Consider the following 69,564-nt stretch of genomic DNA (forward strand, 5'->3'; position numbering starts at 1 on the left):
ATTTGGGATCACACCCAAACTTATTCCTGAGTCCCAGTGAAAGTCCCACTTTTTGTTGCTCTCCATGAAAAGAAGCACTTTGTAAACATTAAGGTTCAGTAACACATCTCAGAAAACTCTGTTTTCCCAAATGATGTTCCTTGGGGGTCTTACAGCCCGCCGTGACTGTGGGGTACAAGAAAGGTCCCAAATACCCAATGAAAGCCTGTTGCTTGGCATTTTCCTTTCTCCCCTTTAAGGTCTGCAAGAGAAGTAGGCATGAAGTTTATTCCTACTGCTCCAGGTCACCTCATGCTGAGCATCCAATATGGAATAGCCAGAGGTTATAAAGTGCTCTGAACCTGAAAAGTGCTAACTAAGAAAATGAAGCCCAACACGAGTGTTATTAATAAATGCCAGCCACTGTTATATAACTCCTAATCATGAACCGAGTCTTTCGGCCCCCATTGTTCCATTGTCAGGCCCTATTATCTGGGAACTCTTACCCACCGACCACAAGAAATAGACTGGGCTCTGCGGGTTTGCAAACTTTGTTGTTGGAAAGCTTTTCATGCAATTGTTTTTGCTTTGTGCTGTTGCCTTCCTCATTGTACAGATGTGGGTGTGTATCACAGCCCACACCCTCCGCCTTTTGCCTCAGGATAACTTCGAACATGAACTGATCTGTCTCAGCGAGTGTTTTTCCTAAGAATTCTCTTTAAAAACAACAACATTCAAACAAAAAAACCCTCCTCATTTTCCTGAAGTGAAGCTTTTGCTGGGGAAAGATGCTGGCCTGCAATCCCAGCAGAATGAGTGTGCTGCATTCTCAGAAGAGGCTCCCCACAGGAACAGCAGTGCCTGAGCCCAGGCCTGAAGGAAGGAGGGAGCATGGGCTACCTGGGTCTCTGGAACTCAGCTGGAGCAGGGCAGACTGAGGCTTGCAGGGCTGGACTGTTGGTCCCCCCCTGCCAGACCCCGAGCTTTCAGGCACCCCACTTCAGTGCTTCTTGTCCTCCTCACCACATCTCAAGATGGGTTTCTGCATGGTGGTTCTACCTGGGAGTCCACATGAAGCTCATCTGGCACTAGTGCGAGCTTGTAAGGAAGCCTCAGCTCTCCTTTCGAGCTACTTCAGGCCTCTGCAGAGGTTTCCATGCCCCAATAAGTGTGGACCTTCAAGGCACTTTCCCACTGGTCAGTGTAAGGTACAGAAGCATGGGAAGTTCTGCAGGCTGGTCACAGCCAGTGTAGAAGCACTATCATTTATAGGGCTCAGGCTAGGACCAACCACACTGAAAAATGCCTTTCTGGTCAAAATTTTTCAGGCTGAACTTTGCCTCATTTGGAAGAGACTTTAAATGAAAACCAGAAAATGCCAGTCAAAGAGCTTTTGGTGTCCAGTTTTGGAGACCTGTATTTTCTCTACCAACATGTTTAAAAAATCTGTGAGGCTTTTTTTTTCTTTCACTGGAAAGCCTGAAATGACACAGAAAGCTAAAAATAGTAACAATACCCAACCAAGTCATTGGGGTTTTTCAGTAAGGTCTAATGCAAGCTTTGATGCTGTCTTGGGCAGGTTTTGTTACTTTTCTGACCAGGGCCTATTATTAGGGCTGTAAATATTCCCAACCAAAATGGTCTAGAAGCCACTAACTTGTTCCTGAACAGTTTTTCCTGTAGTTCATCTGGTGCCCCGCACCTTTGAGCAGTGACAACCTGTAATGGTCTTGGGGTGGGGATAGAGGTGAGGAACACCCAGAGCAGTGCTGCAGTATGATCTCAGCATGGTCCCCAAGCTGGGACTGTGGCCCTGGGGTCACCTTCCCTCACCATCTGCAGAGATGGGCTCTGGGACACTGGCCATAGGACCATCCTTGGTGCCTGGATATGCTCCCCACACAGGTCTGAGCTCTCCCAGTTGTCCGTCCTCTGGCCCATCTGGGCTTTGCAGCAAAGGGCAGGCACAGAACATACATGGCCACCACTGGGCATCCTTCTGCCCAGCTATCCCCAGTACTTTCCCTTTAAGAAGGAGCAAGACACCAGGCACAGAGGTTTTGTGTGCTGTGCAGGGAGCTGGGGTGGCCCAGGAAACCACTTTCCTGGGATCTCTGCATGGGACAGAGACATCTACCTAACAATTGAGGGAATACTTTCCATCCAAAGAATCCATCTCATGGTCCCCTCTTCATTTGTGACACAAGGGAAAATGTGAAGCAGCCAAGATGCATGAATCACTGTCCCAAACAACATATAATGAACTCATAAAATCAAAGGCAGGGTTAGTTTCAACCCGTGCTGCCAGGGCTCCTTGGACATTGTCTGGAATGAATTTAAGTTGTTACAAAACTCTCTGTGTGTTTCTTTTCCCCCCAACCCCCAACCATCTTTCTTCTCTCCCTCTTCACACCATGTTTTCCTATGAGCTTCTTTCCCTTCCCTCCCTCCCACCTCTCCTCTCCTGCCTTCCTTCTCTCACTGTTCACCCTGGTCACTCTTTCCCAGCCCTTTGTCCCAGCCCTTCTTCTCAATATCCCTTCTTCCCCCAACCATCTGGCTGCCAGCCACATACCACCACCACCTTTCAGAAAGACTCATTTTCAGGACAATGTCAGACAAAAGTCTTTCGTTGATTCAGCAAGGCCTGTGCCATCTGCTCAGTCTGACAAGGCTACACCAAGGGACCCCCTGGGCTCCTGCCTCGCTGGGAGCTCAGCCCCACATCATCAGCAGAGGCAGTGGAGGGATGACCTCCCCAGACAGTCTGGAGGACTGGAGAAGTGTGGCTGCATGCATCTGACCACGTGCTCACACTTCTGCTGCCTTACAGAAATTCACAGAATCACGGAATCTCCTGGGCTGGAAGTGGCCCTCAAACATGGAGCCCAGCTCCTGGCCTTGCACAGGACACCCCAACATTCCCATTGTGTGGCTCAGAGCATTGTACAAACACTTCTGGAGCTCTGGCAAGTTTGGGGCTGTGAATTGTGTTCATCCCTAGAGGCCTGCTCATGTACCAGCACTCCCAAGGAGGACAAGGAGGCAGGCACTTCAATTCCATGACCACTTCAAAAACCAGGGATTTGTTTATATCACAGAGGCTGCTGCTGCTTGCAACTGAGCAGGCTCTGGAGCCGCAGGAGCTGCTCGAGGCAAGTTTGAGCAGCAACAGGCCCTGCTGCCTTGGAGATCTGAGCTGGCATCTGTGTGCTGTAGCTCATGGTCCCAGCAGCAGGCTGGCAAGGTCCCCTGTGCTGTGCCCAACTGAGCAGCAGAGGCACGGCACAAGCTGCTGAGGCTCTCTGGAATACCAGCCCAAATCTACCCAAACACTGAATTGGTTTGGAGCAAACAAGACTCAAGCCAAACCTCAACCCCAGTCATGCCAGAGCCAGCCTAGCAAGCTGCTCCCGGCTCACACAGGACAGCCGCCATCTGCCAGGCAGGTTTGTGACCTCCTCCCTTGGTGTCTTGCTGGGAACACCCCTGAAGCACCAGGCACACGCTGTGCTCCGATTGCCAAATCGCTCTGCGGTGGCCGCCTGCTCCTCCAACGCTGCGGACAAGATGCTATCTGCAGCCGGCAGGGCTCACATTCCTCCGGTGCGAGAGGGCACCGCCCGACTCCTTCCGATCCCTGCACAAAGCTTGGAGCAGGGAAACGAGAGCAGACGGGAGCGGGGTCCCCAGCACATGAAGATGCTGAGGTAGCTGATGAGGTTTATTTAAAGAGCCCCTTGTGCTAGATCTTTGCTTCTGACTTCAGGCCCGTGAACAGCATTTGGGCCCCTGGAAAAAAACTCTTAAAATTCAGGAAAGATGTTTCCCAGGAGAAACCCTCACTCTGCAGCCACATAATCCCGCTCAGCATAGATGACGCTGGTGGGCTGCTGTGCATCCTTGAGAGGCCCCCGTCGCCCCGAGAGCATGCCGTGGCACAAGGCGTGCAAGACACGCGCTGCGTCCTCCCACTTGTGGCAAGCACAGCATCCCTCCCCTGATGGCGAGCACAGCATCCCTCTCGCCGATGGGAGCATACCCTCAGCTGTCAGTGGGACCGCTGTATCCGGTGTTCCAGCTCACCCGCTCGCGGCAGCCGGAGCCTCTCCCCGGCTCAGAGCGAGGTCCGCGGCCGCAGCTGCGGGGGAACGGCTCCACCTCGCGGCCGCCGGGCCGGGCCGGGCCGGGGCGCACCCGCCGCTCCCGCCGGGGCCAGAGGGTCCCGCGGCTGCTGCGATCGCGCCCTTGGGGACACGCGTGACCCTTTGCCTGCCGTGGGGAAGGAACGTATCGGTGTCATAGCAGTCACTGCAGAGCAGGGGGGCACAGACAGGAGCGTAAGGTGGGGGGGTGGCATTCTTGAGCGGTCTGCACACACAGCCGTGGCAGTGATCAGGGGATGGAATATGACCTGCACTCCAGAAGAAACCAATCAAGATGAACCAAAGCATGTTCAGGAAAAGGGCCAGGTTTAGGTCTTGCAGCTCAGGAAGCTGATGAGAGAGAGGCACAAAATGAATTCCTGACCCCAGCTGCTTGCTGAATAGGGTGACCTGGGACGTGCTCATCACATTCAGCATTGTCCAGGAATGTTTTCACAGTGAGCAGTGCCATGCAAATCCGTTTGCCATGGGCTAAAAGTCTCCACAGGGGAATAACATAGAGCTGAAGATGTTCTAGAAGAGCAGAACCTGGAATACTGGCAGAACTGCCACTTCCTGGGGGCATGGAGTGTGTTTGAGGGCTGTGTTGCACATTGTCCCCAGCCTCTGCAGCATCTCTCCAGTCCAAGACTGGGAATGGCAATGACACCAGAACATGGCCTCGGCACACACTGCTGCGGGTTCAGCATCTCTCTGGCCTTGCTAGCAGACTGTGGTCCCTTGTGCTGCCCCACTTTGCTCTGAGGCTGTAAGCTGAAGCTCCAGCACTGTGCAATGTTCACGCTGGGGTGAGCAGGGGCAGGGCAGGGCAGTGTCCACGTAATGTCACTGCAGTGGTTATATGTGTTATATGGAATTATATGCTGGGTTTGTTGGTGATACACTGGGTTCCATTTCCCCAAGCCACACTCATTGCACACCTTTCAACAAACAAACCTTGTCTCCACCAGGGTGAACAGCCCCTACTCACCTTTCTGGGTGGCAGAGAAGAGCTGTTGTGGCCCAGAGCAGGGCTACAGGTTCCCAGGGAGGACCCAAATGGGCTGCCCCCATATCCCCACAGTGCTCAAACCCTGGGAACCCTGGGTGCTGCCAGCACCTGGATCTCAGGCTGGGCAGGCAGCCCAGGACATCTGTGTTCCCCAGCTGTGCAGAGCAAGAGGAAGGACCCAAATGCATCATGGATGCACAGGGGCCTGCGGGAAGGCTGCTGGTGAGCAGGAGAGGAACCCTCCCCGGGTGGAGGGAACAGACTCCCAAGGGCTGCTGAGGCTCAGGAGAGCCCCAAGCCACTGGTGTGACAGAGCACGGCAGGATGCCTTGGGCAAATCACACCCCATGAGGAGGGCATCTGTACCTCCCCACAAGGTCACATATCAGTTCCTGGCAACAGCTGCTGTGACCTGCACTCCAGAAGAAAATATGTGTGGGGACAAATTCTGAGCACAGGGTGGGAAGGCAGATGTGTCTGTCAGGAGACTGATAGTCCCAAAAGGGAGGCAGATAAGGTGCCCTTGGAAGAATAAATAGCACAGAAAGAAGAGAAATATGAGAATTACAGATTCATCCTGAGGATGACCCAGTGGCTGAAATGGGATCCTCCTCTCTTGGTGCAATGGGAGAGGGGCCTCTGAGACCCTTTCTAGTCAAAGGAAAGTGTCCTCCCTTCTGGCAGGAAACCTCTTCCTTCTCCAGTGAGGAGGCTGAAGAAGGATGTGGCGAGGCAGTAGGTAGGGTCTCTTCCCTGCTTGTCTGGAAACATGAGCCTTCACCTCAAGGAGCCGTTCCAACACGCCGGGATGGGGCTGGGGCTGCCCGCTGTGACACGTTCTCCTTCCTCGGCGGGGCTGTGCGCTGGATTACAGCTGGGCTCATCAGTAAGCGAGCCAGCCGCGGGTGCCGGGCCTCGCCGTCACCGCGCACCGGGGCCGGCACCGGGGCCCTGCGCGGCCGCGGCTCCTCGCTGCGCGGCGGGGCCGGCAGGGGGCGCAAGAGCGCCGCGCACCCACCGCGGGGGCGCGGGGCTCGAGAGATCTGCGCTGCCCGCTCTGCGCTCTGCGCTCTGCTTTGCGCTCTGCTCTGCGCTGCCCACTCTGCGCTGCCCGCTCTGCGCTCTGCTCTGCCCGCTCTGCGCTCTGCTCTCTGCTCTGCCCGCTCTGCTCTGCCCGCTCTGCGCTGCCCGCTCTGCGCTGCCCGCTCTGCGCTGCCCGCTCTGCGCTGCTCTGCGCTGCCCGCTCTGCGCTGCCCGCTCTGCGCTCTGCTCTGCGCTGCCCGCTCTGCGCTCTGCGCTCTGCTTTGCGCTCTGCTCTGCGCTGCCCACTCTGCGCTCTGCTTTGCGCTCTGCTCTGCGCTCTGCCCTCTGCTCTGCCCGCTCTGCGCTCTGCTTTGCGCTCTGCTCTGCGCTGCCCGCTCTGCGCTCTGCTCTGCCCGCTCTGCTCTCTGCGCTCTGCTCTGCCGCTCTGCTCTGCGCTGCTCTGCCCGCTCTGCGCTCTGCGCTCTGCTCTGCGCTCTGCTCTGCCCGCTCTGCTCTGCCCGCTCTGCGCTGCCTGGTCTGCGCTCTGCGCTGCCCGCTCTGCGCTGCCCGCTCTGCGCTGCCTGCTCTGCGCTCTGCTCTGCCCACTCTGCGCTGCCCGCTCTGCGCTGCCCGCTCTGCGCTCTGCTCTGCGCTCTGCGCTGCCCGCTCTGCGCTCTGCGCTGCCCGCTCTGCTCTGCCCGCTCTGCGCTGACCGCTCTGCTCTGCGCTGCCTGCTCTGCGCTCTGCTCTACCCGCTCTGCGCTGCCCGCTGCGCTGCGCTCTGCTCTGCCCGCTCTGCGCTGCCCGCTCTGCGCTCTGCTCTGCGCTCTGCTCTACCCGCTCTGCTCTGCCCGCTCTGCGCTGCGCTCTGCCCGCTCTGCGCTGCGCTCTGTGCTCTGCTCTGCCCGCTCTGCACTCTGCTCTACCCGCTCTGCGCTCTGCGCTGCCCACCCTGCGCTGCCCGATCTGCGCTCTCCGCTGCCCGCTCTTCGCTCTGCTCTGCCCGCTCTGCTCTGCCCGCTCTGCCCTGCGCTCTGCCCTGCCCACTCTGCGCTGCCCGCTCTCCACTCTCCACTGCCCGCTCTGCGCTCTGCGCTGCCTGCTCTGCACTCTGCTGCCCGCTCTTTGCTCTCCACTCTACACTATCTGCTCTCCACTGCCCGCCCTCTGCTGCCCACTGTCCACTCTCCACTGTCCAGTGCTGGGTCCGAGCACTGTCTGTGAGCACAAGGCAATGGCCAGGGGAGTCCTCTGCAGGGCTGGGCTGGCTTTGAGTGTGTGCTGCAGGGGAAGGGGGGATGTGGGGGGCAACGATGCCCTCTTCTACAGAGGGTAGAAGAGGGCATCAGGCTGGGGGACAGATGGTTCAAGGGGGACTTCAGAGCCCCTTCCAGTTCCTAAAGTGGCTCCAACAGAGATGGAGAGGGTCTTTACAGTGATAGGACACAGGGAATGGCTTCCCACTGGCAGAAGGCAGGGATGGATGGGATATTGGGAAGAAATTCTTCCCTGTGAGAGTGGTGAGGGTCAGGCACGGGATGCCCAGAGAAGCTGTGTCTGCCCTATGCTTGAAAGTGCTCAAGGATAGGTTTGAAGGAGCAATTGGTCTAGTGAAAGACATCCCTGCTGTGCAATTGGACTGGATGATCTTTTAAGGTCCCTCCAACCCATCTGACAATTCTGTATCTGCCCCATCTGACTTGTGCCGGTGCTTTTGCTCCAACAGCTTGTGGATGTCTGCGTCCTTTCAGCAGTACTTTTTTTGACTGGGAGGCCTAGCTGGCACCAGATGCTGTGCTTTCATGAGGCACAAGGAGCAGGAATGGATGCAGAATGGGAGCTTGTGACAGGCAGAGCTTCCTGCAGACCACAGGGTGACAAACAACACAGCATGCTTGCCCTCTCGTCCTGCCAGATCTGCCCAGGAAGGCAGCAAACACTCGGTGATGTCAGCATGCTGAGGAACACCAACAGGGTCTCAGTCTGATTCCTGCCTCAGCGAGTGTTCCATCCCTGCTGATGTCTGTAGCACTCCCACTTGCCAAACCCAGATTCACACCTTTCTCTCAGGCTCTCCATCCTATAAAGAGGGAACAGGGGAAACAGGGATTCAGGAAACAGCTTCTGCCCATCTCAACTGGGTTTTCACTGATGTAATGCCTGTGGAGAGCAGTCCCAAAACTTTTCCATATGGTGGCCAGAATTTCCAACATCATGTTTGAGTCACGGGAGGGTGGGGGTCCAATGGGTGTAAAAACAGCAGCACTGAGGTTGTGCTGATGCAGCCCCCCAGCTCAGCACCACCCTGGAGCAGCCAGACCAGGCTGGGTCACTATCACAGCTCCTGTTCATGGTTGTCCTTATGTTTCCTGGTGAAGAAAACGCCTTCAGGTCCATCCCTTGGACAATTCCTGCTTCGTGTCACGTCATGATCTTCTAGCCATGCCCCATTTTGCCCTATTGCCTTCATCATCCCAGTCCCCGGTGCCACACTGTCCTGGCAACACTGGGCCTTGCTCTGTCCCGCAGTCTGATGCGATCCCACACAAAGCAAACACTGGCCCTGCACTAGCATCCCATCTGGGATCTGCATTGGAGCTGCTTTTATGGCCTCTGGCTCGACTGCCCAGCTCTCCAAATGCACAAGTGTCCACGAGAGAGACAGGGGGGCTACAAGACATCCGTAGCATTGGACTTAGAGCCTCGATGCTTCCCTGCTCATGGCGCAGGTTTCCTCTGTCCTGGTGACTTCACTTTTGTTTATCCACGTCTCTGCTGCTGGAATAGGAGGGGAAACCTCTTTAGTGCAACAAGGCAGAGAGCAGCAAACAGCAATTCCCCTGGGGCTTGCGGCCAGCTGGGGTCTGCTCCTTCAGCGAGCATCTGCCAGCCGGCTGGGAGAGCAGCTCCTGCAACCTGCTGCCCCAGAGCAACAGGATGTGGGTAACCGGGGGTCCCCCGGGAGCAGGGTGATGGTGGGTGGGGGCTTTGAACGTAATGGGTGGGCACCGTGCTGGCACCTTGCCCTTCTTCCCACCTCCAGTGCTGCAGTCCTCACATCCATTGCAAGGGCAATTACAAGAGGATGTTCCCCAGGCCAAGCTGGCAGATGTGGGGGCCGCAGGGCTGTGAACACGGCCCCAGTGAGAGAGAAAATCCAGGTCCGAGTTTCCTGCTCTCCTCCACCGCCTTGCACAAACTGATTAAATTAGTTTCACCTTTTTCGTGGCCCGCTCACAGGTGGTCTGGGGATAGCGGAGCAGCCCCCGGGGGCAGCCCGGAGGCAGCTGTGCTGGGTACGTAAGTACCCCGCTTCTCTCCCTCCCTACCCAAAAATCAGAGACCAAGGGCGACTCTGGTGCAGCAGCGCATGAAAAGCCCCTGCATCACGGGATGGAGCGGAGACTCCAGCTTTCTCCTTAAGAGGAGCTGCTTCCGCCTGGTAAATGCCTCATTTGCTTTGGGAAGCAGAGGGAGAATAATCGGCTGCCTTGGCTGCGGCACCGCGGAGCCCTCGGCGCGGTGGGCTACGGCCGGCAGCCACCCGCACTCCGCGGAGATGGACCCGCTGTGGGCTGAGCGAACTCCCGCGGTGCGGCGGGGCCGGCCGGGCAGCAGGTGGGACCGCGGCCACCGGGAGCCCGTGGCGCTGACCGGGGGAGGGCTGCCCGCCGCTGGGGCGGCACCCGGGATCCGCGGGGAGGGCTGCCCGCCGCTGGGGCGGCCCCGCTCCCGCCCGGCTCCGGCCCTGCCCGCTGGGCTGCCGGCGGGGCGGAGGGCGGAGGCAGGGCTGGCAGCGGCGGCGGGCGGCGCACACGCACACACCTCCCTGCATGTGATTAAATGGCTCGAAATCTGCTTCTGATTTCCTCGGGGAGGTGACTTTTCCCTTCTTTTCAACCCGGGATTTATTGGAGTCTTTTTACTCCACGTCCAGGCGGCGGTCGGGGCTCAGTTTCTCCAATTCTTGCTTTTCTTTTCGTTTTTATTTTTTTTAAGGGGTGTTTTTTCTTTCCCCTTCCTCTCCTTTTTCGCCCTCCCCTGCCGCTTCCCCCCTCCCTCCCGCAGCCGAAGCAGCCGCGGGCGGTACGGTGGAGCGGGCGGGAGCGCGGCCGGCTGCGGGCACGGCGCTGGGACCCGCCCGCACCGCCGGGAGCAGCGCTCCCGCTTTCCACTATTTCGCCTTATTTCGTCCCCCACGCACGATTCCCTGGAAATTTGTTATCATTGCTTTTCCCCCCACACACCCTTTTCTTCACTTTTTTTCCTTTCTTCGTGCTGCGGCCAGCAGCGGGAAGGAGCTGCCCCTGCCCGCCGTCCGCCCCGCCGCGGCCCCGGCTCCTCTCGCCGCCGCTCCAGGACCTGTCGCCCAGACCGGCCCCGCTACCTGCCTGGCCGCGGTAAGCTGCGCTCCCAAACTTCCCGGCGCTCCGGGCTCCCGCTCTCCTTCCCACCGCTCCCTCCCTCGTTTCCTTTTATTCCTCCTTCTCCCCCCGCACTCACCCTCCCTTTATTTCCCTTTCCATCCTTTCACCGCCGAGAACGGGACCTCCCCGCAGCGGGGCCGCCTGCCCGCCGCCGAGCCAGCTCCCGTCCCCGAGCAGCTCCGGCCGCCGCAGCTCCGCACTCTGGCCCGGCTTGGCTCGGCCCGGCCCGGCTCGCTGCCGCCGCCGCCCCGCAGAGCCGGCTCGGGTGTTCTCGGCGCTGTAGGGAGCCCCGCAGTGCCGCAGCCCCGGCCCCGCTCCGTGAGATGCGGCGCGGGCAGCGGCGGGAGCCCAGCCAGGCCGAGCCGGCGGTGCCAGTCCCGGCTGACCGGGCACGAGGCTTGCCCGTGGTGCCCTGCCCGCCGCTCCCACCGCGGGCCCTGCTCCGCCGGCACAAAGCCACCTGGGCGGGCGGCATCGCTCTTGTCACCATCCCAGGCTGGGGTCTATCGCTGCTCCCTTCCTAGCACGGCTGCCCCGAGAGACTCCCCTGCGGGGTGGGTCGGCTCCCTTTGGAAACGGCTCCCGTGGGATGTGCTCTGCTCCACTGTAGTTCTGGAGCCAGACTGGGCAAGACCCTCGGCACTCCGAGCACCTGACCCTTGAACCACAGCTGGGGTGAGAGTTCTGGCCAGTGAACGTGAGAGCGAGAAGCTTCACGGGAAGGGAAGCTGGGCTGCATGTGGTGCGTTTGCTTTTGCTTTCCTCTCTTGGAGCTGCTGAAACCTCATTTCCTCAAAACGCTATCCTGCAATTTCCCCGGCCCACTGGAGAGTGGGTGGGTGGAAATACCTTTCTTGGGATGAGGACTAACTGGTGTGATGGGGATGTGGTGCTTGGCAGTCTGCTGTGTCACCAAGCAGGGTGGGTGAGGAAGGGCAGGAGCACGAGCTGCTCTGGCAGTGCTGGTTCCTGCTGGCTTGATGCTCATCTAGGCAGCACTTGGGCATGAATACTTCTCTCTCAGGGAGCTCATCCCATGAACATATGGGATGTAAGCCAGGCTGAGCATCCCCACCTCCATCCATGCCATTTGTGTTGGACCAGTAGCCAGGCTGACAAAAAACTGAGTGCAGACGTGGATGTGCACATCCTGCATGGCTGGAAATGCCACAGACCCTTCTTCCGCGGCCAAGTTTGCTGTTGCCTGTCTCTCAGAGCCAGGAGAGGCTAGAACTCTCTGTAACCCGTGGAGAGGGATGTGGCTTTGGCCGTGTGCTGGAAACAGCCTCCAAGGTGTTTGGATGGATGGAGGGCAACTTTTTTCTCTGTTTCTGCAATTTCCCATTTACAAAACAGAGGGAGCTGCTGTGCTGCTCTGACACCTGTTTGGAGAGGGCTGATGAGGGGACAGGAGATCCAGCAGTCCAAGAGCAGGGTGGGCTGAAAGGGTCCCAACACCTCTTCCTCTTCTACCTGTGTGGGGAAGAAAGGTAGGTCCCTGCAGAGAAGAGGGCAGGTGTAATGCCAGGCTGGGAAGGAGCTGATGTGTGTCTGCAGGCTGTGGGAGAGAGAAGCCTGGCCTAGGGATGCAGCTGAGTGCAAGATGCTTACCAGAAATGCGAGCTGCTAGGCATCCAGGCTGAGGAGCATTTCCACCACTCTCTGAGCACCAGAACAATGGTGTTTTCAGTCTGGGATGGGTGGAATGGAGCTCCCACCTTGGCTGGCTGCTGGCAGAGGTGTGACTCTGACAGGGGCTTTCCCCAGCCCTGAAGAAGGAGGTGAGCACCAGTGCACACCTTGGGGGGTGTGCTGAGATGTCTTCAGCAAGGAAGCAGCCCAGCATCTTGAGGGTGTTGAGGCAGCACCTCTGCCTCCTGTTTCCCCACGCTGGTTAGTCAGGCCCTGCCCCATAAGGAAGCAATTATTTTGTGCCCCTTCGAGCCCCTCCCTGAGCTTGCGCAGGACACTTGCGCTCGGTATGGAAACGCGACAGATTTTCCATATTCCACTTTGCCCCGTGATGTTTAAAAACGTACACGACAGCTTCTTCCTAATGCTGCAGGCTTGGCTGGCACTCAAGCAATAACAGACTGTGGGACACCAGGGGCATGAAATATTGTACCAAGAGTCAGAGAGGGGGTAAAAAAAAATTAGATGTCAAAGTGCAGTGTGTTTCCAGCCCGTTGTTGTGAGCCATCCTCTGCCCAATGTGAGAGATCTTTCAAGGCTGGCCAAATGTTGTCATTTCTGAATACCATTTTAAATATTCATCCAGACTATTTTCAACATCTGTGCCCGGCATGTTGTGAAAATGCAGTGAGGGATGTTATGGAAACCAGATCACTTTATTCTCATATGGAGTGGAAGCAATGAGGACTTCTGGACTGGAACTCTGAGTTCCACTGGGAACTTGCATCCACTGGGAGCACTGGGAGGAAAACCCTCTGCACCTTGAGGGATGTTGCTGAGACCACTCAGTAGAGCCAAGCACTGTGGTAGGAATGTGCAAAGGGGTTTGGGAGGCTGCAGTGGGGTTAGAGTTGGGTAAAAACTTAACTGGTCAAGATGTAGTAAAGGTTAATAAATGGGGTAGAAAAAAACATAGAATACCCTGAGTTGGAAGGGACCCACAAGGACTATTGAGTCCAAATGGATCCAGGCAGTGCTTGCTTGTCCTGCAAGGTCAAGGGCTTCAAATATCTCCTTAAGCTGCTGTTGCATTGGGAACTTTAGGAGGAGATCTCCAGCTTGCACTAGCCGGGGGGTGCAAGGAGCATTGCAGCAAAATGGATCCAGGTTCGCATCATATGGGTGATACTAAGCTGAAATCTCCTCTGCCCAGAGCAGGACCACCTCTACCCAGGGGCCAGTGGTGAGCAGAGTGGGCATGGGGGACCCAGGAGGACACCTATGCTGGGCATTAGTTGCTCCTTCCTGTGGTCAGCATGGCTTATGAGTCACTGAAACTGGTGAGCAGGGACGTGCCCAAGCGTCCTGCATTTGACAGCTCCATGTGCATAGCTGAGTAGCCTGGGGACTGTTTTTTTATGGTGGATTTCCTTTTTTCTTTTATTTTTTGATTGTTTTCGATAACCTTGGAAATCTAGGCTCTGTTGCTGCCTTTTGTAACATCAGGCTGCAACTAATTCAAGCCAGGCCAAATCCTGACCACAGGTATGCCAGTGTAAATTTGAATGGAGTTGCTTACGTCTTGGTTTGGCCTGATGTGAATGGAGTTACTTCGGGCTGATGCCAAAGCACTGAGGTCAGAATCTGGCCCATCCTTTCCTGTGTGCAGTGTAATTTGTACGCGTCTCCTGGCACCGCTGGGTATCGTATGGCTTGTGTAATTCTGGCTCCGACCTGCCAAAGTGCATTGCAATATCCATCACCTGCAGGGCCTGCTGCAGGAAGATGCTGCTGTGTAATTGCCCCCCTGAGCTGAGCCCGAGGGGCTGCGCTGAGCGGGCAGCCCTGTGGATGTGGGGCCATAAGCACTCAGAAGCTTCTGATACTTAAATATCAGGAGGGATGAGGGAGCTTGTAAAGGAAAGCGAGGCATCTCCTTTGTGCCATTAGCCATGTCCCAAGTGGGCACCAGTTGCTCCATTAGTGGCTGGAAAGGCGATTAGCACTCCCAGCCACACTGCATCCCTCCATCTTCTCCCAGCACACACTCCCTCCCTCTGGAAAGCTGAGCTGGACCAGTACCTTGGCTCCATGGAGTTTTTCCTTTCACTTTAAATACTTCTCAGTTGTGTTTTTATATCCCAGAAACACATGGAATGATTTATCCACGGCCAGAGCAGAGTTTGGGCCTGATTCTGTTTGTTGGCTGGAGGAATTAAACTTCCCTGAGTTGGCATTGGCAAGATGGGAGAGGGACTGGGTATCCAGGGACCCTGGCAACCCCCAGGATGGATCTTGTTCATGGGCTGGGGCAGAACTGCACAGGGTGGCTCCCACAGCACATGTGGCAAGGGGGTGCAGATACCCTCATTACAAAGGGCCTGTAACAAGGTGGAAATGTGCAGGTTGTAGCAGCAGATACACCCCGGTTAAGGGACATGCTCTGGTCATTTGTGCCTGGTTTCAGCTTCTCTGAGCACATCATTTCTCTTCTACTTTGGGTCCTGTCCCATCGTCCCAGTGGCTTCCTTCACAGAGGACATCTGAGAGGCTGGTGGGCTTTACTGGGGCTGACACAACTCAGGAACCAGCAGTCCTCCTGGATCAGTCTTACCCAGGAGTCTTAGCTGTTGGACCCCCTCAAGTACTCAGGTCCCTTGGTCCTTGCCCAGGAATCTCTGCCTCCTGATCCGTGGCTTTTGCTGTGTGTGTTTGTGCCTCGTGCGTGTGGGTGGCTCTTTCCCTGCCCCATGCTGGCACCCAGGACCTTATCTCTGTGCCCAGGCCGATGCAGCACCTCATGGGGACCAGTCATTCCCATCTCAACCGGTTCCAAGTGAGGCCACATCTTTTCCTCAAGGGATGCAATTCCTCCACGCGCTGTGCTGTCCTGACCTGAAGGAGAAAGGCAGCGGGCTGCAGCATGGCAGCAGCATCGCTGCAGGGGCGTCAACATGGGGAGCAGCACAGGTCCCTGGCAGGAGTGCAGCGCCATTCCCCTGTCGTTCCTTGGGGTTCTCCCATCCCTTTCCAGACCAGTGCTGGCTGCTCAGCTTTAGCCATCACCTGCCCTCTAAGCCCACATTTTTCCAACAGCAGAGCACCACTCGTGCCCTCCCCTCCACCTTAATTAGAGAAGGCTGCTCCTGTGCTGCAAAGGTCCTGGGATCAAATCTGGTTAACCTGCTTCCCCCCCTGCCCTGTGTTGTTCTACCTAATCCTGTAATTACTTCAGCAAAGTTGCTGTGGCCCCGGTCTGCCAGGTGGTGATCCTGGGCCTGCTGTAGGCACCAGGATCCACATTGTGGGAAGTTTGCTCTCCTTGCCCTGCCTCACCTGCTACACTTGCCTCATCCGTCTGTTTTGGGGACTAAACACCTACCCCACAGCTCAGCATCAGGAGACCTGGAGCTCCAGGCATGCATCTGCACCCAGCATCACCCTCGGTGGCACTGCCTCCTGCAAACATGATGGAAATGAAGCCCACGGTGGCCTGGAGCATTGTCCTGACAAGTCTCCCACAAGGCAGGGAAACACTGCTGATCGCTCTGGGAAGCATGTGGTTGTAGAGACAAGGGGTGTGGAGGTGTTGGATGTGGAAGCTATTTTTTTTTTAAAAGCACTTCTGAAGCGCTCTGGCAGCATGACTTCCTTCCAAGCCGCACGGCTGTTAGCATTCCCGGGGCGGAGGAGTGAGGAAATCGCCCACCTCAAAAATGCAGCCGCTTCTGGGGAGGAGCTGGAGGACAGCCGCTTCCTCGGGAAGGGTGAGCCCGCCGCCGCATTCCCCCAGGCCATGGCTGCTGCTGGTGGCAGGGAGCTGGCAGCCACCCGAGAGCCTCGCTGGGGACACCTTCGGGATGCTATCCCTGGGAAAGGGGCTCCATTGCTCCTGTCTCTCCTCATGCCAGTTCCAGGAACATGCTGGGCTGGATTCGGCACCCAGGGGTCATCCCAATTCTTTCTGCTTAGTCAGCAGTGTCTCCATTTGGTCTGAACCAGGGGCAGCAAAAATGGGAAGTAGAGGGGGGTGCAGATGGGGACCAGAGAGAGAAATACCCACTCCCAGGCCTCTCTGGCAGCTTGCCGGCAGTCCCAGGGTCATGTTGAATATGCATGAAAGGGAGCAGATTGCAGCTTGCCCTCCTCTCCAATACGGAGGTGAGGCCCACGGAGACCACTGGCCCCAGCTCTCTTTCAGTGGGATAATGGGGTGAGCTGAGCACGGAGCGTGCGTGCCTGTGTGTGGTCCTGCGGATGATAATGATTTCCACTCCTGCCCTGCCTCCGCAGCGCTGATGTGCTGCTGAGCGACTGTTGGCTCCCCGATGGCTGCTCCCCGGCAGCAGAGCCACCAAAACTTTGTCCTTCCTGCCAGTCTTACCAAAGCACAAGTCCCTGAGGTTCAGAGTCAAAGCTCCCCACTGGGGCAGGGAGGATGAGCAAGAGATGCTCATACCCCCGTGAATGCCTAAGCCAGTCGTAACCTAGTCCTGGGTCCTAGACCTGCTGCTCCAGTGCTCATAACAATCTCACCTGTGGCCTCTCCCTTGGCTACCAGAGATGCTGCTGCTGTCACGATCCCCTGGGCAAGGGTTTCCCCACACCTTTGTGTCTCACCAGAGAGGAAATTAAAAGACCCTTGCTTGAGCATGTCCCTACTCCTGTCACCTTGCTGCCACATAGCAGAGAGGAGGTGGAGGAGACTCTTTGTTGGCAGGGTTTAGTAGATGCCTTGTTCCATACATCCTGATTCTCCCTGGAGTAGATGGATGCAGCTGCTGAGGACCTCTGGGGGTTTCTCCTCTCTCCTCCTGGTGCAGAGGTTTTCCCACAGGGTTGTGTCCCTGCTAGTGCTGCCCTGTGGGTGGTGGGACGGGAGGTGGTGGCTGCAGCACCTGACTGTGTGCCCTCTGTGGGACATGCATTTGGAGGGGGAGAGGGCTGGCAGGGCTGAATGTTCTGTGTGAAGGTGCTGTGCTGGCTTCTGTGGGTATGTGCACAGCCAGGTCTTGCCAGGCGTTGAGGGGGGTCCATCAGCAGCCCCTTTACTGGGTGAGTATTCAGGAGCTGAGCTCTACCAAGGGGCTGGTAGGGCCTTGTGCCCCTGTGCTCTGCTCAGCACCAGGCAGGAGCTGGGGATCATCCTGTCAGGATTGTGTTGGGGGTTTCACCCGCTGCAGCCTTTGCTCAACAAGCAGATGCAGGGGTCTGGCAGCAGCCATAGCTTCATCTCCTGCCCAGGAGGCAGCTGCCTGCAGTGGGGCCAGAAGTCCCAACAGGGCCCTGTAGGCTGCCTGCAGTGGGGGAATGCTCCTCACTGCCTGGTGCTTGTGGTATGGCACCTCCTCTGCTGTGGTGACTGCTACATCCCTGCAGTCTCTAGCCTTGCAGCCACACTCCTCAAGTAGTGAGTTCTCAATGCTCTGGGTACTCCAGGGACAGTATCCTTTGTCTTGATGGCAGCCAAGTCACCAAGCCATGGGCTGGCATGTCCCCAAAAACATGTCCTCTGCAGCATTGTGGTAAAGCTGGAACTGTGCTGCTGAGGTGATGCAGGGACCACCAAGGGAGCTGCCAATTTTTCACATCTCTATTTCCATCAGCAGAGGATTAAGCAATGAGGAAACAGCACGGAAGTGGCAGGGACAGGTTTTGCCTTGGGGAAGATATCCCAGGATGGGCTGAGACCCCTGTCCCCGTTGCTCCCTTGGTAGGCACAGGCAGTGGCTGCTGGGCTGACCATGGCTGGGCAGGGAGGAGCTTCCCCTCATGAGTGGTTTGGCAGCCTAGAGAGGCTGTTTTCTTCCACAGTCATGGCTCTTTTTTCTTTGCAAAATGGAATAACAAACCAAAAAAAGGTCCTGCATCATTGAAATGGGCTCTTCCTTGCAGCCTCCTTTGGCCAGAGTGGGCAGCTGAACAGGCAGGAATGGCACTGAGGCTGTAGGTGGAGGCTGGAGCTGGGATACTGAGCTAGGTCATGCAGAGCTTCGTTCCCCAGAGAGAACCACAAGTCATCCTGTAAAGATTTACTAGTGGGAGAGGGGACGGTCAAGGGACCCCCTCCTCCTGCCTGGTCATGGCATCGGGCTGGTTGAGGCTGGAGGACTTGGCTTTGGCGCAGCACAACCCATGGGATGGCAGGGCTGATGCCACCCCCCACCCAGGAGGCTCAGGGGTCTGCCATGGCAAGAACAGGACATGGCCAATCTGCATCGTGTGGAAAGTCCTTCATGCATTCAGAGCCGGCGGGAGGGAATGTGACCTGCAGAGCTCTTCCACTCTTCAAGCCAATAACTCAGGAGATGGGCCACATCCCCTGAGAGCCACTAAGCTCCCTGGCCCTGTGCTGCAGCTGCTGAGAGAGGGGCCCAGCCAGGTCCTGCATTTGGTCCTGGCCTTTCTCCCAGTCAACAAACATACCAGACCCAGACCTGGGTTTCTTGGGGGTGAGGCCAGAATTACTTCCTTTGCTGCTGGATTGTGTGGCAGAGGAATATGGAGAGGATCTAGCCCCTGGCTTGGAGAAGCCACTGTGCCCACAGCCAGCAAAGAAAGCAGTGGTGTGTTCAAGAGCTCCAGGTCTTCATCCCAACGAGCTCCTGCCTCTTGCACAATGTGCCTTCAAAGTGTTTTTGCTGCTGTCTGTTTCTCCTGCTCTGTCAGGAGCTATTTTGTGCCACAGGTGGATAACTTGGAATTTGCATCTCCTGTTGCACCTCAAAGATCTCCCCTAACTCTTCCCCACCACCAGCCCTTGTCAGCCATGCAGTAACAGGGTCTCTGAAGTGTGTGACAGCCAGGGCTGCTGGCAGACAGGAACATTCCTGTCACCACAGGACAGTTTCTAAGAGGCCAGGGAAGGGCTGTACCCCGATTTCAACCCGTTGCACCCAAAGCTCAGGCCCTTTTCCCATTTCCGTGGTATTTCAGTCCTGCTGATGAACAGTGAGGGATTGGTGTGGATGAGGCAACACGAAGTAATTGTCTCCCTGCCCCACTCCCAGGATACTGCATCAGTGGATACAGGGTGGAAAGATGGGTAGAGGTGACAGACCAGACATGGGGGAGTTTTCCATCCCTTACCAGCCCTCCCAATATGGGTGGTGCTGTGGCCATGACACTGCTGGTACCACACACTCTTGCTCTTCTTCCTTCAGGGAGGAGCCACTTCCCTCTCCCCAGAAGGATGGAGGTCCTGCAGCTCCTGCGCCTGCTCCTCACCACTGCCATGCTGGGCCTGTCCCAGACAGTGAACCCCTTCGTGGCCCAGCAGACGCCCCCAGACCCTTGCTATGATGAGAGCGGTGCTCCTCGACGCTGCATCCCTGAATTTGTCAACGCTGCCTTTGGGAAGGAGGTTCAAGCTTCCAGCACGTGCGGGAAGCCTCCGACACGGCACTGCAACGCCTCAGACCCACGCCGAGCCCACCCGCCCACCTACCTGACCGACCTCAACACCGCCTCCAACATGACCTGCTGGCGCTCGGAAACCCTCCACCACTCACCCCAGAACGTCACCCTCACCCTCTCCCTCGGCAAGAAGTTTGAGGTGGTCTATGTCAGCCTCCAGTTCTGCTCACCCCGGCCCGAGTCCACCGCCATCCTCAAGTCCATGGACTATGGCAAGACCTGGGTGCCCTACCAGTACTACTCCTCCCAGTGCCGTAAGATCTACGGCAAGCCCAGCAAAGCCACGGTCACCAAGCAGAACGAGCAGGAGGCCCTGTGCACCGACGGCCTCACTGACCTCTACCCGCTCACCGGGGGGCTCATTGCCTTCAGCACCCTCGACGGGCGACCCTCGGCCCAGGACTTCGACAGCAGCCCCGTGCTCCAGGACTGGGTGACAGCCACCGACATCCGCGTGGTTTTCAGCCGCCCGCATCTCTTCCGTGAGCTGGGCAGCAGCCGGGACGCCGGCGAGGAGGAGGGGGCCACGGGCTCCGTCCCCTACTACTATGCGGTGGGGGAACTGCAGGTCGGCGGGCGCTGCAAGTGCAACGGGCACGCGGCACGCTGCGTGAAGGACAAGGAGCAGAAGCTGGTGTGCGACTGCAAGCACAACACAGAGGGACCCGAGTGCGACCGCTGCAAGCCTTTCCACTACGACCGGCCCTGGCAGCGCGCTAATGCCCGTGAGGCCAACGAGTGTTTGGGTAAGGCATTTTAAAGGTTTTTGTTTTCTGGGGCTGAAATGCTAAAACAGGTCATCAGGGTAGGAAGTGATAGGTGCTGAGCCAAAGCAATGGAGTGTGCTTGTGCAGAGATGCTGGGGAGCATCCCCTGTGCTGGAGGATTGGGAAAGGCTCAACCATCTACCTTGTCTATGCTGAAGTTGTCCTGTAAGAGATGCAGTGATTCAACTATGATCCAAAGCACCAAAACCCTCCCAAAAATCACTGGTGTCTTCCAGCCAGTCAGCAGACCTCAGTGTGGGATGCCCCTCTGGGATTTTTTCCCTTGGGCAGCAAACTAGCTGTCTGTGGGCTGGAGGGGCAATCTCAGCACTTCCCTGTGAGATGTGCTTGGGGACAGGGAGCAGGCAGAAAAGCCTGGCAGAGGCTGAGGTTCCCAGTTCGAAATTTCATCCTTCATGTTCAGTCTGTGTGGTGGTTCTAGCTTGTCTGTCCTTGCAAAGGTTTTCCTAAGTTAAAAATACTGTCACAAAATGAAACATTTCCAAAACATCAAATGGGTATTAGTTGGCTCTCCTGCTCATGAATCTTTATGGGATTTTGGTGGAGAATTTTGCTTTTTGTCCTGCTTTGGGATGGAGCTGGGGGATGCCAGAGCCCTGTGAATGTCTGGGAGAGAGAGGAGCAGCCTTTTGCTCTTCCTGGACAGGAGCCCAGGTCTCAGGGGGTGGCGGGAAGATGGAGACAAGGGAGAGCTGTACCATTAATCAGCCTCTGAAAGGCTCAGTGGATGTGCCAGAGGTCAGAAGGACTTGTTAGTATTTGTGATCGATGTCTTGTTGAGAACCCAGCTGTCCGCTTCAATATACACGTTACAGCAGATTTCTTCTAAGAATGGCTAAAAAGGCAGTGGATTCAAAGCAAGTGCTGGAGCTGATGCTTTAAGCCACCTCATGCCCTATGGGAATGTGTCAGCCCTTGTGTTTTTCCACTTGTTTCAGAAAGATGAGTTTTGGAACTCAGAAAAACCCTGCACTTGTCACCCTGCCAGGGTTGCTGCAGGTCAGGCAGGGGAGGCCTTCAGCAGGTGTGTGAGCCCATGGAAACCCCCAGGACACAAGGAGGACCTAACCCCACTGGCTGCTCCCTTGTGCCCCCCACTCTGCAGCTGCCTCACTGCCACATCCTCCAGTAAAGCAGCACGATAGCAGCGGAGGTGGCTCTGCTGGCACAAAAGGGGTTGAACCAGAAGAGGCTCATTTTTGAGTAGCATTTGCAGGTTTTCTGTCCATCTCGTCCAGAGCGGGGTGAGGGTCCCTTGCTCTGAGCATCCAGCCCCCAGCTGCGTCACCCTTTTGGCAGATGAAGCTGAAAAGATAAACGAGAGAGGGAAGAGGAGGCGGGGCCGCAGCGCCATCCCTTCAACCCCCCCGACAGCCCCGCACACAAAGACCCTTCCCCGAGCCGCGTGTGAAAGTAGTTTTTTCCTGTTGATTCGCTCCCCTTCTTTCTCCCTTCCCTCTCTCGGGCTTTGTGCCCTCTCTGAAGGGACCTGAAAGAGCTTCTCCATCACCCGCCTTCGAAGGGTTTAGCGGCTGAAAGCTGGATTAGCTTCCCGAGCCTTCCCCTCTGTGCCTTTCAACAATGACATCTCCCCAGCCAGCACGAACAGACGCAGCAATTAGCAGCAATTAAAAGGAGAGACTGCCCGGGAAGTTCCCTTTGCTCAGCCTGGGGGCTGTGGGGTTTCGGACTCTGTCCTGCGGTCAGACAGCGCTGATGCTGGCTCGTGGTGGTGGATGTCAGACGTGGCTGGGGAGGGGGGAGGAAGAGGAGGAGAGTGGGTGGATGCAGGGGCTTGGCAGCTCAGTGACAGCCCAGGGGCAGGGTGGGGGATCGCAGCGCCCTGAAAGGGGGTGAGAATGGATCCATGGGGCTGGTACAGCTTCAGATCATGTTGGGATGTGTCAGCTCTTGGCTCTGTGCTCCCCAGCACTCTACATGGGGGTTTTTCTCAGGCCAGTGCATGGGAGTCTCTGCCTGCTCCAGCACGGGGACACACTGATGTCCTACAGCATGGCACGATGCTGGGACAGGCGTCCATTCAGCTGGAGGTGAGGATAAACATTTGTTGTTTCAGTAGAATTTGTGCCTCTGGGAAATGCGCAGGCGACACAGGCAAGTACTGCCTGAGCTCTGAGCGCTGGCACAGGGCACAGCCCTGCACGGCTGCCGTGGGGCGGCTGTGGGTTCGTGGGGACATCGCTGTGCTGCAGTGTTGAGGGGGTCAGCACGAGTTTGGCAAGCAGGGAGGCTGGGGGCTGTCGCAGCCAGGACAGTGACAGTGGATTTGCCAAGCTGCGGGCTTGGCCAGACGGCGCCGCGCCAGCTTTGTGCCGCAGAGCGCCCGGCCCCGTGCCTGGCGGCTGGAGATCATCGCCCGCGGGCACGGGAGGCTCTCCTGGCACACCCCGGGGGCTGCATGAACCGCAGGCAGCTCGCCTTGCCAGTACTGGGATGCTCTGTGTGTCCAGGGCAGGGAAGAGGGCCGTGTCCCCACCAATGTTTCCCCCCAGCTTTTAGCCTGGGAGAGGCTGTGTGAAGGATAATCCCGGCAGAGGGGCTGGCAGGAGCAGGATTGCCAGAATCCTGGGGACACCCCATCTTTATCTTTGCAGACTCACACCTCCACTGGTGCCGCTTTCAGCCTGCACCCGCGAGCTGCTGGGGGCAGCCCGGCCCCCAAACCCCCGGCCCGGGGAAGGAGGGGGAGCGGATTAGCACGAGGCAGTCACTGGAAGTAATTGATGCACTCGCTGGTGATGCGGGAGCCCTTGTTCCCTTTGTGGCCGCCGCGGCAGGAGCACTCTCCGGAGCACCAGGATAATGCCCGGGGCTCGCTTTGATCCGGGGCCTCGGCGGGGAAGGGGTGGCGCTCTCCTGGGAAAACCTCGCAGGCTGCTCGGGGCGGGGGGGATGTGGTGTTCCACCCGGGATGTCGGTGCCTGAAAGCACCAATCCCGGGAGCGGTGGTGGGATTTGGAGGATGACATGTAATTCCCTTGTGCCCTGTGCCCCTTCCTGTACATTTTCCCTCCCACTGGGAGTTCCCCTGACAGGGTTCTCTGCACCTGCTCCCCAGTAGACGTGCTGGAAACGAGCGAGTTCCCAGCAGCACCAGCCACGCTCCTTTCCTGGGGGGCGCAGGGGGAGGGCGATTGGCTTTGGGAGGTGGGCAAGTGGGCAGCATGGCCCTGCCACCCCTGTGTGGACACCCCCCCGCTTCAAGTCACAGCGGATCTGGAGAGCAGGGGAAGGCAGCCAGGCCGGCAGAGGAGATTTACACTTGTCTGACCATCGTGACTCCTGCTCCTCCCGGGATGGGGCTGGAGTGCCTCGGCCTTGTCCCGCGCAGCCCCTTGGGGGCTTCTCCTGCTTCTGCTGCTGCTTCTTGGCAGGAGCGGAGTGAGCCCTTCTCCCCCGACACCTTCCCCAGGACAGAGGGACAGTGTGGATGAGAGGAAAGGGGCTGTTCTGCTCTTGGCTGCCATGGAACCGGGAGGTGCAGCCTCATCCTGCCCTGTGTCCCAGCCAGGCTCTCTTCCAGCCAAAGCAGGGGCGTAGCTCAAATCCGCTGCGGGTTGGCAGCAGCAGCAGGTCTAGGGTTTCGCTGATCCGGCTGCCTTCCCTAATTATTCCCAGGGAACTTGTAGGGGCGGTGAGCCTTGCTTCTGCCCTGCAGGCTCCACCGCCTGCCCCACGTGTGCCTCGGTGCATGGTGCTGCCTGTCCCCTGCCAGGGTCTCTGTCCCAAAGCCCCTCGTGCTGTCATTCCAGGCTCCTACATCTGCAGCACCCTGGAGGAGGAGGAGAGGTTTTAGGGTGGCCAGGGCCTGGGAAGGGGTTCAAACATCATCAAAAAGGAGACAAAAGATTGCTCCATTGCAAGGTGTCAACGTTTAATTAGTCTATTATTGCAAATTATTAGATCTTGTGATTGTTTAATTGATCATATGATTGTTTAATTGGGCATACTGTACAAGGGCGGAAGCGAGCTACCAGGTAATTAGCCCCAAACTGTGCAATTAAATTCTTATTAATACCCCAAACAGCAGGGAACATTCAAGCCTTTAATTAGTGATTAACGGGAGACAGACAGAGCTTACAAGTGCCTCAGTACTGAGGAACAGTGAGAGTATTTAGCTGGGTAAGGGGGGACCTGTCTGCCCCGATTAGCTCTGGATGGCTGCGCCAGGGCGTGAGGGGATTGCCATGCGTGCTGGTGTGGCCCTGTCCCTGAGTGGGGACAGCCACCCAACCCGGGGGAACCGGGCTCAGCCAGGTTCCCCTGTTGGCTCTGGAATCCCGGCTTGGCAGCTGCCGACACCAGCCCAGAGCGGGCAGCACCACTGCCTGAAGGAGAGGGAATGATGCTGGGCCACCAGGGGAGGCTTCTCCCCCAAACCCAGCTCCTGGGATGATCAGAGGGTCTGCAGCATGTTCTGAGGGAAATGTTCTGGGGTAGGTCAGGATGTGCCAGGGTCAATGATGCCAGGAGAAGGGCCCGCCAGTTACTCTGTCACCAATTAAACTGGAGGCAGAGAGGGACCTGCACCAAGGGCAGCAAATCATTTACCCAAGAGTTCTCCTCCACTGCCCATCGCCTCCCCTCTGGGCTGCCAGTCTTTCTCCTTCCCCAGAGGGTGCTGGGGGCATTCCAAGAGGGACACAGAACTGCCTTTTGGGATGACCCCACCTGCCTTTCACTGCTGCAAGGGGAAAACAAGGCTCCTCTCCTCCCAAAACGTGCTCCTTTGCCACAGTTCTGTAGCAAAAACCACCTTGTCTTGTCCCTGTCCTGTTATCTGGAGCCTGCAAGGGCACCCTGGCTGTCAGGATACTTCACTGTGTCTCTTCCAGCCCTGGCAAAGCCTGTTTGAATGTCAACATCCTCAGTTCAGCAGCATCCTGTGCTACCTGGGGCCTTGGGCGGTATTTGCTGCTTTCCCTCTACACACCACAACCCAGAATTTCCTTAAAAATCCCTATTTTCCACTGTCACCAGGGAAAAAGAAAATAGCTCAAAAGGAACAGGCACTACAGCCACACTGGGTGTTATTTTGATGCCTGCCATGTGATTTCTCACTAATCTCATAACTCAGGGGAGCTCTGGGGGCAGCCGAGGTTTGAGTGTGCTGGCACTAACCTTCTGCTCAACTCAAGCCTCCAAAACCTCTTTGTTACAGCTGGGGCTTGCTCTTTCTCCCTGCAGTGTGCCCGTGGCCAGAGCGCCGGGGCAGGCCAGGCGGTGTTTGATCTGTGCGGGTGAAGCTCCGCTGGCTGCGGGGAGGCAACTTCACACAGGCCAGGCCAGGCAGTTAAATCTGGGCCGACACGTTAATGAATTTCACAGTACGCCTGGAAAAGCTCTCACCCAACCTCAATTTACCAGCACGGGGAGGGGGCCGGGGCTGGGGGAGCAGGGCGCCACGTTTTGCCGAAGGAAATCTTGTTCCCATTATCTTTTTGCAAGAGTGTTAAGTTGGAATAGGCAGTGCTTTGCCTTTTTATCTCACACACATGGAACCAGCCGGGAGGGCTGTGTGCTTCCCGGGGCTAATTTCTGCATACACATGTAAGGGTGTGCAGATGTTTCTGTGCACATCTGTGTGTGCCTGCCTGTGGGCACGTGTACATCTTTGGGGGGTTTTGGTGCATGTCTGCGTGCACATATGTTTGTGGGTATATTTGTGTGCACGTGTGCTCGTGCATGTTTGTGCATGCACACACAGGGATGTGAGCACACAGGGGCTGCTGTGTGGGTTTCTCTGTGCGTGTTGCTCATGCACACAAGATAGAGCCATAAATATAAAGAGTTGGGGGCTCAGCTGGAGGGGAGGGCTGTCACACAGCCTGGCATGAGGTGGGTGGTCCTGCTGGAAGGCTGGGTGGGCTCTGTCACCAGAGCAGCTGCCAGGGAAGGGGCAGAGGGGACCATGGGGCTGCAAGTGCTCAGATGGCACTACCAAACCTCCTAGCTGCAGCCCTCCATCCCACACTTGCTTCCCTTCAGCCGAGTGGTGCCAGTTCCTCCAACACGTGTCCTTCCTCCTCTGCCCTGACCTCACGGCACCAGCCCCACAGGGCGGAGGTGCTGCACATCTGGACGGCACGCTGGGACAAGCTGTGCTGTGCTGTGTCCATCCCAGTCCCAGCACAACCCCCCTGCAGTGGGGAACACCAGGGCAGCTGCAGCCCACCCAGAGGGTCCTGAATCTCACCTTCAGCCCTCACCATCTCCCCTTCCCCCACAGCCTGCAACTGCAACCTGCACGCGCGGCGCTGCCGCTTCAACATGGAGCTGTTCAAGCTGTCGGGGCGCAAGAGCGGCGGCGTGTGCCTCAACTGCCGGCACAACACGGCGGGCAGGCACTGCCACTACTGCAAGGAGGGCTTCTACCGCGACCTCAGCAAGGCCATCACCGACCGCAAGGCCTGCAAGGGTAAGCTGGGGGCTCCCTGGGGGCACATGAGTGACAGGATCTCTCTGAGTCTCCTTGCTCTCCCTTCCCATCCTTGGGATCTCCTTCTGCTCGCTTTGACAGCTGCAGGTCAGCTCCAGCCACCAGCACCCCGATCTCCTGTACCACCCCAAGGGCACCAGGCAGGGATAGCACTTTGAGCTCAGCACCAACTCGAGGTGGAGGAGGATCACTGGAAGGGAGAGAGCAGGTTGCCAGGAGCCTGGGAGGGTTCTGGTGTGTTTGCAGTTACTATCTCCATTGGTCAGTGTTTGGAGAGATGCTGGGGAGGTGCTGAAGCAGACATGACTAAAAGTGCTGGAAACCTGTCTCTGATATGGATGTTGTCTAGGATATAGACATTCTTGGAGCATGGGTTCCCTGCTCTGGAGGGCTCGGGATGCTGGTGAAGCTCACATCTCCCACGTGGGCCGTGGGGCTGGACCCCACATTGTGTTTTTCAGCTGTGGGATGACTCTTGGGGTCTGTTTTTGGGGAGATGCTGAGCACTGTGGCTCCTGGTAACTGGCCTTGAGCTGGCCAGGAGCCACACTGGCTCCAAGCCATCAAACTGCAGCTTGACCTCTCAAGGTCCCTAGCCTGTGCCAAACATCATGGGACCTGTACCTCTCCTCTCCCTCCTCTTAACTCCTGGCCAAGCCTGTCTGGTTCCTCTTCCCTCTGCCTGCTCAGCCTGTCTATGGAGCCTTTTCAAAACAATAGTTTCACCAAAGAATTTGAGATAAGAAATCACCCTGCCTGTCCCTAAGGACTGTTGAGATCCAGACTTGAACATCAGATGGGCAGGAAGTCAGCCATGGCTGTTCAGAGGCTGAGAACTCATCCCTGATCCCTGTTTTTCTGCCTTTGATTGTGAGTCCCTCCTGGAAGGGAGCACAGTGTCCCTCTCAGATCTCTCTCCAATGCATTCTGCACCACGTGGGCACCAGGCTCCTTCCCTTCTGCAAGAACACGATGCTTGTGTGTTCATGTAGGGCCTTCAGGATTTACTGGTGCTGGTTTTGGACCACTGACGTTGTGGGCATAGACCTGAATTGAAGGATTTGACTTTTGGGGCTCCCCTGTCAGGTGCATTAGTGGTGTTGGAGGTCTGGCTCATTCAGGCTGGGATATAATAAAGGAAAGCCCTCCATTGCCTGATATGTGCCAGTGCCTGTTCTCATCCTTGCTACTGCCAGGAATGCTTGAGAGGATGGAGTGAAGGGAGAAACTTCCCACGTTCATGCGGTGTCACAGCGGGAGCAGGGCTGAGAGGGCACTGGCAGGAGGAGCCCTACCTGCAGCCAGCTCATTAGCAAACTGAGCCAATCATTTTCAACAACCCAAGCAGCTGACTTGACACATCCCCCTCACAGCCCGGGTTCCCAGGGACCACAAGCTGTTCCACCCCATGGCCTTGGCCAAGCCATGCCACAGCTATGGCTGTGGGCATGGCAGCCCCTGGCAGCACACCACTGATGAAAATTGTGTCAGGTGTCAGCCAGGTCCCAAGCTGTGCCAGGGGCCAGCATCCTCAGGGTGACACAGGGGAGACACTGGGAGAGAGGAGGAGGAGGAGGCAGGACAAGGCATGTATCCTGATGGTCTATGGCACAGCATCCCAGATTGTGTCCCATTCCCGGGAGGCATCCTGGCTCTGCTGAGGCCAGGGATGGATGGCAGCAGCCCCTAGCTCCTGCTGCAGCACCACCAAACTGGGGCAGCTGCAGCGAAATTCTCTTTTCCATGAGGATTCTGTCACGTGCTGAGGGCTGGCAGGCAGCCCCAGCTCTCCCCCAACACTTGAGAGGCACCAGGGTGGCTGTGCTGCCTCCACCTCACCCTTCATCTCCTGAGGCAGCTCCTCACGTCCCAGCCCTCCCCAAGGAACAGTTTCTGCTTTTCTTTGGGTTACGGAGGTTTAGGTTGGAGATCAGGAAAGGCTCTTCCCCCAGAGGGTGCTGGCACTGCCCAGGCTCCCCAGGGAATGGGCACAGCCATGAGGCTGCCAGAGCTCCAGGAGAGCTTGGACAGCACTGCCAGGGATGCCCAGGGTGGGATTGTTGGGGGGTCTGTGCAGGGCTGGGAGTTGGATTCAATGATCATATTTGGTCCCTTCTAGCTTGGGATATTCTGTAATTCTCTGACCAGCTCCTTCTATTTTTGCTCCAAAACTGATACAATACCAAGCAAAGTGGACGCCCTGCAGGCATTCCCCTCTCCAGGGCCCCCAGCACCACTTCCCTGGGCATTGAGGGGCTCAGTTTCTGCTCCAGATGGGAAAGAGAGCGCTTACCAAAGAGCAATAATAGAAAAAATGCCAAAACCTATAAAAGCAAGCTGGATATGGCTGGGACCAGGGAGGCTTACTGAATATAGCATGGTTTGTGGGAGCAGGACAGCTGCAGGTTGCAGTGTTTCCCACCTGGCTATGGCTCAAGTCCTCTCCTTGCAGGGAATGGGGGAGGCAGAGGGGGCCTGGCTGCTCCCACCTGCATGTGCCCACCATTTGTCAGTGCAAGTCTTGCTCCGCCACCCTCACAGGGCAGTAATTGTGCAGCATTACAGTGATGGAAAGTATCTCTGATCCAGGGTGGCTCCTCTGGAGGGGACAGGATGGGCAAAGCATCCCAGGATGCCCAGGATTTGATGGGATGGTGTGAGTGCAAATGCTGCAGCACAGGAGAAATGGCAGCCAGCAGTGCCTGGGCTGCAGAGGAGCAGAGGAGTGGGACAGGTGCCCCCTCAGACAAACCTCTGTCCCTGTGCCAAGCCACGGGCAGGGCTCTGCCAGGCTGGCTGGGGGATGCTGCTTCCGGAGGGCTGGCAGGGTTTGCTGTGGTTGGGAAGTGCTGCAAAGCTCAGCCGAGCCAGATGAACGTGTGCACAGGGCCAACCCCTGCCATGGTGCATATGTTGAGGAGGATCTGGCAGCAAAGGTGGTACCCTGGGTCTGGGGAGCCAGTTCCTGGTTCTCCCTCGGAGAACAGAGTTAATAATAAAATCTCTGATGCTTCTGCTTCTTTGGCCGCCCCTCCTTCAGTAAAGCAGAAAGCATTTCCACCCCTCCCTTATATAGAGGTGGATCTGCTGGGACTGGGAGCTCCTGAAAGGAGGAGCAAGGTCCCAGGTGCTGGCAATGGAGAGCTGCTGCTCCCAGAGAGGCATATAAATACAGAGAGGTGTGACAAGACAATTTGGACTTGTTTTTTCCAAAGATGTGTCCCATACCTGCAGCTCAGGTATCTACACTCCTGCAGGAAAAAGGCAAGGCAAGGATCCTCTCAGTGGATGTTTGGAGCAGGCATGGAGCAGGGGTATGGGAACAGTGTGCTGTGGATTTAAACAAAGGTTTGTGCACCTACCACAGCACTGGCCCAGGGCAGAGGCTGAGAGTCGCAATGAAGGCAGGTGCTCATGGAATCACAGACTGCTTTGGGTTGGAAGGGACCTTGAAGATCATCTGGTTCCAATCCTCTGCCACAGGCAGGGACACCTTCCACTAGACCAGGCTGCAGATGGCTCATTTAATATTCAGGAGGCAAATCACTAATGCAGAGGCCAGGAACTACTACATCTTATTTAAGCAAACCCCAGCATGTGTTACTAAATAACTCTTCGACCATGGTTTGCCTCTGCTGGGATGCAGCATCCTTGAAATAGGCCCAGAAATACCAACTGCTGGTTGTGTCTGAATGAGCAGAGCCCTCAGCCACTGGCCAGTGAGCGAGGAGTGCTTCCCTCCACTGCCAGCATCACTGCTGGACCCTGTGGGATAGAAAAGCTGGGAGGATGGAAAAGGCAGAGCAACCTTCAGGATTAATTCAATGGTGCTAATTGAAAAGTCAAATAAAGGATGGCTGCGCATTAATCCCAGTAATTTAAACAAAGCTGTAAACTGTGAGCCTTTCTCCAATGAAAACTGGTGAAGCAGTAGCAGCTAAGCCTCAAGATGCAAAAATACCCTCAAAATGAGGTGCAAGACATGCTTTCTGGCAAGCAGAGTTTGATGAGTTAAGCTCCAAGCTAGTGACTTAATCCACCATTCAGGCTCTGTGGGCCAGATCCTGGCAGCCAGAGGCTGGGAGCAGCAGGGCCCAGTGTGTGGGCAGCAGTGCAGAGCTGCACTGTGCCCCCGGGCCTGCCTTCCCTGGGGCTGGGATAGGCTCCCTGAGCCAGCCCCCTCCACAGGTTTTGTTGGGATGAGGACGGACAGAGATGCTAAAGCCGCAGTGCTGGGATGGACCGTGCTGCAAGGCGGGACCTGTCAGGGACAGCGCTCTCGCCTGGGACGCTCATCCGGTGGGAACGGGAGGGAACAGTGTATTTTTGTGGGACTGTGGGAAATCCCACTGTGGTAGGGCAAGTGGGCAGAGATTGGTCTGGCAGAGACCAAGCTCATACCCTGATGACACTGATTGGTTGTGCACTTAAGATGAGCAAAGCTGCCTTACTGATCTGGGTAGAACATCCGGCGTCACTGAAATCCACCTTCCACCGCATGCAGAGAGATCAGCTTAGATGAACTGGATCCTGACTGGGCTGAGGGTTATGTCTGTCCATAAACTTTACACCAGGAACAGACCACTGGGGCCCAAGAAAGGCCCTGTGTTTCCAACAGCCCTGTGTCATGCCAAGACTCCCTTGATCGCTGCCATTTGTTATCACAGCTGAGCCCCCAAAATATCCCTGTCAGAAAGATGTCCGCTTCTAGTCCTAGCCAAGATCTGATAAGGATGGAGCATCTGGTCCCCATTAGAGGCTGCTCGCTCTGGTTTCTGGCTGTGCAGGAGGAGGGCTCAAGTGCCATGGTACTCCCACCAGTCCCATCTGGTGAAAATTAGGGAAACGGTAACATCAGGGGGCTGTGGGGGTGGGTGGGGGAGATGTTTTTGTTTTGCTTTGAAATCACGTTCAACTTTTACACTGATGGAGGCCAAGAAAACCTCTCCAGCTCATTGCCAGCCCAGCTCCAGGCAAGCAGATGGGAAGGTCCTCCTCTGAGCAAGCATCTCCTTCCCACATCCCTCCATGTAGACAACCCTCAGTGGGTCCATCATCCAGTGTGACATGGTGGAGCATTCTTCTGAGAGCAAAGACAACTTTCACCCACCTCAGGTGTGGCTTGTCCCTAGAGAGACTGTGGTAGAAAGGTGTGGGGTCATCCTTTGCCCAGAGTCTCCAGGAGTCAGGAGGGGCATTGAGGCTTATGAGCTTGGGAAACATTGAGAAAACCTGCTTCATTCTAAAATCAAGACAGGGTTTGTGGTTTGTGTAAAAACCCAGTGTTGGTTCAGCTCTGTGGACTGAAAAGCTCAGAGGTAGGGGAGCAAGTGGAGAAAATGGTTTTTACTGCTGCAATAGGAACATCTCCCTGGAGTTAGATGAGATCTTAAATGAGAGCTGGTGGCTGCAGGCACCTGTGGGAATTGCAGAGGCTCCAGATGTTCCTCCTGAGCACCCCTGTCAGCAAGGCCATACCCTGGCCAATGCCTTTGTCCACTCACCCTCCTGCCTGTGCTGCTCACAGCACATGTGGGGCCACAGTTGGTCCAGACCCATGGGTCCACCTGGTTCTGTGCTGTGCCAGCCCCAGCAGCTGATTCCCAGTGGTGCTCTGGAATGGTCTCCCTCCTCTTCACCGCTCTGGGACTGCACCTTGGCTCCAGTTTGGGGTTTGTGTTGTGCCTCCCCTCTCACATAACCATTTCTCTCTCTCCCACCCAGCCTGTGACTGCCACCCCGTTGGTGCGGCCGGCAAGACCTGCAACCAGACCACGGGGCAGTGCCCGTGCAAGGACGGCGTCACCGGCCTCACCTGCAACCGCTGCGCCAAGGGCTACCAGCAGAGCCGCTCGCCCGTGGCCCCCTGCATCAGTGAGTGCCCCACGCCTCGCCCTGCACTCAGGGACCCTCACGGGCCCCAGGGGATGCTCCTTGGCCCCCCACTCCCCTTGGATGGTTTGTGGTGGGTGGGAGGCCCAGACAAGAGGCTGACTGTCCTTATGGGTGTTCTCCAGGAGGTGCTCATGTAGGGCTCTCTGATCCCTTCCTAGGGTGACCTGGGCTTCACCTGCCCCAGCGCAGGAGGCTCTGGATAACCCCTTGGGTCAGTGCTTCCAGGTGGTGAAACAGCTCTGCTGGGTCTCTGCTTGGTACAGCACATGCTCTTCTCACCCAGCTGAGCCCTGAGTGTGGTCACTTTTGGGGCAAGGCCAGAGCCTGTGGTCAGCGTAAAACTGTTTTATTGTCACAGTGGGTTTGAATTTGACCCAAATGGCAGAAGAACAATGTCCGACCATGCAGCTTTTGCTGGGCTGCTGGAGCAGTGGCTGTGCAGGTGACTGGTGGAGCTGGCTCCTCTCTATCTGGCCTTCCCCAAATTTGAGTTTAGGAAAAAAATTTCCCCAGGTTTTGCTGCCAAGAGTCCTGAGAAAGTGTTATCTTTTCCCACATTTATCCCTGCACTGGGCAGCCTGAGGCATGCTGAGATCAGCCAAGCACCTGTCTGATGTCCAAACTCAGTTCAGGTGAGCTGAGCTCTCGGGAAGCATCCATCCCTGGAGCACACATCCCCACACAACTACCTAGGGCCTTTGGGGATTGCAGAATTGCAGCCTGGCTCGATTTACTGAGCTCAGTTTGTGCATCTCCAGGTCTATTCAATAGTCTGCAATGGTCAGGTCAGATTCATGCCATCATCTCTCATTTGTGACCAACAAAATCTCCTTGTGGCCCATTTTGAGAGTGCTTTTGCCCAGTTGTCACCCCCAGGGCTGGGGATCTCATCCTAAAGATACCTCTCCCTTTCTTTTCCAGAGATTCCTGCCATCAACCCCACCTCCCTGGTCACCAGCACAGAGGCACCTGCAGGTGAGTGCTCCATGTCCCTGGCCGAGTCCATGGCCTCAGTCCTACCCAGAGACCTGGGGGCAGATCCCACCTTCCTTCTCCCTGGCACAGCACGGGGGAGGGCTAAGCTCTACCAAACTATTTGGCAAAAAAAATTGGTAAAAAATTTTGATGAAAGATGTGACTGAGATTTAAAATCTTGTGCATTTCTGGAAAGGAACTGACTAAGACTGATGGACTTTTTCAGGAAAGGCTTTCTCCATTGCCTCCAAGGAGGAGAGCAGGGATGCAGCCCACTGGGGCCTCGCCATCCCTCGGCAGGTTAAGGCAGGGATTGTGGCACATGGCACCAGTGGGTGCCTGGGGCTGGCTTTGCTTGACCTCCTTTTATCAGCACCAGTGCAAGACGTTTCTCCTGAGTGTCCCTGGCCTCTGCACGAACCCAGCTCTCTGGGAGGTGCTGGGGCACGGCGGGTCTGGTTGGTCTCAGGCAGGCTCCAGGGCCCCTGTGCTGGGGCACAGCCTGCCAGGTCTCCCCTGGACGTGGGTGACATGGTGCTCACGTCGTCCAGGTCTGGAGGAGAGAAGGGTCTGGGTATGAGCTGCTTGTCCTGGCTGCACAGGGTGATGGGATCATGGGTAATTGGACCATGGAGGGACCAGTGTCACTGCTGTGGTCACCCAGAGGGAGGTGACAGCTCCATTGACAGACTGCAGGCCTTGCACAGGCTAGGGAGGCATTGCTGCCATGGTCCTTGGAGCTCCTCAAGAGCTGCCCTGGTTCCCCAGACTGGAGTGGGAGGGTTGGCATCTCAGTACAAGCTGCAGGTTCTCTTCTGCCTCTGCAGAGGCTTGACTGGGGCTGGACACTGCTGGGTGGGTGCATGGATGCTCCCTGTGCTGATGGATTAGGGTCCTTCTTCCAGCCTGGCCAGGGACCAAGGTCCCACCCAAGTGCTCTGAGCTCCCACCGTGTCATGGCACGTCCCAGTGGCACCAAGCAGGGCTGTGCCAGCCCCTGGATCCAGTGCCACCATGCTGAGCCCTCCAGTGCTGCAGGATGCACCCAGCAGGGTAAAGAGGGCTGTAGCAGGGCCTTCCTCCTTCCCCTCCTCTTCCTTCTGCAGTTCCCTCAGCACTGCAGTGGGGCTGTTCCCAGCCATCCCAGGTCTATCCCCTGTAGGGATTTCAAGCCAGGTGGAGGGGGAAAACCTGGGAAAGAAGCAGCCCCTTCCCTCCTTGGGCCACCCCTCTTCCTGCTGTCCCCAAGAGCCCGGTCTGCCCCTGCATTCCACTGTGTTGGAATACACATCCCAAACAAGCCTCCTCTCCATCCCATGGCACACCCTCCTGTGAAGACAGCAGGGCCTCTCCAGTTCCCCACACCCATATTTAGTGAGCAACTTCCCTGTGCCCGTTTGGGGTACATCTATCCCAAGGAAGCCTACTCCTTTCTTGGAGAGCCAGTGTTCTGTTTGTATCCATCTCCCCAGCTCTCCTTACCAAGGCCACCTTGCCTTGGCAGTGGAAAATGCCAACAGCCTCTTCCCAGGCTGCTGTGTGCCTGGGATGTGCTCTCCAGCCCTCTGGGAACGTTTTCCAGGATGGCCCCATGCATGAACTCGCTGGCTGCAGGAGAGAGCCAGGGACGAGGTGCGTTGAAGAGATGGAATTTTTGTCCCCTCACAACAAGGCAGACACTGAGGGGCTGGAGCATGTCTAGAGAAGGGAAAGGAGCTTGGGAAGAGCCTGGAGCACAAGTCTGATGAGGAATTGCTGAAGGAGATGAAATGGCACAGGTTGGAGAAAAGGAGGCTCAGAGGGGACCTCTTCTCTCCCTACAACTCCCTGAGAGGAGGGGGCAGCCAGGGGGAGGTCAGGCTCTGCTCCTAGGGAACAAGTCATAGAACGAGACAAAACAGCCTCAAGCTGTGCCAGGGGGGATTCAGGTTGGACATCAGGGAAAATTTCTTCTCTGCAAGGGTTGTCAGGCAGTGAACCAGGCTACCTAGGCCAGTGGTGGAGTCACAATCCCTGAGAGTGTTCAAAAAGCAAGTAGATGTGTCCCTTTGCAATGTGGTTTCATGGGCATGGTGGTATTTGGTTCAAGGTTGGACTCGATCGTCTTGCAGGCCTTTTCCAACCTTAATGATACTGTGTTCCTCTGGCAGGAGTAAAGTGTGTGGATGGGGATGGAGAGGGGAGATGCACAAGGAGGAACCTGCAGCGCCTTGCAGAGCGGTGCTGGCTTAGCACACATGGACCCCAAGGAGTAGCACAGAGCCTGGGAGCTCTGCACAGCCTGGCACCCCACTGCTGAGCCCTCACAGCCCTGCCCCTAGAGGCTCTGGAAAAGAGAGGGTGTTTTCAGTGAGGAGCAGCCCTGCCTGGATCTGGCAGAGGTTTCACTCCTCACTGTGGCAGAGGGGCAGTGATGAGACCTGGAGTGCACATCCTGCCCCATGGGAAGATGCTGGGGGAAGCTGCATGGGACAGGGCAAAGCAGCACCATCTCTGCTGCTGGCTGCCCTGCCCACCCTGCTGGCTGCGAGGAGAGAGCTGAGAACATCAGGCTTTGGGAAAAGGAAGAAAAGGGGGGATGGAATGAGAGATTTGACTGGTTTATTGCCAACAGAGAGTGCAGCGTGGAGCAGAGTTAATCAAGGTGACTCCCCTCCAGTGCTTTATAAATAGGAGCAGCCTCACAATGATGTCTGAGCTGTTCAGCTGCACAATAACAGCACTGGCAGAGAGCTGGGTTGTTTGCTCTGTTTTAGCAGAGCGGGTCTGCCTCAAACTGCCTCCAGTTTATCTGTGGGTTTGTTGGTTTAAGATTTCTGGCTTCTAGCTCAAATATCCATAATGCAATGTAGCTGCCTCTGCCCAGAGCTGGTGCCCTGGAGGATCAGGGGACCCAGTGGGGATCCTCTGCTCCCTTGGCTGGGGGGATCAGAGATGGGGGTGATGCTGCCCTGGCTGCGCTGTCGGGGTTACCTGCACCTCGTGTGCTTGTCCTGCAAGCAGGGCTGCCAGTTCTACCCACACCCTGCCTGCTCCCTGGTGCCCCTCTGCCTACATCCCTCTGCCTCAGGAGCCCCCAGCTGTCCCTGAGCAGGCACTCCCCAAGGGGCCTCAGCACCTCAGGCAGCCTCCAAGCCCCTTCTCCCCCCATTTGCCCAGCTCCCGCCCTGCCTCTGGAGCAGGTGCTGGCTGCAGGAACAGGAGGACATTGTTCAGGGCTGCCATGCTCAGGTGCTGGGCTTCCCGCCCTCTCCCCATCTTCCTCCATGCTGGGGTTCAGTCCCCGGGTGTGTCCAGGCTTTTCACTGACATTGCCATCTTCTGCCTCACTTTTGCCAGCTTTTTCCTGCCTTTCCAATCTTCCAAAGCCTTTGAGGTCCAGCTTTGAGGTCTGTGCCTGAGCAACTGACTGGCTTAGTGATGAAACGTCCTCGGTCCACTTCTCATATTTTTTATTATTATTATCTTAAAATATTTTCCACTTAGTGTAAAAAAAATAAAATCCACGTTCCCCATTAGCAGAATTAACAAAACTCATGGAGTGCAAAACAAGGCTTTAAGGGAATTCAAAGTAAGCAGTAAAAGATTTGCAGCCATAGCACCTGATTAAGTTACATCTCTCTTAAAACAAAATATTCCTTTTTTTCAAGGAGAGGAGAAGTAAACCAGATGTGCAAACCTGCCACCTCTCCCACATGCACTCCCCACAGGGATGGGGAATGCCCACACCAGGCCAGTGGCTCTGGTTCTCGGCTGCCTCCTCCCACTCTGCACCTGTAGCATCTCCCAGGGATGCAGCAGTGTTAGAGCTGGGGCTGTAGCGTGTCCCAAGGACACATTTGTGCTTGGGATGGGGCTGTGGTGAATCCCGGGGGTGCAGCAGTGTCAGGGATGGGGCTGTAATACATCCCAGCGATGTCTCAGTCTCAGAGATTGCTCTGTAACTTGTCCTGGACATGCAGCAGTGCCAGGGATGGGGCTGTAGCACATCCTGGAGATGCAGAAGCATTTCAGGGTTTGTGGGTGCACTTTCACGCCATGGGCTGTGCCAGGTCTCTGCTGACCCCCATCCCTTCTGTGGGGCTTGGCTGCCCAATCCAGCTGCACAGACACAGCAGAAAGGCAGCCAAAGCAGCTCTTCTCCCCACCGCCCTGCGGGATGTAAAGCCATGGGCTCTCAGGGCCTGTCTGTGGAGCAGCCCCATCGGGCACACAGCATCCCAGGCAGGAGGGAGCCATGCTCCATCGCTGGGGTGTGATCGGGGCTTTGTGGCTCCTGAGCAGAGCCCCCCCCACGGCAAAACCCTGCAGGAACAGGACAGGATGCTCAGGGAGAGGCAGTCTGGGGAAGTACAGCCAGAATCCTTCTGCCCTGACATCCCTTGCCCCTTTCCAGCCACAGCAGCCATGTCTGCCTGACACCCAGTGATGGAGGAGGCCATGTGCTCAGGGCCAAGGGACAGAAATGTTTCCAGTTATTTGGACATATTTTTCTTCCCAAGTTTCTTAGATAAGGGGAGCAGGAATTAATTTTACATTTGAGGAATGTTCCTCCACAGCACAAAGCCGTGGTTTAAAAAATCCCTAAACTAATCCTAAATTGTTAATTCCCAAAACCATTTTCTAGCTCCTTTGAATCACAGTGTTATGTTGTTAATCATGAGCAGGAGCCCAGGGCAGTTACGGGATTTCTTTCTGCTTTTCTTTCATCCCCATTGCCAAGGGAAGGGGCGGCAGGTTGGCTGAGGCTGCCCCACAGCCTCCTCCCACCCCACATCACCCCACAGTCCCCCAGCCCAGCACCCATCACCCAGCCCAGGCCGTGCCCCCCTCGTGTCCATGGGCAGGCCTGTGGCAGCTGCTGCCAGGGGCAGGATGGGTTCTGTGCCCTTGGCTGGGGAGGAAAGGGGCTCCTGTCCTGACGGGCGTGGGAGGCTGTGCCTCGAGTCCCTTCATGGAGCAGGAGAGGGCAGAGCAGTGTGTGGGGCTGGGGCCTGGCTCAGGGGTGCTGTGGGCTCTGGGATGGGGCTGTGGGGTATCCCAGAGAAGACAGCAGGCTGAGGCTGTAGCACATCCCAGGGATGCAGTGGGTGAGTGCATTCGCCAAGCACTCCAGCACACGCAGCAGCCACCCCCCTGTATGGAGAGGCTCTGAGCCCCCTCTGCAGCCACCTCGGCTGCTTCAGGGGAGGCAGCAGGGCCAAGGCAGCTCTGCCAGCCCAGGCAGAGAGAGGGGCAGCATGGGGGGGCTGAACTGAGAATCAGAGCTCATCCTCCTCTGCCAAGAACTGGCTTCATGCTGCACTGCTTCTATCACTGACAAATTTGGAACAGGTGGCATGAAGTCCCAGATAAAAAGGACCTGGACAGAGAGAACAGCAGAGCCCAGGGTGAGTTTGTGCTCCTGGGCTTCTTTCTTTCCTCATTTCTCCTCCTCCCCTTGGCACAGGGTTCTGTTATTCCCCATCTTCCCCCAGAGCTTTGCCTCCATCCCCAGTGATCACTGTGGCAACCTGCAAACAAAGACAACATTAGAGGCTGCTGACTCTGTCCTGGGACGTGGGGCCAAACCAGAGGGAGAACCTGCAAAAGGCAGAGAAAAGAAGAAAGACGGGCTCAGAAAAAAACATGCCATTTGGAAAGAGACAAATTGAGATGTTCAAAGGAAGATGGCAGGGTAAAGAAAGAAGGAGAGCAGGGCTGCTTCAGGCAATTGTGGGGATCAAAGGCTTTGGGGAGAAGGAAAGAGGCATTCCCTGCCCTCCCTCTGCTTGAGATGCAAATCTAGAGGCTTTAGAAATGCACAGGAAAAAGCTTCCTGGAGGACAGGAGCCTTGGGGGACAGCAGGGTAGTGGAGGACAGCCTGGTGGCCTCCCCAGCCCTCTGGAGCAGCCTGAGCAGGGGATGCCTGGGCACAGGAGTGATGTGGCAGAGCTTCCCTCACCACTGCTGTGCTACAGTCTCAGTCTGGACCCTATGGCCTCCCCTGGGATGTGCTACAGCCTCAGCCTGCTGTGTTCTCTGGGATACCCCACAGCCCCATCCCAGAGCCCACAGCACCCAGTCCTTCCCACAGCCTGAGTCCCCTTCCTCGCTTGTGGGAACCTACAAGGCACAGGTCCCTGGAGGGGCTGTCCCCTGAGGGTGCTTCCCACCACTCTGGCCCCTGAGAGCTGAATCACTCTGAAGATCAGGACCCCCTTGGTCCGGTGTCACACCTGCCTGTGGATGTGTCCCCTGTGCGGCTGACTGTGGGACTGGTGCCAAATCCTCTTTTCCCACATCCCCCAGGACTGCAGGGTCACAGCTGTTCTGTTGACTCTCCTTGGCCATGGCCCCTGCCAGCCCTCCACAGAGGCCACTCTCACCTCACCTACATACTTCCCATCCATCCCTTTCTGTGTCTGGAAGGAGCCCCCAGGATTCCTCCACTACCCCTGTGCCGACTTATCCTGCAGGACACCATTGCCACAAGTGACAGAGTCTGCTCAATGCATGCAAGGTCACTTGGTTCCTCTTCCCAGCTGATGTGGTATCAGCCATTCATGCTGGTCCTTGAGCCCCCAGCTCCTGTGAGGTGCCAGGGGAGCAGCTGGACTCAACAGACCCCTGTCCCCAGCAGTGCTCAGGGCCTGGCTCAGGAGGAGTCAAGGACCCACCACCTTCTGCCAGGCTGGGTCTTGCTGCTGTCCCCTCCACCACCCTCCCTCTTCCCCTGGTGGGATGAGTCCCCCCAGGCCCCTCAGTGCTCAACCCACTGTTCTTCTGCTGCAGACTGTGACTCCTACTGCAAACCAGCCAAGGGCAACTACAAGATTAACATGAAGAAGTACTGCAAGAAGGACTATGGTAAGGACCTCCAACTTCCCTGAGCCACCCTGGGCTTTGGCCCAGAGGCAGATGAGGGCTGGCCATGGGTGGAGCAGAAGAAAGCATCCAGGGGGTGGGAGACACTCCCTATGGAGAGAGGTCCCCAGAGTTGCAATGGATGAGGCAGTTGGGGCTGCTGGGGAAGGGCAGTTCCCATTCCCAACCTTCCTTTGGGGAGCAAGGCAAAGCATCCTTCATCACTGTGCCTCTCCCTTTCTACCCTCAGTGGTCCAGGTGAACATCCTTGAGATGGAGACAGTGGCCAACTGGGCCAAGTTCACCATCAACATCCTCTCTGTCTACAAGTGCCGTGACGAGCGGGTCAAGCGCGGTGACAACTTTTTGTGGATCCACCTGAAAGACCTGTCCTGCAAGTGCCCCAAGATCCAGATCAGCAAGAAGTACTTGGTGATGGGGATCAGCGAGAACTCCACTGACCGGCCCGGACTGATGGCCGACAAGAACAGCCTGGTGATCCAGTGGCGGGATGCCTGGACACGGCGCCTCCGGAAACTGCAGCGGCGGGAGAAGAAGGGCAAGTGTGTGAAGCCCTGAGGGGTTTGCACCCACCCTGTCCCCCCTGCCAGCCCCAGCCCAGCTGGGCACTGCCAGACTGCACCACAGACTCTGTACATATCCATAGTGTGAATGGACTCTTTGTCTATAGTGTATATTTTGGCAATGGTTTCCTGTTGTGTGCGTGTGCACGGGTGGGTGTGCGTGTCAGTCCTTCTCTCTAAGTGTGTATTAAAAACAATGCAGTAATGACAAACCTTTAATGAGGAGCAAAGTGGAGCAAGTTCCTGTGGGTGCCTGTCACCTTGAAGGAGCTTGAAGGGGATTGGTGCCCTGCTCCAGGCATTCTGGAGCTCATTTTCAAGGCTTTTGTATTCCCTTTAACACAGTTGTCTTCTGCCCAGTGCTGATATCTCAGTTGACAGCTCTCCCTTCTCCAGCATCCAGGGTATGATTCTTCCTCACTCTGAAAATGTGCTGCTGCCAGACCTCTCTGCCTTTCTTCCTGCCCAGGAGGAACAGGAGGTCAGAGTCTTCTGTCCCTCATTCTGATGTGCGGGCAGGCTGAGTGGAAACTGTTCAGTGCTGCAGAGTGTCCAGCCCCAGGACCTCCATCAGGAAGGACAAATGAACTTTTACAAGGCCTGATTCCCCAGTGACCTTGGGCTCACATAGACCAGTGCTGCTGGCTGGGGCAGGACCTGTGCTGTGCTGCAGTGCCATAGGGAGAAGCCAAGCCCTGGCAGTGTGCTGGTGGCCACTACCAGGCAGGACTGTGTCCACCAGGGAGAAAGGAACAGACCTGGCAACCCCTGGTTGCCACTGTCCTGGTGCCTAGTCCAGACAACCCAGTGAGAAAGACCTGGACACACCATTTTCCCCTCCCATGTCCACCTGCTCCATCTGAACCTGCGCTGGACTGGCCAGCCTGACTGGAGCCATCATCCATCCACCCAGGTCTATGTGCCTGTATTCTCACCTGGTACCAACTGACATAATTCCTCCTGTTTCTGTTGAGACACCAAGTGACCATGTGCCTTGGTGTGCATCTTCAGAGCTGGCCAGACTGCGTGCTCTCCTGGGAAGAATTGGCCGAGGTTGTCCACGGAGATGCACAAGGCAGAGGTGACAGGAAGAAAGAATTTTCATTGACCCACCTCTAGGCTTTTATATCTTCTTCACCATGTATTAGTCTCTGGTTAAACAGACACCAGTATCTTCCCATGTTGAGATTGTAGCGGTCTTGGCTTAATAAATACAAATAGAAATAATAGGTGCTCTGACAATAGATATTCCTTTCCACACAAACCTTGCCTTGCTTATTGAATGGCTCAGTGAGGGGTTGTAGCCTAATGGTCTTCCGTGAAACTTTACCCTTTCCAGCCCGCGGCAGCTTGTGTGACTCCCCATGCCAGGCTGGTGCTTCTGGGCTTCAGCATCCCAGGGTGGTGCTGGAGCTTCCAGCTGAAGAGACTAGTGGAGCACTGTTGGGTTTCAGGACAAGGGAATTTGGGGAGTGAGGATCTAGGCCCTGGGGATGTCTGTGTGGACATGCAGGTGCACTGGTGAAGCTGCTGGAGGTGCTGGAAGTGACATTGCAGAGCTGTGGAAGGCCTGCAGTGCCATTGTTCAGGTCCCATGGGTACTTGGGTGCCTACAAAGGGCATGGGCAGAGGTGTGGGGAGGCCAGAAGCTGAGGGGTAATGGGTAGGTGGGACCATGTGGGCTTGGATGAGCTGATATTATTCCCCTCCCTACAGAGACCCTCTTTCCTCCTCTCTGAGCTGAGGGGACTCTCCCATCCCTGGCTCCTCTTGTTAGATTGTCACAGACTATTGGCCTCTGCCATGAGATGGCTCTTGATGTAGTTGGGCCACCCAGTTCTCCTCTTCCTCCCATGGCTGCTTTCACCAGACTTGCCCTTGGCTCAGGCTCATTCCAACCCCATGCACTCAACAGTCACAGAATGGTTTGAGTTGGAAAGGACCTCAAAGGTCACCTTCTTCCAAGCCCTGCCATGGGCAGGGACACCTTCCACTAGACCAGGTTGCTCCAAGCCCCATCCGACCCGGCCTTGGACACTTCCAGGGATGGGACAGCCACAGCTTCTCTGGACAAATGCAGGAGTCCTGACACAGAAGTCAGTGGTGGAACACCCTTTGGGAGTGCAAGGACACGACTTTCATCAGGATCATCCCTCAACATCACTCCTTGGGGTGTGGGGGTTCTCTGACCCCTCTTCTCAGCAGCCACAGCCCAGAAAGAGCAGGGCAGCACCACAGGCATGGCTACTTCTTAGGGCAGGGCTTCAGCAGCATGTGGTTTCTCCATGCAAGGAGACGCACAAGGTGTCTATGTTCCCCAAAAACACTGGGCACAGCCTTCTCAGGCAGAGAACTCCAGGGTTTCCTTTGGGACCTGATTTCTCCTCCACTGAAGTGGGGCACCTAAAACTCTGAGGAATTTGGTGATTGGAGTTCTCCATTTATCCTCCCAACAGCTCTTCCCTCTTCTTTCACCTCTGCCATCTGGGACTGTTGAGGAAGGATGGCTCCCAGCTGGCATCTCAGTGTCCTGCTGGGGCAGATCAGAGATGCCAGAGCAGAACCCCCACCCCATGGTGTGTGCTGAGGAGAGCACTCTCCCTCTCTCCCTCTGGCTGGGGAATGTCCTAAAATCCTGGTTGAAGGACTGGAGGAAGCCGCTCTGCACTGAGTCTAGACTGAGGAAGACATTCTTCACTGAATCTGATCCCTGAAGGACTTTTCCTGACTTCTCCTGCTTATGTCACCTCCATGTCCAAAGCAAGAATTCACCTTTCTTATTCCTCTCCCTCCAGCACGATCAGCTGGGAACTGGGGACTGCACATGGGTTTGGCTGTACCTGGGTCACTGTATCTGGATTGCCCTGAGCTGGTGCCAGGACACCAAGGGCAGTGGAGGAGGCACCATGGATTTGCTCAGAGGTGCTGCTCATCCTGCCCTATAGATCAGGCAGGGCTTGGAGCACACACCAGCACAGGCATCATTTGGTGGAGGGCTGCAAATCCAGGGGCAATTCCACACCCGCCAGCACCCAACCCAGCCCTGTCCACCCCTTTGGTGGTGGTGGGTGCTCTACACCACTGGGAGTGGCCAGAGGCCGTGGGTGACACAGGGCAGGGGGCTCAGGTGGCAGCAGGGTGTGTCACACAGTCCTGGTGGCTGCAGCCAACAGCTATGGGCTTTGCAAGGGCAAGAGAGAGAGACTGCAGTGCAAGCTCTGCTTGGCTCTACAAAGCTGTACGTTTTCCAAAATAGCTCTTCAAGGAAAAAAGCATTAATTCAGCAAAGCATCTGCAAAGCCTGCGGTGTGTTCCTGGAGCGGGGCTGCCCCGCCCTGCTGCAGCAGCCGCAGCTGGCCGAGCTCGCCCGGCCGGGAGCCCCGGGCTGGGACCGGCTGCTGCAGGCGGCGGATCCGGCCCATGTGGGAAGGGCCAAATCCACCACGCACATTTCGATCCGTGTTTTTTTATTAAACAGGTCTTTTCCCAGTATTCAGCTGGGGCAAAGCATTTGAGACACAAAGGCAGCGGAAAGAGAGGCCGAGTTTGCAATTTCCCCCCTGCTTTGGGACTGAATTTTGCAGCTGGTTAAAATTTTTCTCATTTCATAACACCAGTGGACATCTTTCATGAAAATACAGAATTTGGCCACAGAAAGACACAAAATGTGACAATACTACAGAAAACTCAATACTCTTTTTCTGTGTTGTCCAGCCAGCTCCACTCATGAGAGATGACAGGAGTTTGAACAGCTGAACCCCAGCCGGAGTGGACACACAAATGGATGTATGTGTATTTTCCATAATTTTGCTCTTGGTAACCACATAAATAAAATTGACTGCATCAGACAGGAAAACACATTCCTTAGGTGAAACAGGATCAAGCAAAGAGCGTTTTGCTTGGCCAACAGGGCACAGCTCAATGCTGGGATGTGGGAATATTCTTCCTGGTGAGGAGCTGAGCCTCTAAGGGGCAAGACCTACTTAGAGTGACCCCCATCATGGTCTGACTTGGTCTTTCCTTGTTCTCCTAATGCTCTCTGGTACACAGAGCAGCTTCTGTTCATGCTGCCCTGCAGATCCAAGTGGATCTTAGTAGTGGCTTCAGCTGTCAGAAAGCAGTGATGGTGGCTCTGCCAGCCCATGCTCTTCAGGCTTCTATGGTTAATAACACGGACAAGTCGTACTGTGCCACCTGTGGACACGGTATGAGGCAACTGTGGCCTGCTGCCACTCCTCAGGTGTGGTGACCTGTCCAACCAACCACATCTTGTCCATCCAACCAGTGCCACATCCTCTGTCCCATGCCCTTGGTACTGCAGCACTCTGTCCATCACCCCTCACCCAAGCACGGTGTTTTACTTGGCACTTTACAGCCCTCACAAGTCTCATTAACATCCTAAATTTTGCTTCCTAAGCAACGCACAGCCTCTGCAATTCCCAGCCCTGCTCCTGTCCTACCAATCTCAACCACGGCTCTTTCACCCACTCAGGCTCCTTCCAGAGGGGCTGTAGGACCAGGGCAGGGCACACTTTTCCCACTCATGACCATGTCAAACAAGTGTTTGGGGAATTTAATTGCTCCAAAGCCCCTCTTGTCCTCGCAAAGCTGTGAGAAATGTGCCATTCTTCAATATGCCTAGTGTATTTTTACCAGCCTTGGGGGCACTTATTACACCAGCGTTAATTACCTGTCATTAATTCATTTGTTCATGTAGTCCTTCATCCATCCCTTGTTCATCTTTACAAGGGCACAATTCACTGGCTAAACACATGCTCCCTGTGTGCACAGGATATGCAGCACCTGTGTGGGGTCTGGGGGCATAGGGAGGCAGGGGGCTCAGTTCAGCAGCCTGAGGAGCAGGGAGAGCTTCCCCCCCCGGCTTGGGGGGGAACATGAGGAAACCATTAATCGATGGGCTGGCCCGAGCCGTGTTTTCCTAAGGAAGAGCCGAGGACGGGGAACAGCTGGGGTCAGCGGGGCACCATCTGGAGAATCCCGTCAGCTCCCTCCTGCCGGGCTTTTCCCACCTCAGTGGCAATGGAGAGGATGAGGCGGGAGGGAAGAGGGGTCCCCAGAGTGCTCTGCCACAGCCCCGGCCCTGCACGTGCCCCAGGCTGGCCCGGACGCATCCCTATGGTGTTGTTGCCAGTGGCACAAAGAGAACACCCACCCCGGGCTGCTGCTGCCCCATCAGAGCCATGCTGGCACCCCCATGCCTTGGGCTCAGCATCCTTGTGCAGAAATCAATGATTTCTCTGCATGGGGCAGGATCAGACCCTCTGCATCCATCAAAGCTGATCCTCTATTTACACAGCCACTGTGAGACTCAATAAACAGACAATGTTTTCATCTTGGGCAAGATGCTCTATCCCAAAATCTTGGAGAATCAGCCTCTCCACTGTCAAACACCACACACTGCTTCCCTCCTGCACACCCACACAATGGGAAACCCTCAGCTGTGCAGGAGCAGGGAGAGGTGGCAGTCCCAGAAGATGGCTGGTCCTGGAGAATTCCCTGTCTGAGAGCAGGCAGAGGCCAGCCCAGGTATCACAGTCCCCAGCTGACTCCTGGGTTGGCCACAGTGGAGATCATGGTCCTGCTCACAGCACAGGGAGTGAGGAGATCAAGATGGGCAGAGCAAACCCAGCTCAGCACATTCAAGGAGTCTAAAGGTGCCTGGGTTGGGTCTCTGACATCTGGCACTGACATCCCCAAAGAAACATCTGCAGCAGCAGCAGTTGAAGCCAGGTGCTGCATCCTGACAGTCCCCTCCTGTCCCCTGCCTGTGTCCTGCCAGACACATGACACTGGGAGCAAGTAATCTCCAATGTTTAAAGGTCCAGGACTGTGCTATGGGTCACTAACCTGACCTCAGGGCCATTTGTGGCTTTTGGTATGTGGTGGCTCTTGAGTGTCCCTTCCCAGCCCAGCTGGCCACCCATGCTGTGATCCCTGTGGCCCCGGGACAGCGTTGGTACTGCTCAGGTCACTGTCCTGGGAGCCCTGGGTGCAGCCCATCCATCAGGAAATCCAGCAGACCACAGCAGGCTCTAGCTGGCCTCTTGAGCCAGAAGTGAGGTGCCTTTGGCCAGCACACACATACACACTGTCCCTTTTCCAGCAAAACCAGACGGCACCTGGAGCTGGGAGTGAGGCAGGGCGGCTAAAGCGGGCCCTTGGAGTGGCCGGGCCGTGCTGCCCCCGCCGCAGCAAGGCTCAGTCATTCCCATGCCCTGCCCAAATCTGAGCAACTGGCAGCAGCCCCCAGGATGCTCGTCCTCACCTGCACCTCCATCCCCATCCCCGTCCCTTGCTCCTCACTTCCTGAACAATCCCTTCCTGTCAACCTGCTGCCTGCAGGGGGAAATTCCTGGTCCTGACTGTTATGCAAAATGAGCTCTCAGGGAATGCCCGGTGAAATCGTGGGGCCTTCGTCTGCTCCGTCTGCTCCCGGTGCTTTCAGACTTTTCCCTGGCATCCAGTGGGACAGCCATAAATCTCCGCTACTGCCTCCAAGTCGAACATTTCCTCCGAGCCCCATTATTAATTTTCTGAAAGATCCCATAAACCCCCAGATGGAAAAATATGGAGATATTTGCACATGTGCCGTAAAACACATTGCCCATCTATTTCAAATGGATGTGGCAATATATAAAACATACTTAGGGCATGAGCCAGGTTTCACGGTATTTAAACAAGGCAGCATGATGTAATTGGAATTTACAGTGTAAGAGCAGATTGAAGCTGGGCCATGGGTGCGTACCATATATCTTGGATCTCCTGAAGATTTGGCCTGCTCTAGAATGACAAATACCTTTTGTACTTGTCACCTATATTTTAAGTGGATGAACAGCTCTTTTCACTAAATATAATGGTTGGAAAATATGTATTTTTTTCCATCTGAATTTCAGAGCCTCCCTGGAGAAGAGAGATCTGCCCTGTTCCCTGTAAAGAGTGTGATTCCTAGGGATGCAGGTGTCTCAGGGCTTTGTTTCCCTCGTCCCCCAGGCCAGATGGCTCCTGTTCCTGGGAAGCACACTGCCACTACCTCTCCCACTGCATGGCCTCGATGGTGGCAGTGCAGACCTCAGAGACTCCATGGCGTCGGGTGGGGATGAAGATCTGCTTCCCATAGCCACCGTCCAAGGCCAGATTGGATCAGTCTCTGACCAACCTAGTCTTGTGGGAAGTATCACTGTCCATGGCAGGGGGTTGGAAAGGGACATCCTTTAAGATCTCTTCCAACTCAAACCATTCTATGATTCCCTGGAGCTGGAGAGGGTGCTCAGCCTCAAACACTGCTCTCCACTGCTGGGTAGAGCACCTGGAGCTCCTGGGGCTGCTGGCAGGGGCACAGGCCAGGAGCTGCTACAGGAGAGAGCAGCCAATGGAAGAGGTGTCACCATCAGGTCTCCAAAAAAGAGCTGTGGTGAAGCCTTTCAGGTGCCTCCACCCCCTGCAGTGATGGCAGTATCAGAGCAAGAGGTGGGAACCACTCCACAACCAGGCGGTGGGAGGATGATGGGACAGTAGGGGATGTTTAGGGACCACCCAAGCTCTCCCCATCCCCAGTGCAAGCACCCCTCTGCCACCCATCCCAGGACAGGGGGGCAGATGGGCACAGCAAGACTCCTCCCAGCAAGGTCCTGATCTCTCCCTTCTCAGACCCCCATGGTGCTTGCTGATGTTGGGAATTTTGGGGAGGTGAGGGGTGCTAAGGGGCTGCAGACACACCACTCTGCCTGCTGCTCCTTGATGCTGAGAAAACATCTGCTGGGAGAGACCCACCGACAGTGACTGGAGTCTGCACCTTGGCACAGGAATATGGTGCCCTGTGATCAGGGCAGGGACATGGTTATGGGCCCTGTCCGAGGGACAGGGTACCCCACGACCCGGAAATCCCCCTCAGTTCCTCCAGTCAAAGGGAAAGGCAAAAAAGGGAAAGCTAAAATACACTAAAGCATAAAAATTTGAATTTTACTCATAGATGAACTGGTGTCTCCATCCTAGCCAGGGCCACTGGTGGGCTGAGGGCACAGGGCTGATGGTGGCCTGATCACCAGTCCAAGCATGCCAGGGTGCTGCAGACTACTGGGGTGGCTGTGGGTACTCAAAGGGGTCCTAGGGAACTCATCTGCAAGCTGAGGACAGCAAGGAGGAGCCAGGAGCCTCAGCACAGAGTCCCCTGTGCCTGCCAGCTTCAGGCAGGGCTGGTGCATCTGGTCTGCCCAAACTCATTGACCCTCTCTCCACCCCCATCTGAGCATTCAGAAAGTTTGGATGAAAAACTTTTGAAAAATTAATAAATCAAGTCCTTCCTTTCCAGCAGGAGGAAACCCCTCCAAAAAATGTCAGTTAGAAATAATCCAAGTGATTTGTTTGGAAAATTTTGAAGTGCAGGTCCTCCTGAGAGCCAGAATGGTCTCTCGGCCTTGCTGTGCAGAGTGAGGAACCAAGAGCCAAGAGCCTGCTCCAGGGCAGGAAGCCTGGATGCTCTCAGAGCCACGGCTCAGGCCGGAGCCCAAAGGAACTGCAGGCCACCTGCAGCCCAGACAGGACTGGGACCACTCGAGCCCACCTGGAGCCTCCCCAGGGCTTTCCAAATGCAGGGATGCAGCTTCAGGGAACTGGGCCAGATGCTGAGGAGAGTGACAGTCAGCTGGCTCAGCTCAGTCAAACTGGCTTTTTCAGAGTGTTAAACCAGTTGGATTAGGGATTTCCTAACCAGCTCTTGAGAACCAAGCATGGAACTGGGCATGGATGAAATACAGGACTGGTGTAGGCTACACTCTGGTATGGAAACCAGGCTACTGCTCCTCAGCAGGCCCTGAGCTGTCATCCCATGGGATCTTTTCCTGCTCCAAAGCTCCAGACAGAATTCCTGCTCATGAATGAGCTGAACCATTAGCTGGACAGTACTTGTGGTTTCTCAAGATGCCCTCTATCATGCTCTGAAGGGCTCTTACTGCCAGACAGAAGGTCTCTGAGGTTTCCTCGTGAGCTTCAAGTGTGTACAGCACAGCAGAAACTGCTCAGCAAGGTTGTGTGTGTGCACCCCCAGACCACTCAGAGACCCAGATATCTCAGAGGATGTTGAGCATGAAGGCTCTATGAAAGCTGGGAGCCTTTCCCTCATTGCCACAAGGGAGGCCCCTGGAACTTCCCAGGCTGGGGAGCTTGGACCTCACCAGGCCAAAGCACCAACTTCACCTGCTGAATTTTTGGCTCTCTGCTAATAATGGGATGTGTCCTGCAAAGGGCATTGTGCTGAGTGTTGGCAGAGGTGTTTGGCTCCTCGGGTGCTCTGGAGCCAGTGGCAGGTCTCTCAAGTGGGTTAAATGATGTAGAGCTGCATTCTACCATCCTCACTGCCTCTTAATGGCACATTTCTCTGAGGGGAGCTCTTTCAGACCTGTTGTGGCCATATCCAGGTTGTGATCAGGTCCTTCTCTAGGCTGATGGCAGTGGTCATCCAGTACTTTCACCCTTCAGCTCAAAGTGGAACAAGAAGGGAACAAAATGAGCTTTTCTTGGCAGGAAGAGGAGAAAGCAAATGGTTTCAGTCCCGTGGCTTTCCCTAAAGAGTCTACAAATCACCCTTCTACTACAGGAAGGGTGGGATTGCAAAAGGCTGGGAGCATTCAAACCCAGACAAAGCAGCTCTGACAAAAGGATGGAGCTGGAGGTGATGGCTTGGCTCGATAGTGTGGATAATGGGAGATAAGCACAGCGCTAGCAATTCTGTCTGCAGAGGTGGCAGATGTAGGCCATCAAAGGGCCATGAAGCTCTTGCCTGTGTGCCACACTAGCACATCAGCAAGAGTCAAGGAACTTGATTGAGAAACCGCATTTCCATTTATCTGGGTCATCCTTTCACATTCTCACTGCCCTCTTCCATCTTTCTCTCATTCATCTCTCTCGCCTTTGACCTCTCCCCTCCTCCTGCCAAACTTGCTCTTTTCCCAAGTTTCTTGCTGTTTGGCTGCTCATTCTCCCACTCCTGTCAGGGATGATAAATCACCTCCACAGATGAGGCGTCATGAACATACCAGACTCATCCTTCTTTTGACCTCCTCGGCTCTGAGGCACTTCCAGGTGGTAAGAACTGGACCAAATTACACTGGAGAGGGGATAACCAGTCAACTCATTGAAGCAGGAACGGGTCCATTTCCCTTTATTCCTCCAGTCACAAATCCTGTCCTCGCCAGTCCTACATGTGTAATGAAGACTGCACATCCCTCTGGTCATCAGGCTGTGCATCCAGCTGAGGCACCTCATGATGAAGAGATGCCCATGTAGATGTACCCCTCTCTTTCTCTTGATCTCCCTCACCTTGCTCCCCCCTTTCCCTTCCCCCAACACACATCTGCTCACATAGTTCCAGAAAATTTGTTTCATATCACCATTGAGTCGTTTATTTCTTTCCAGAGAGTTAAAAGCCTGTCTCCCTTGATTTAGTGAGTCAAGAGTGCCTAGGAGGGAGCGGAGAGAAGAAAAGAATGAAATAAATAAAATAATGAAAAAAAGGTCTTGGGAACATCTGGAGCTGCTCTTAAGCAAGACGCAATATTCTTGGCCAGATGTTGAATGACTGGCTTCTACTTGGGAAATGTCAGTATGTCAGATATTGAAATCCCACCTGACTCCCTCTTCCTTAGCTTCCTTCCCCTCTTCCTTGTCCTGCTCTGCTTGTGCTGCCCACGTCATCTTGCTGGGATGGCACCAAGAAGAAGGGGTGGTTTGTCTGGGACCTCGATGGGTGTCACTGTGAGGCACCAATGGGCCAAGCTTGTCACTTTGAAAACCACTGGTTCACCAAGCAGAGGGCTGTGGAGAGGCTAGGTGAGCTTACAGTGGTGCTGTAAGCCAGGCCATGGAGGAGGCACCTTCAAGAGGTTCCAAGGAGTTGGGAACGGGGCTTCAGAAGGCAAAGCCATCTGGGATCTCTGGCAGCAAAGCTTTGCTGGAGAAGCAAAGACTTTCAGTCCTTTGGTGAGCACAGCTGAGCAGACAGCTGCCAGCGAGGCGGGGAGGGCAGCAGCACACTGGAGGCCGTGGAGCCACTTCCCTGGAGAAAGGAGATCCTGGACACACCAGGCATTCTGACTCACCAGCATCAGTGCAATGACTGCGGGGATTTATGCCAGCTTCAGGGCTGCCTGGGGGAGCAGAGCGGGTCAACAAGAGCCGGTGGAGCCAAGGGGTGACACCCATCCTGAGCCAGACACACTCCATGTCCCACAACACAGCTGGAGCTGTCACCCCTCCTGGCTGGACCCGGCACAGCTGCCCGAGCACTCAGCCTCTGGGGGTGCCCCCCTGCAGGATGTGGTCCATCGCTCCCACCCTGTGGTGCCCATCCATCACTTGAGCTGGCACATCCAGCAGCACCACACAGAAGTACTTGGGAGTTAAATATCCTTCTGCCCACCACTGGTGTATGAATTATGAGCCACAATGTGAAAATGTAGCATGGGGAGCTGGTCAGAGGAAAATCCCCATTGGCTGCTTAGAAGGAGGACTGGCACCTCAGGACAAGAGCAGTGCTGGGTGGCACCTGCCATGCCAGGCCAGTTCTTTCTCCATGCTGGGTGTCCTGCAGAGGCTGAGGTCCATCCGACTGTACCTGACCCAACCTCTGGCCTCAGCTCCCAGTGCTGTTACTTCAGGGCCAACCCATGGCTTCATCTAACCTGCTGCTCTTCAGCATCCTACAGGGCTCTGCTGGTCCAGGGCAGTCACCATGTCCAGGACCACAGGACCATCCTCCTCCCTCATTCATATTGTCATGAGAATTAATAAGGAAAGAGAAGCTGTGGCTGCCCCGTCCCTGGAAGTATTCAGCCTGGGCTGGACAAGGCTCTGAGCAATCTGATTCAGTGAAAGGTGTCCCTGCCCATGGCAAGGGGTGGAACCACATGATCTTTAAGGTCCCTTCAACTTAAACCATTCAATGATTCTGTGATTCTGCTGTCAGTCCAACCCTGGTGCTGTCTAGGGTCTTGTAGTTGGCTTTCTACTCCCACATCTCATTATAGTGGGTATCAGGAACCCAGGGTTTATGACCAGCTGCATGGAGGTTTTGGGAGCTGGAATCTATCCTCATGCCTCAGCATTGTCCAGATGCCAGGAGGAGCCCTCCAGGGCTCATGGAAGGCCTCCCACACATCAGAGATTACACTTGGTGCAGGATGACCACCAGCGTCAGGAATTCCTACTGAGCTGAACCAGGTTAAGAAGAGACCTGCCTCCCCTTCCAGTGAGAGTGGGGAAAGGAGGATGGAGAATTTAAGGACAGATGATCCAACCCTCCCATCACCAAACTCTGCCTGCATGTGTCACCTCAGCAGGCATTGCACAGTGATGGTTGGGATCTGCCCACAACAGGCTCCGAGTCCCACCTGCAGTGTCCGTGAGCAGGCAAAAACTCCTGTGTGGAGAGGGGTCGTTTTGGGTGCTGCTCTCCCCAACTTCCTGCTAGCTGGAGGGTACCAAAGCCCACTCAGACCTTTATTAATGCTTGAAGGAACTGAGTAACCATGGGCAGAAGGAGCATGTCCGGCTCTTCAGAGCAGGGACAGGCACCACCTTAGCCAGCAGACCAAGGCACATGTCCAGCTCTGCCTACAGCCTTCCCTGCACTTGTTTCTTTTTCCTGGACCACAAAGTAATAGCTGGAAGGTTGAGAGCACAGTCGCAGTCCATTCTTGGGACCTGTCCATCTCTCCATGGCCCATAGCCCCCACTACCCTGCACAGGCAGCATTGCAGAAAGGCACACAGTGCTCCCGCCTCTGCTGGTCCCAGCCCTGCGGGTCCCGGGCTGGGCTCCCCATGGCCAGGACAGTGGGGATGTGCTGAGGAGGTGTCAGCTCTCCCAGCTGGTCAGTACAGGCCAGCAGCAGAAGGGCTTGGTCCTTGCCATGACCTGGTGCACCAGCAGGGAAAGTCTGAGGGAGAACTGGTGGTCACTGCTCAGGGGTCACCTTCTCCAGGTGCCCAGAGCCTTCAGCCCTCTGTGACAGCAAAGCTTTGTGCTCCCTCCAGCTATGTGTGGGGACATTTACGGTCCTTAATCCATGGAAGGGTGACCAGGATATGATCCGTATGGAAACAGAAGCAACTCTGAGCAGTAAATCAAGGACCACCCTCCTCAGACTGCCTGGGAAAGTCTCTGACCCCTTATCCCTCCACAGGGATGGGATTAGGGGATCCAGCCCCATGTTCCATGGGAGTCCCTCTCCCTTGGAGAAAGCTGCCCTCCAGAGGTGAAGGCGGTGTGGAGTGGGGTGACAGAGAACCAAACAAGCAAGATCCTCCGTGAAACCCCCGCGGGATGTCCCCACTGCCGTGCAGCGGGGCCGGGTACTGGTGGGAGGGCAGCCGGGCTCAGGTGGCCGCAGCGGGGGCGTGGGGCCGGGCCCGGGTAATGACAACCAGGTGAGCGGGGGGCGATAAGCCCCCAGGAATGCGGCGGCGGCGGCAGCTGCCGGCCCGCGAGTCGCTCAGCCCTTGGATGGGCCAATTAAGTAAATAGAAAATTTAGAGCACGGGATCAAAGCCCAAGCGCGCGGGCTTTATTTATATGGAAAAGGTCAGATTATATTGGCAGATGTGTTAAAGGAGAGAGAAGAAAAAAACCTTTCAAAAACATTGGCCCTGATTTGAGGTTTCCTGACGGGTGGGACGGGGTTTTTTCTTTCTTTTTGGGCCACGGGTGCATTGGAGTGCTGGCAGCACGCTGGGGGCAGCTGGCAAGGGCACGTCTGGTGCTGGGCTCACTGCCCCTGCCCACCCACCTCCTGGACCCTCTGCCAGCAGCACGAACCCCAGCAACAGGGTCCCTCTGGCTCAGACCACAACCTTATACTCGGTGGTCCCCCAGGTGGTGCAGAGTTGGTCTCCAAAGTGGACATGCTGGGCTCTGCCCCGTTCTGCCCAATGCTTCCCCCCCATTGCAGCTCCATCAGTCCTGGACTCCGCACTCCGAGGCAATATCCCCATCCCCCCAAGGTCACCCTGGATGTCCCTAGCAGTCACTGTCTATCCCAGGTCACTGTCCCACCACTGCCCTACTGCCTTTTTGGCTTTCCCACCTGTGTGATGTTCCCCAGTGACAGCAGAGTGCCTGGCATCACCTTGCTCTGCACATCCTGCTTCTAGGGGGCAGGGAGGACTCCAGGATCAGCTGTCAGCGATGAGCATGGGGACATTCCCACTGCCCTCAGCACTGCCAGCAGTGCTTTGGAGCTGATGGTGAGGCTGGGGCTGGGATGGATCCCCTTGAATTGCACTCCAAATCATCACCTCCCCACTGGTGCTTGGCTGGCACCCCAACATGGCAAATGGGGGCAACTTCACCTCTTTTAGCACTCCAAAACTGTGGGAAGATGCCAACTTCAGCATCCCATGTCCCCAGGCTTTGCTCTGCTTCCCAGATGGAGCATGGGGGTCCCAGCTGAGGAAACTGAGGCAGGAGGGTGGGAGGGGAGAGGGGTAACGTGGTGCGAGCAGTGGAGAGCGGCAGCATCCAGCAGCAAGGTGGGGAGGTGGCAGGAGGGACCTGTGATGGGGGAATAGAGGAATGCGTTCGCCCGGGCAGGAAATTGTTGGGCTCGGAGAGCGCGGGACCCGCCTGCTAAGAAAACAAGCGGAGGCCGAGAGGCAGCGGGGGCGCAGCGGCGGCGGGGGGGCAGGAAGGGGGCTCCGGGGGCAGGAATGCCGGCTATGCTCCCGCTCTGGGCAGGTGTGCTGCACCCGCTGCTGCACCACTGCTGCACCCGCTGCTGCACCGCTGCTGCACCCGCTGCTGCACCACTGCTGCACCCACTGCTGCACCACTGCTGCACCCGCTGCTGCACCCACTGCTGCACCCGCTGCTGCACCCACTGCTGCACCCGCTGCTGCACCACTGCTGCACCCGCTGCTGCACCCGCTGCTGCACCCGCTGCTGCACCCACTGCTGCACCCGCTGCTGCACCCCTGCTGCACCCGCTGCTGCACCCGCTGCTGCACCCGCTGCTGCACCACTGCTGCACCCGCTGCTGCACCCGCTGCTGCACCCACTGCTGCACCGGCTGCCAGCCATGCCAGAGCTGCACTTCAGCCGTGGGACCCTCACTTCTTCTGCATGGGCAGGCGTGGAGCAGAGCAGCAGCCCCAGAAGTGCAGTCAGCTCATCTTCTATGCTTGGCCTGGCTATGCCTCAGTTTCCCCAACTTTAAAATCACCCTGTGCCTCAGTCACAGGCAGTGGCAAGACCCATCGTGGGGTTGCTGGGGTGGGCACAAGGTGTCTGTGGGGTTGAGGGCTGCAGGGTTTTGCTGTGCCAGCCCTGGACCTCACTCAGGGCCATGACCAAGGGAGCTCCTGCTCTCCTATATTATGGGAAGGAAAGCCTTCTGTCACCTCTGATTGCCCTTCCAGGTCTTCTCCACCTGCACACTGCGTGCCACCGAGGTGAGCAGAGCCCACAGGGGTCGGAGCAGGTCAGACTGGGAGCACAGGGAAAAGCCGGGGATGGTCCTGCTGAAAAGGGATGGTGCAAGGGTGTAAAGCCAGAGTGGTGTCCAGGGACAAGGGGTCTCTCATGGTAGCATCTGCCACTTCCTAGTCCCCCACGGGACTGCCACCACCCCGGCCACCTGCCCCACCTCGTCCGCACCAAGGGCTGCTCAGTGCTGTCCTTGGGAGGGACAGGTCTGAGTGATCTCTGCTCCCTTTAAGGGACAGCATGGCACAAAATGCCACCTGGATCACGGCACTGCTTGGAAACTCCTCTGCTCTGTAATAAATATCTGGCAGGAGCATCTATGGCTTTATCTGCAACAGATCAGGTTGGAGCAAAATCTTCTTAGACAGCATCTGGAAGTGGTTTAACCCTCACCAAGTTTTGCATGAAATACCAATTTTCCACCCCTTTCATTTAGTTTATTGAAATTAGGAGGGAAAACTCCCCCTCCTCTCTTCTCCTGCTCCCCCTACCCCTGGGTTCTCCTCTGGGCTCAAGCTTCTCACAGCTCTTCTGGACAAGAAGGACATTATGGAGCTGCACGTCCAGCCAGGAGCACCTCCCCATGCAGTGCCAGGCAGCGGGGCTGTGCCAGCACAGCATCATCAGAGGGGCCTGAGAGGAAGAACACTGTGCCAGGCCCCAGGCAGAATGCAGGCAGGATGCAGGCAGCAGCAGGAGCAGTATGGTGTGGAGGAAGCCCACAGTGGCCAACACTGTGATGGCTGGAGCAGGGGCAGGTGCAGCACACCAAAGCAATAACCCGAGGGAAGGGCACAACTCATCACATGGGAGCTGGGCGGGAGCTGTGCAGAGCAGCCGGTGACACCATGAGGGGCTGTGCCAGGCTGTTACCAGCACTGAGGTTTCAGAGGAGGGATGTTTTAACCAAATCTGTTGTTTCCACTCCAGACTCCATCGTGCTGAGCCACAGGGCCTTGATGCAGAGCAGGGACATGTGAACTGCTGAGGAACCATCACACACAGTGGAAAATCAGCCAAATTTTGAACTCAGCTTCAAACTGCTGCAGCAGCTGCTAGGCTCCACAACTCCTCTCCACAACTTTCCCTTATCACTGGAGAGAGAGGGACAGAAAGGGACAGCTTTAGGAAGGGCAGTGTTGGCTTTGCCACAGGCTCTGCTTGCCAGGAGCTGCCAGCCAGGTCACGAGGGGCCCAGAGGAGCCAGCTCTCACATGTGCCACGCTCACAGGATCCAAGCAGGTGTTTCCAGGACAGAGCTGGCACAGCGGCTTTGGGGACAGATTTCCATATGTTTGCCCATGCAAAGTGCGGGCTGTGGAGGCACTGTGTCACTCCTGGCACAGCAGTGTGTTGTCCCAGGGGAGAGCTGGCAGGGACAGGGACCTGGCTCTCTTCCCACAGTGGGGACAAGGGGCAGTGGTGAGGAACATGCCAGGACCCTGGCCAGGGGGGATGTACTGAAAATCCAGGAGCTGCACTGCCTCAGAAAGAGACTTGGGTACTAAAATAACTTCCAGGCTGGAAGCACATCCCAGACCTTGCCTGGCAGGAGGCAATGAAGGCAGATGTCCAGCTGCCTGCAGCTCTTACTGGCACAGATCCATCATGCCATGAGGACAGTCCTTGCAAGCTCTGCCCTGCACATCTGAAGAGCACGGGCGTGTCTGGAGGCAGCACCAACCCAGGCTGCCGCACACAGCCTGGACATCCCCCTCCAGGAGTGGGGTGGGAGATTATGAGGCTGCTTGTCCCCTCACTGGGTCCTGGGGTGGAAGTGGATGGCACAGCACAGCTCTGTGGCAGGGCTGCACCCCGGCTGTGCCACAGCTCCCATGGGACTACAGCATGGATGGGACCCTGCAATGCCACCTTGCGATGCCACCACAATGCTGCTGCCAAGGCAGAACATCACTTCCTGCTACTCCCGCTCCTGCAAAAGGGGGATGGAGGAAGAGAGGCCCAGTGTGCACATCATTAGGGTGCAGTGAGTGGGAAGGGGGGGCTTTAGCTCCCTCATGACTCAGAGACCCGCTCCTCTCCTGCACCAAGGTGGGAACTTTAGGGCTGCTCCTCTCCAGCACAGCCCCCACGCTCTGCTCCCCACCCTCCTGCCTCACTGCCCCCCATGACAGGCTGGAGAGGCGTTTGTTTTCTTCTGGCATTTGTCCATGCAGATCCCAGCTGCCAGGCGGGGAGGGGAGGTGAGGTGAAGCCAAAAGCTGTAGAATCAACGTGTGAAGCTCAAGGCTTAGCTGTCCTTGATCCCGTTCTTCTCCTCCCACCCCAGTCCCCAGAGGGCTCTGCCTTCCCCCTGTGCTGTGAGCAGGGCCAGAGCGAAGCAGTGGATGCGCTCACCTGCAGCAGCCACGGGCTCAGGAGCTGCCGCAAAGCCCCTCTGCTCTGGAGACAAAGGGAGGGCTGCTGGAGGCTCCAGGAGCCTTCCCAAACCCAGGCACCCCCCAGCATGCTGCTGCCTCAGCATCGAGCTGTGTCCTCATCCAGATCCAGCCCTGCGAAGGGCAGGCACAGGCCAGGGCTGTGCCCTGGTGCGGGGCATCACTCCTAGGGCTGAGATCCCAGCGCGATCCTGGGCTCTGTGCTGCTGCAGGTGTCAGCAGGATGAAACCCAATTCCCACTCGTGAGGTGGGGAAGCAGAACCTTCAGGGACACCTGTGTCCCAGTCGGGGGGCCAGGGAGGGACAGGCTGTAAGAACACAGCTGGATTCCAGCTCCTCGCAGCGCATCCCGAGCTGCCGCCTGCACATCATAGCTGGGGAAACTGAAGCTTGGCAGGGGGAAACCTCTCCCAGCCTGGCCTCAGCAAGGTGCTGCCAGCAAACCCCTGGGCATCTGGGGATCTGGGGGTGTCCATCCCTGTGGCATGCCAGCGTGGAAGTGGGATGTGACAGTTCTCTACACAAAAACAACCCCTCTGGGGTTACTTGCATGCGCTCAGAGATTACTCCATTCCCTGGAGCCAGAGCCAGCAAATGCATCCAGGGCAAACAGACTCTCTCCTCCATCCCTGACTTCTCCATCCTGCAAACCCCTGGAGTGTCCCAGGGCCCAAAGCCTCCTCCTTGCAGATAGTTGCACCTATTTAATTAGAGGTGTGAAATGATCTCATTAAACCCGTGCTGGGCTCTAAGTCCAAACTGCTCCCACAGCACATGAATGGCTTGATTCCACTCTGCTTCATCCTTTTCTTTTTCATTTTTTTTCCTTTCTTTTTTGGCTTGGTTTCCAAAGCACTCAAAGTTCCTGAACTCATGGTATGTGTGGGTATGACTCTGTGTCCAGCTCTGTAACTGTCAAAGCCATCAACCAATTTCAGCTGGAGTCTGGAAGGTTGGAGAGATCAGGGTTGCTCCATCCCCATGCATTCTCTGGTAAGGGTGGGAAATGCTGCATCCCCAGCCCTATTTTCACTGGACACAGCAGAAGCCACATAGAGCCAGACAGAGCAGGAGCTTTTGAGATACAAATCCCAAAGCCAGGGTTCACCGCCATTAAACCTAAGAATAATTTGCTCTTTCCTACTGGAAATTTTGCCTTAATGCTGCCTAGGCTAATTCACTGCAGGAGTAATTTTGACTGAAACATCAATTTTAAAACACTCTTCCCATCTAATAGTCACAGCACCACAAAATCTCCTGAGTGGAAAGGGATCCATAAGGATCATCCAGCCCAGCTCCTGTCCCTGCACAGGACAAACCAAACAATCCCACCCTGGGCATCCCTGGCAGCGCTGTCCAAGCTCTCCTGGAGCTCTGGCAGCCCCGGGGCTGTGCCCAGTCCCTGGGGAGCCTGGGCAGTGCCAGCACCCTCTGGGGGGAGAGCCAGGGCACTGCCCAGGAGCTGTGTCAGGGCATAGAGCTGACACCATCTTACCCAGATAGGATTAATCTCTACAGATTAATAATAAACCTTGCCAATAAATCAGCTGTGGGGATCCTTTCTAGACCTGTCAGACAGAAGGATGGCATTGCATGGGGCTGAAGGCAACCTGACTACAGCTGGAAAGGCTGTGTGCCCTGCAGTGCTGCAGTGGAACCAAGCAGGGGCTACCTGGCACGACTGACTGGCAGCAGAGGTGCCGTGGAGCCCTGGAGATGCTGACCCATCCCAGTCCTTTTCCTTTTGCCGCTGGCCTCAGGTGCAGTCCCTTCATGCCCTCCTCGCTCCTGCTCCCAGCTCAGGCCCTCACTCCCCCTTTCTTGGCCGGGTGTTTGCCGGCACAGGTGCACTCTGGTCCCCCCCACCACTGCCCTTTTTTTAATTAGACGATAAAGAAAGCGTCCTTTTGAAGCAGGTAAGGGATTCCTCGCATCCCTGGCATTGCTGGGCTGCCTGACTGTAACTCTATTCCAGTTAAAAGCTTTCTGTGCCCGTCCACGGCCCCACACCTGCAGTCAGATCCTCGCGGGCTGCCCTCTCGGCCACTCGCGCAATTACCCAACGTGATGACTAACTGAGGCAGCACGGCAGGGAGCGGGACTCCCCCCTGCCAGCTGCCACCGCCTTCACCCGTGCTGGGGGCAGCTGTGTGCCCCACTCCGGGCAGCCCAGCATCCACTGCTGCCTCTGGAGAGAACTGCTGCTGATGGGTGCTGGGTGGGACCTGGGACTCAGAGAAATTGTCCCCTCCCCATCTCAGGAACTGGTTTCTGTGGGCACAGGGATGTTTGGCACAGAGCCCAAAACTGGGCTGGCATCTCTGCTCTTCCCAGCCTGGTGGGTGACTAGCAGAGAGAAACCCAAGCAGTGGGGCTTGGAGTCCTCTTCTGGGCAGGGTCTCTGCTCCCTGGCCTCGAGGACCCGGGAGTCCTCAGGCAGATGGAGCGGATCCTCCTGCACCTCACTGCTAATGCACATTCTCCCTGCAGCCCCGTGAACGCCTCCTGCAGCCCGTGGCACGTCCCTCCGCAGGTCCCCCCGCCGTGTCCCCTGCCTGTGTGTGCCCAGGGCGAGCCGAGCCCGCCCGTCAGCCCGGCCGGCCCCGGTGAGCGGCCCGCGGTGCTGCGGAGCCGGGCCATGCCCCGGCCTGTGCGCTCTGCGGCACGGCCCGGCCGGAGATAACCCCGGTGGGGCGCCCGGCCTGCGCTTTAAACCCTCCCGTGGTTTGCAGCCACCCCCAGGGCCCGGCCCTGTCCCACGGCCCGGGGAGCCCAGCAGCCGCCCCGGCGGGGATGGCAGCGCGCCGCAGCGGGGACGGCATTCAGATCCCGCTGTAAATCAATTGCTGCGCCCTGGCAGCTCTATTTCCACGCTCCCATGTTATTTTTTCACTCAATCACGGGGAGAATGACTCTGTTTTCCTTCGGCAGTTTTGCTTCTTTTTCCGCCTTTCTTGCTTCCTTTCTTTCTCAGGGCGAAGGATGGGGTCAGAGCGAATATTCATTTCCACGGTTCCAGCTCATTGAGAACAATAAGGGCAGTAAACAGAGGGCAGCATTGCTCAGGAATGTGAAGCATTTGCCTGTGGTTTAAAATTACTAATTTTTTTACAGGCAAGATTTTTTTTTTTTGAGACCTTTAAGAACAGGCCAAATTCTGCTTCCCCACATTGCCCTCTCCCCGGGATCTCCCAGATCTTCCCCCTCACCGGGTTTGTTGCAAATTGTCACTAAGTGTGAGAGGTGGTGGAAGGCTGTGTGAGCCGGGGGTCCTGGGGCAGCCTGGCCTGGAGCAGGAGTGCAGGGAAGAGAAACAAAGCCACCATCTGGAGCTGCGGAACTGCCACCTGGTACCTGAGGATTTTGGGAATGGACACCAAGCAGAAGTTCTGCTGCCTGTGCAGAAATGAAAATGAAATGTGTCTGGTGGGAGAGGAGGCTACCCTGGGCATCACTGGTTGTGGTCTGGGCTGTGGGCAGGGGAAATTGCAGGACGTGCCTGCCCTTCCCAGGGTGCTGCACAGCAAAGCCAGGCTGTGCCCACACGGGGATCTCGTGCTGCCCTCAGGGTTGCTGTGCCCATCAGGAGCAAGGGTGGGGGACAGCAGGGCCACCAGCGGCTGGGGTGAGCGGGGGTGCCCCGAGGTGCCCCAGGACAGCCACAGTCAGCTGCTCCTCTACCTGGTACCCAGCACTTCCCCAGCCAGCTGGGACAACTCCTACCTGCAGCAGAGGAGCAGGTGCTGAGTAGCATTGTGCTCCACCACTGCCCCCAGCCCAGAGCTGCTCCCCACCATTCCCAGTGCCATCCCATCCCTTTTCCCTCACCACCATACAGCCCTACAGCTGCTCCTCTTGCAACAGGAGCTGCTCTGGGAAGAACAAAGGGAAGGGATGTCTCCACAACCTCAGGGGGCTCATTGCACCTGAGAGGACCCAGTTGCTGCTTAGCTGCCCAGAGCCACAGCTGGCACCCTGAGCCGTGGGACTTGGCCTGGGGGCACATGCAGTGTGTGATGTGAAGGCACATGTGCTCCTGCTCAGCTGTACCAGTCTGCACCAGTCTCAGTCAATTCCTCCCCTCAGAGGGGGCAGAAGGACCAGGAGAGTCAGCTGAGGACATTTGGGCTCACAGCTTCACTTCCGAATGCAACTGAGGAGGGAAACGTTTTATTGAGAGCAATTGCTTTCATAGCCCGGCCCCAGCAGACACCCAAGCATCCTGTGTCAGGCTGATTAGCTCCAGATCCACACACGCTGGGTGTGTGGGGATAGCTGCCTCCCACTGCCTGCTCCAGCAGCCGCCCAGCCCCGGAGCTGCCCCCTCCCAGCCTTCCATCCTACATTCCCAAAGACATTCAGGCTCCACTCACAGGGACCAGCTGCAGTTCCCCCCATCTGGATCCTCTTTGCAGATCCAGCTCCCAAACATTTTGCTGCTCACCCAGAGGCTGAATGGAAACATTTGGGTCCTTTCTCTTTGCTTGCCTTTTCCTCTTTGTGGCCACAAAACCCCCTCTGTGCCTTGTGCTATGGCATCAGGGCTCATCCTGGGCTTCTCTACCCTGTGGGACTTGAGGCAAAGACCATTGCAGATCCTAAATTAGACCCCACAGCAGGATCAGCCCAGGCTAAGGGATGGATATGGAGTCCTGGGGCTGATGCAGTTTGCTTCCACAGGCCTTTTACAAGAGCTGAACAACTTGAAGAGTCAGAAAGCATGAAGGATTATAGCAAAAAGTCCATAAATCAAGTAAAAAGACATGGACATAAAGCTGGGAAGACATTTGCCTTTTATTGTCTCTTTGGACAGACTTAGCATTTAAAGGCTTTTATCTCCTTCTTGTGGCTTTTCAGTTGGGCTCCAAGCCAATAGGTACCTCTTGTCCTTACTCTGCATTAAATTACACCACGGGGACAGGAGCCTGGGGATCAGATTGCCTGGATGATGCATCCAATGCATCCGTGCCTGCTGCCAGGAGGACTCATCTTGCTCTCCTCCCAGTGGCTGTGGCAGTTCTCCTGCCCTGACAGCTTTAGCCTGTTGTCCTGCCTCAGCTGGTGGGAGGAACTGCTCTATCCACAACTTGGGTGATACTTTGGAACCAGCCAAAAGGTCCGCAACCTGTCAGGAATTAATCTGGATCAGACCCATGCCCACTAAAAGCCTGGATTGCAGTGCTCGGATGATGGAGAGAAGTCCCAAAACCTCAAGGCTTTGTGCAAACAGCTGGGGAAATCCCATCTTTCTTCCTAACAGACAGTGCATCCTTCCTGCTCCCACTGCCAACAGACACCCCAAACCCACAGTGAGCCAGAGGCACCCAGCTGATGGGCTGGGAGCCCCAGATGCCCCCAGGCCTCCTAACCACGGTATGGTCAGGAGAGGGCAAGCTGCCAGGGTGAAGGAGTGGACTTCTTGCAGGAGAATCCCAGGGAAAACTCTGCCTTGGCCAAAACCCCCCCACCAGCCGAGAGTCAGCAGCTCACGGTGAGCTTGCAGCAGAGGGGAGGGCTGTGATGGAGAGGGTGCACAGCCTCCCCAGCCTGGCAAGCAGACCCCTCAGCAGGGCGACAGGCCCAGCTGCGGTGACCCACAGCTTCAGGACAGGCTGTTCGTGCTACAGAGCTGGGTTTGCTCAATAACAGGCTTTGAATTGAATGTGCTTTTAGCATGGTTCCCTGCTGACACCAGACACTGGCTGTGTGATGAAAGACCTATGCTCCCCCAGGCCAGCACCCCATGACTTCCTTCTGCAGACCTTCCCCTGCAAAAGTTACTGTCTCCCACAGAAATTCCTGGGGAGTATCAGGGCACAGGAAGAGTGAGGGTGGCATTGGACCCCCATCTCACCCATCCCTGCAAGAGCTCTCCCAAAACAGGGTCATGGTCCCCAGAGGATCCCAGCACTATGGATGTGGTCACGAGTGGGATGTGTAGCCAGGAGTCACCGTGCCAGGAGTAGGGCTGGGGGTGTTTGTGGGCTGTGTCCCAGCAGATGCCTGCTTCTGCCTCCCCTGTGGCCAGGCGGGGTGGAGGATGGACAGGGACCTCTGCATCTGCTGGCAGCTGCTCCCCCAAGAGCCACACGTGCCTCCACCCTGCCACCCTCTGCTCCCCCAACTCTCCATCACCTGGGGTCTCTCCCCTCACACCTGAGAGCCTTGAGAATGGGTTCTTGGCGGACCAAGCCTCCTTCTTCTGCAGAACTCACATCTCCCAAGGGCCAAAGGGACAAAACGTGGTCAGCACCTCTGTCCCTGCCATGTTCAGCCTCCTTTCCCAGTCCCAGGGCTTGGAAGTAACTGGTTTTCCCCCACCATGGGTTTGAAACCTCTGCTGAAACCCAAAGGGTGCTGGGACTGCAAGACACTCATTAGACGCCCAAGCAGGATTTTTTCTTCCCAAATCTTGTCCTGTACTTGTAGCAGCAGATCGCACGTGGGCAGGGGTGTAGGGATTGAGGCACGGCTACGGGCAGTAGGTCAGGAGGGGAACTCCCAGCGGCTCCCAGCTGAACTCCCAGTGCCCCCAGAGCAAGGACTACAAGGTCAAATGGAAGAACAAGCCTCAGCACCCTGTTCAAACCAAACATCTGGCTGGACATCAGCTGGAAGGACAGCCCTGGGCTGGCAAGGAGATGCTGCACTGGGGACACAGAGAGAGGAGCACAAAGAAAGGACATGGCACGCAAATGGTTAAAGGTGTCCTTCCCACCCAGCCTATGCTGTGTGCCAATACTCCCAGCCATGTGTTTGAAATCCTTTCTGCTATCTCCTGAAAATATTTACAGTACACGCAGATAAATTAGCTGTAGCGCTTATTACGTCTCCCTGGAAATATATACAGCAGTTAAAGATGTTTAAAAAAAATAGTCAAAAGCCGTCTCTTTACTATATCTGGAAGATATTTCACAGTGCAGGGAATTTACAGGGCTGGGTGGTGGGGAAAGCGCATTTATTTTCACTCGAGTAGAGAAAGTTAAAGGACCCTTCACTTGAGTTTATTTTGATCTCTGCTTGTGAGACAAGGAGCAAGGCTGGCTGGGGAGCGAGTCAGCACAGCGAGGCAGGGGTGCGGGGTAGGTTGGGGCAGAGTGGGGATGGGGACCAGGAGCCTGGTGGCACCATGAGCTGACACACGTGGATACAGACCAGCTGCTGCAGGGCATGCTGCCTGCCAGAGCTCCAGCTGTGCCTCCAGAGAAAACAGGTGACACAGAGGATGGGGACACCAGTGCCAGGTACCCATGGAGGTTCAGAGGACAGGGCACCTCTGCTAGTCCAGGCTGCCTGTCCCAGGGTGGAAGACTCCCCTCTGACCAGGGGGACCTCAGCCGCTCTCACTCCTCAAAGACCTTCTTCCACAAACACATGCCTGTCACCTTGCCCCAAACAGATGTTTCTGAGGGCACCAAAATTGCCCAGAGCCCCCACAGTGCCATCACAGAACAATGTCCTACCTGCACACATCTCCTCTGCTAAAGCAGCCTGAGAAGCTGCTCCCATTCCCAGTGCCCGCCCAACTCAAGCAGCTCTGCCAGGACAAGGTGATGGGACACCATCACACCACTGGTTGCTTTGTGAGTTCTTGTCTGAAGGAGGAAAGTGATAACTGGAATCATCTCTGTGCACAACTTTCTTAATAACTTCCAGGTGAAAAACAAGGTGGTCTTTAAACCCACAGCAGAGGCACAAGTGGTCACACTTGCCCCATCTTCAGACCTCAAGGCTGACCCTCTTCAAATGTCCTTTTCAGAAACTCCCAGATCTTCACACTGGAGTGAAGGAGCTATGGTAGAACATCACTCTTCTGTCAGCTCTTGTAGCTGATGTTGTCATGTCTAGTGAAAGTTCATTGATGGAATCCTTCTCCTCCTGTCTTTCCTGGCTTCTCCCTTGGCTGAGGTTTCTTGTGGTGAAGACACCTGCCAGCTCGGAGCCAAAGACCAAGGTCCTCAAACGCACTGGTTGACTCACGGTCACTGACCCAACATGAGATGACAATGTCTTCTGGGCCACTGGCACTGAGATCTGGAATCAAGCTGTTGTCCCTGACGTAAAAGTCTTTGAGAAGCCATTTGCTAATTCCCCTGAGTCACCCGCTCCCTCTGGCTGTTTTGAAATTCATATCTAATGAGTGGTTTTGGTGAAGGAATTCTGCAAAGATGCAAACAATTCCTTTGCCAAAATAAATGGAGCCAGAGCTGGGCTTATAAACATATAAATCATTTCTAGTTTTTAGCTTGCAAACAATATACTTGTTTCTTGGTGCAGATTTGGGGGAGAGCAGGAGGAACAGGGTGGGGAGGAAGCCAACTGAAGTTCCCCCCGCAAAGGCAGCCCAGGCCTTCTTCAGGGCATAGCATGGGACACCAGCCACCATCCAGAAAGCCTCCAGGAGAAAGGAGCTCCAGAAAGTCCTCCAGAAAGTCCCCAGGAGGGAGGAAAATTGGGCTTTTGACCAGCTTTTTTGGTTATTTGCTCCTCAAACAATCATCTGCAGCAAATTAACTCAACCAATTCTTAATTTGCTGTCCAAGTGAGGGATGACATGTCCTGGGCCAGGCAGGGAGGAGAAACATCCTTGGGGCTGCAGAACACTGCACAGGGGACAGTGTGATCACACTGCACAGGGCTGGCTAAACGTGCCTGCTCTTCTCTGCTTCACACAGGATTGCTACAGGACAGGAGAAAAATTGTGTAAATCACCAAAAACAGTCAGGCAGAGCAAGGCCCTGCATGGCTTGCAGTAGATGGAGCTCACTGGGCTGCGGCTCCCTCTGCTATTCCTCTGACCCCCATGACACTGGTGGGGACACAGAAGCCCTTGGCTTTGGCACCCACTTGCCCAGGAGCTAGGTGGTGGCAAATCTATGCCCGGTGAGGGGAGCTGCTCCTATGGAAGACGTTTGCACTGAGCTCATGCTAACCACATTTTTTCCCAAATAAAGTGTTCTAGCGTGGTCAAATTTGAGCATATTCCAGGAACACAAGATGAAGCTCAGCCTCTCTTCCCTCTCTACTTGCCAAATTGCTTCAAAGACAGAATTTTAAAATGAGAACAAATCCTTTATTTTTTCCTTTTCCTCCATTCTTGGAAAGAGCCATGGTCTTCAGCTGAAATTTTCCCCAAAAATTTAACTGGAGGCTGCAATCCATCCTGCACAAAATTGCCACCCAGCCTGGGATGGTTTGGCAAAGCTGGCAGCAGCTGCAGGCAGGGTTTTTCAGCAGGAAGCACTGAACATCCTTAAGAGTCAGGGGCACCTCCAGTCCCCACCCTGAGCACATGGAGCCTATCTGCAGCACACGGGGAGCGCAGCCACGTCATTCCCAGGACACCGAGGATGTGCCTCGCTCTGGCAGGGGCTCCTTCCCCTGTGCTTTTCCCAGGCCTGCAGAAGGCAGGCAGATATCCAAAGCCGTTCCTCACTTTCACAGCAGATAAGCTAATTGTCGGATGTGCCCTTTGAGATAAGCAGAGCCAGGGTTTATGAGGGAACATGTGTTCTTGGGAAAGCTGTCACCCAGCTGCAATGCAGGTGATAACCCAAGGTCGAGCAGGCTCCTTCCTCAGGGAATCAGGGTGTTCCTCAGCCAGGGGGGCTCAGGGGCAGTTGCCTTGGGCCACAGTGATGTGGTTTTTGGGGGCTCCTCTCCTGCTTCCCTACTTCATTATTGCTGAGCAGGGAAACTCTGCAGTGCAGAGCATTACCAAGTCCTTGTAGAGAGAGACCCTGTTCTTCAGATGCTTTGCAATTCAGCCAAAAATTTAATGTTACTGAATACCACAAAAAAGAAATCACAGTGAGGTTGTGCCAGGCTGTTGGTGATGGGGAGGATTCCCTGGCAGCACTGTCCCCAGTGCCAGAAGGTGCTTGGAGGGTGTGTGGGAGGAGAGCTGCTTGTCTGCCCCTCGGGGAGACTGACCCACTGCCTGGCCCTGCCTGCTCGGACAGCAGCCCTGCTGCCCTGACCAGGACCTGCCAGCCTGATTGTGGGCTGGGAAGGATCCAACCAGCCTGGCTCCCAGCACTGGGGATGTTCTGTCCCATCTGGCTCCCAGTGCTGGGGATGGTCCATCCAGACCAGCTCGTAGCACTGGGGATGCTCAGTTCAGCCCAGCCCTGATCACTGAGGATGCTCAGCCCACTCTGACTTCCAGCACTGGAGATGTTCCATCCAGAAGAGCTCCCAGCGATGGGAATGCCCCATCTGGTCCAGTTCACAGCACTGGGGATTCTCCATCCAGCCCAGCTCCCAGTGCCACCACCCCCAGCTGCACCTGCAGAACCTGACAGCCAAGGCCCCCCCACCTTGTGATCCCACCGTGCCCCTCCCCGGGGCTGCGGCCAGGCCACGCTCCCTCCCCCCGCGGCTGAGCCACCCTCGCTCCCTGTCCCTTCCCACCCTGCCTTGAGCAGCCATCACTCACCAGGCTTTGATTACGACCACAAAGGAGCCTTGGAGGAGCCACGGGAAG

The 69,564-nt window shown here is 56.1% G+C and overlaps 1 protein-coding gene across 3 annotated transcripts; it reads left to right on the forward strand.

The window, feature by feature from the left end:
- The first annotated feature begins 9,670 nt into the window (after positions 1 to 9,670).
- On the forward strand, positions 9,671 to 42,434 carry NTN3 (netrin 3). Of its 3 annotated transcripts, none has more exons than XM_030958538.1 (7): positions 9,671 to 9,777; positions 19,382 to 20,380; positions 26,673 to 26,861; positions 32,607 to 32,756; positions 33,699 to 33,752; positions 40,528 to 40,602; positions 40,850 to 42,434. In XM_030958538.1, exons 2-7 carry the CDS (start codon positions 19,411 to 19,413, stop codon positions 41,176 to 41,178), a joined length of 1,767 nt encoding a protein of 588 aa, XP_030814398.1. In that variant the 5' UTR covers positions 9,671 to 9,777; positions 19,382 to 19,410; the 3' UTR covers positions 41,179 to 42,434. The 3 variants fall into 3 exon arrangements, with proteins under 3 accessions (XP_030814398.1, XP_030814395.1, XP_030814396.1); XM_030958535.1 differs by lacking the exon at positions 9,671 to 9,777 and adding an exon at positions 10,019 to 10,559; XM_030958536.1 differs by lacking the exon at positions 9,671 to 9,777 and adding an exon at positions 11,184 to 11,261.
- Positions 42,435 to 69,564: the final 27,130 nt, after the last annotated feature.

This window comes from Camarhynchus parvulus, chromosome 14 (assembly GCF_901933205.1).
Source record: "Camarhynchus parvulus chromosome 14, STF_HiC, whole genome shotgun sequence".
In the NCBI taxonomy this organism is placed as follows: domain Eukaryota; kingdom Metazoa; phylum Chordata; class Aves; order Passeriformes; family Thraupidae; genus Camarhynchus; species Camarhynchus parvulus.

Bases quoted from the DNA above. Each gene is read 5' to 3' on its own strand.
- NTN3 (XM_030958538.1), top strand. From the start codon at position 19,411: ATGGAGGTCCTGCAGCTCCTGCGCCTGCTCCTCACCACTGCCATGCTG. The intron at 32,757-33,698 runs GTGAGTGCCCCA...TTTCTTTTCCAG, and splicing joins GCCCGTGGCCCCCTGCATCA to AGATTCCTGCCATCAACCCC. The intron at 33,753-40,527 runs GTGAGTGCTCCA...CTTCTGCTGCAG, and splicing joins CAGCACAGAGGCACCTGCAG to ACTGTGACTCCTACTGCAAA.